Consider the following 72,089-nt stretch of genomic DNA (forward strand, 5'->3'; position numbering starts at 1 on the left):
GGAAATGAATGGAGGGAAATCCCTCAGTGAGGTCAATTTCTGTGGACAATCAAGCTAATACAGCTGCCCGTCCTCACCGGGAGCATTTCATTGGTAACCTTCCAAGTTTCTGGGTTCTGTGTTTCTTTAAGGAGGACTTCCCATGTGCCTGGCTTAAGTAAGGCTCTTGGTAAATAAAGACACAGTATTTGCCCTCAAGGAGTACAGTTAAGGGCACGTCGAAGAGTTATAACCGAGCGTCAGAGGTGGCGGCATGCAGGCATCCACAAGGTGCTGTGGTAAGACCAACGGCACAGTTAACCCGGCCCGAGGTGTCAAAGAAGACTTGACAAAGGCCATGATGTCCAGGCTGGTTCTTGAAGGCCAAGGAAGGCTTAGCCGGGCAAGGAAGAGGGGAGGAGCATGTGCAAAGGCCAAGAGGCTGGAGAAAACATGGTATATTCAGGGAGCTCCAAGTAGTTTGCCTACCTAGAGTATGGGTATAAAAGATGGAACAGGTACAAAGGTAGCAAAAGATGAAGGGCTCTGTGTGGCAGGCTAGCTAGGGAGTTTGGCTCTTACTCTCAGAGTGAAGGGAGATTATGAAAGGCTGTTGAACCTCAGGATGATTTACCTTCTGAAAGATCCCTCTGGCAGCAGTGTAGAAAACGGACTGCGGAGGTAGATCAGAAAGCAAGCTCCAGGAGGCCAGCAAGAATAATGAGGATCTGAACAAGGGCAATACAGACAGAGAGGGGCAGCTGAGAGGTGAAATTGTGAGGGCCAGATGAACCAAGATGCTGGGGGGGCAGGGGAGAGAGGCAGTGGTAGACCACTCCCAGGTTTCCAACTTCAACAATAGTCCAGCCACATAACAGAGGGAACTCGGGATGAGGGGCAGGTATTTGGGAGGGAGAGAATATATTCAGGCTTGCACTTGTTCGGTTTGAAATTCCGATAAAACACGTGCGAGACGTTAAGGAGATGGTTGGAACTCTGGGTTGAGACGTACACAGATTTGACAGGCGTCAGAACTCAGAATAAAAGCTGCGGGAGCCACAGGTGTGGTGAAATCGGGCAGGGAATGTGTAGACTGAGAAGCAGACAAAACCGTGGGGAACTCTCTTCCTCTTCTGAACGCCTATAGCAGCTGCCTGTAACTTACGGAATGTGTTACGTGCTGCAACATCTAGCTCAGTGCCTACTTGTGCACAAAAAGTACCACGCTTGATATGAGGGTACAAAGAGGAATACAAGAAAGTCCTTTCATCCAAGGGAACTATGATGTAGTCGTGGGGAAAGAATTATACCCACCTATTATGCAAAATGAAATCAAGAGCTACAAATATGCTGAGTGTTGAAGAGGCAATTAATTCAATGGAAGAGAGAACACAGGTTTCAGGAAGGGAGGAGAGCATTTGAGTTGGGGTGGAAAGTGCATTTTGCAAGCAGGGAAGGGGAAAGGAGGCAGGTAATCAGAGGCTGGAAACTAACAAAGCTCACAACAGAATGAAGTGGGCGAAGCGACAGAAAGAGGCTGGGAAGGTGGCTTGAGGCCAGGGCCCAGGGAATCCTTTCTCAGGCGTCCCTTTTAAAGAAGGCACAGAGGAGGAGCCTATGGATATCCAAGCGCTTGTGACGCAGAAGCTTCATTTCTGCCTCGCCACTAAGTTCAGAAATAAATGCTAAAGGAAACCTAAAAATCACCACACTAAGGCTTATGGCTTGTAAATTCTCTTTCTCAATTCCGTATTTCCATTCTGCAAAACTCTGTGTTAGTGGAACTTTAATTACTTGGCTTCGTTATAAAATTTCCATTGCATGTAAGTGTAAATAATTTCACTCTAATGCACTCATTTGAATCTGTGACTGAAAGCAGTGGGAGAAATCACGTTTTTATGGTACTTCCTTGGCACGCCGAAGGGAAACAAAATGTATGCTGTTAATCAGGTCATGAGTGACTTGGAAAGTAATGGGTTGCATAAAGATAGCAAATAATAAGAGATAGATTTTAAAGATTAAAAATATTTTATTTAAACTTTTCTTCATAAACACTTTTAACATTTTTTTTCAATTTAAAAACAGAATGGATAGCATAAACATGTTTGAATAGATTATATTCACGGCTTGGGAAAAATTACCTGACAAAAATGTAAAGGCTTTCAAAACAGGTATAAAAGGCAAACCTTAAATTATTCTAAGATTTTTAAATCGGCCTTAGGATTATTTGACTACTGGCCCAAAATGTACCTAAAGGTCAAAATATTTTTCTATAGACAAAGTATGCCCAAGAGGTACAGGGCATATACAAGTTAGGTAGAAAATAACCTCTCCGACTATCTCACTGGAACATTCCTTCAGAAAGCAAACACCTAACCCTTACTGATATACTGATTAATAAAGTTTTTAATGTAGCTGTTCCCAAAGATGTAAAAAAAGAAAATCCCAGATTATGAAGGGGGAACAAACCACGCTGAGGGCATTCTCTCAGCGTCACCCGTGTACCAGTGAAGTCACACGGGTGTATGTACTGCAAGGGTAGGACTGCATGAGCTTACCTATTCTGGTCTGTGTCTATTGAATATTTGACTTTATAAACTCTCGATAAACTAATTTCTCAGGACTTTCATTTTGAAGATAAATCTCTTTTAGAAGATATTTATTCCCAAACCAACTCTAATCTGATTGAATAAACGTATGATCCCTAAAAATGTTGAGTACAAAAAAAAATCAAAAACGTATAGTAGGCAAACAAGAAAAATGGCACTGGCAGTTTTACTGCCATATAGCCCTCAGTTACAGCTAATTTACACTATTATCTATGTTGTGTTTTACTTCAGTCTAAAACTTTAAATTATGTATTCTCAAAAGAGCTAGTCTTTTCTGAGAGATAGCTTATAAACTGAAATATCAATTTATATTATAAACTGAAATGTTATGACCTACAACCACATATACATATATAAAAATAGTCCCACTGAACGTTTGACATGTTTAGGTTATGCAGCTCAAATAATTTGTTATAAAATATTTTAAAGCTTAGTTTCATGTAATTAAGACAAAACTCTCCATTTTTACCACTTCTCCCCACACAAATGTGTGTGTCCTTTACTATGACTCGAGCAGGCTTCCCAGAATGAGGTGTCCAAAGGTGCTGCTTTAGAAAAGATAAGTGAAGGGCTCAGTCAATATTTCACAAATTAGAGTAACACGCACACACAGAGCAGAGCAATGAGGACACAGAGAATGTTGTCTCAAGAAAAGCTAGTAATTCTATTAATTACGCTTTGCTTTTATAAAAACCAGTAGTACTTCTTCCAATACAAAACCTTCAATGTGAGAATCTTGAATTTTGTGAAATGGCTGTAGTGCAAGGATTTTCTTTAAGCAGATTAAAGTCAAAACTGAAATTCAAGGTCAAAGATAGGGAACAGAACAAACATTTCTAATTAAGATGCAATTACTGAAGATCAGCTATTTTTGTCAAGTCTGGTGTTTAAAATGTAAAGTGAAAATTAACACACAAAGATCACAACAGTTACACTGTAGTTTCCAATCTCTTACTGAATTTTTAAAAACCACTACCTTGAGCACATACAATGTATCTAAACAAAAAATGGTTCCAAATGAAGCACACAAAAAATAAACGTGAAAAAAATTCTATGGAAAAATTTTCCATAGTTTAGTATAACAAAAATAAATCTCTTTCAGCAATGAAACCGTAATTTTAAAAGGGAATGTAGGTTAATCGTGGATTTAAAATAACCTATATTAGCACTACATATAAACGGATGAATTTTCTCATACATTCAGAACCCAAGCAATACCAACTATTCTTAAAGCTCAAAACTGACTACAGCTAATATCAGGTCAGACATGACTCACGTGTGAAGCTGAACCCACAGTTAGTTCAAGTTAAGATTTCACAAATTTTCCAAAACACGAACTGTGATCTTGGTCTTGTGTCTTTAGAATGATAGACCAAGAATAGTCAACAGTTTGCCCAGATCTTACACTAACTAGGACTATGAAGTCATTATCTAAGCAATTAACAAGAACCACCACTGGTGTGTAAAAGTGTAAAAGCCTGATAGGGGTACCCTGTCTCGGTCTTTTCCAGCAAAAGACAACAATGAGGAAAATAATGAAAATAATGAAGACATTATCATTATTTTCTTTAAAGCAAGAAAGCACACAAAGCACTAAACCAACTAATATATTAGAAAAAGAATTAAATGGCTACTCTAATTCCTAGTTTTCAAAAATAAAATGATTAAAAAATGATTTTTAAAAGGTAGAAAAAGACTTTTACCCATATTGCCATGGGAAACAAGATCATGACTTCACTCTTCCATTTTGTGTTCAGTGGTGGCAGCAGCAAAAAAAAAAAACAAACAAAAAAAAAAACAAAAAAAAAACGAAAAATAAAAACCAAAAAACAAAACCAAAAAAGTGAAACTAGAAAATTTATACAACAGCCATAGAAGAAGGCATTGCAATATTGCACCAATATCCTAAGCTCTGGCAAGTTTTGCCAGTGTAGATCTAGTCTGTATCAGATATAGACTCTACTCAAGAGAAAATGGCATCAATTTGAATGATCCACTCCCTGGTTATTCTTGCTTAATTTTGTCAACTACATGTTTTTCCTTCGAGTTGAAAGACTTGAAAGGTGCACAGCTAATCCTACAACACTTTTATAAATGCTTTTAAACAGTTAACTTTGATGCATTCTGAATTTTGAGGTTACTATCCTTCATGCTAGTAGCTTTCAGTAAATAAAACAAAGGCTGAGGGCTTACATCCCCAGTGCCACTAAATATTTTGTACTAAATAAACAAGTAGATATAACCAGTAAGACTGTAATTCTATTTCTTACCTCTAAGTCAAAAATGAACTCAAATTTTCCACGAGATGCTACTTTCCATTCAACAACAGATGCAGCAGCCTTCTTGAATGTAAAGAACGGGAGTTGCACTTACTTTTAGGGGGCCTTTATTTAGGAGTCTGGTATTACCTAAATTCTCTTTAAAAGTGCTTGCACGCTGCAGGGCCAGGACTGCATATACCACTCCGATTCTCACTAAAAACAGGGTAACGTTAAACAGACTGCAAAGAAAAACATTTTCAAAAAGAAGACATACATTGATAAGGAACACTAAACGTTTACTTTTGAAAATAAAATACAAAATGTTAGTTTTCAGAAATCCATACATGTTTCAGGAATACAAGGAGCTCAAATATTACTGAATCAGTATGGACTGAAGATAGGCTACTTTGATACCAAATGAGGACTCCAGTTATTTTAACTTTCTAAAAATGTTAGTACATGAAAAGACGTTACATCTAAAATTCAACAAGTATGGCAAACCGTGTGTGCAAGTGCACTAGCTTAAAAATATAGAATCCTAACCACGCATAAAAGGAGATGTGCCTTGTACGTTCCTAAGATGTACGCAAGTATGGGTATGCTTTCGCTAACACAATGCAGAGAAGAGAAGGCAGCTTAGAAATAGTGTTTTGAATATAAAAAAGTTAACTTTGTAGAAAATTTATATTTTTGCATTTTCAGCAAAAAGCCATGCAAAAAGGTCAAGAGTTTTAACGTAAATAATAAAACCAAAAGGTCGAACAGACTGAAATACACTGAAATAAATGTTCCAAAAGATTTCAGATTGAGATAGGAACCGAAATTACATCCAGTGACACTTATCAGGTCTTCTCTTATAAGAGGCATGACTCCTACGCTGACATCTGAAAGAAATGTTTAAAGCATAAAATCAACTTCCCAGATAAGTGGATCACTCTATTAAACTGCTTCTGGAAGTAGTTTCAAGAGCTAGCGCTTCGAATTAACTTATTGCATGAGTTTGAGGCCACTAAAAAGAAAAAAAAAAGGATGCTAGCACAGAATGAAGAATTTTTTACGATATTAGACCAATGGCTTTGATAGTAAAACTGGTGAGGTTTTTCTTTATGTTTTTTAATTAACTACTCTGTCACAAACAAATTTTTTGTTTGGCTTATTTAAAGGGAGAAAGATGTCATTAGTTGCAACGTCTGACCTCGTCCAGTATATATTCAGGAAAATGCAGGTTGCATACTTGTAAACCATCTAGCTTGCAGGGCATCCGCGGGTACTCGTCTTCCTTCCACTTGTTTTCTTCTGGATCAAAAGTGAGAATGGAATCGCTGTAATGACCATTGTAGCAAAGGCCTCCGAGAACCATTATCTGTTTGTCCAGCACAGTCACACCATGACCACTTCTGCCAATTGGCATGGATGCCAAAATGGTCCACTGATCAGTCTCTGGGTTGTACACTTCTGTGGAAGGGCATCCCTGAGACTCAAAAGAGGCTCTCAAGATCACACAGACGCCACCAAAGACATAAAGCTTGCCGTTGTAAGAAATCATCTTGTGAAAGCATCTTGCGTAATTCATTTTGCTCTTATTCTCCCAACAGTTGGTAACCACTTGAGTTCTCCTGGTCCGCTGTTCTATGGTCCCTTCTTTACTGGGGTCAAACACACACACCTGTTTGGAGGTGGAAGACGAGGTGATTCCACCGGTGATGAACAACTTGTTATTGAGCACTGTCCCTTCATGTCCATATTTGTTAACTGGATAAGGATCCACAAATTCCCATTTATCATTGGTGATGTCATACCTCTCAGTTGAATAGAAAGTCTCATCTCTGGTTCTGCCTGCCACAGCGTAAATAAACTTTCCAATGACACCAACTGCAAACTCTGAACGTGGCACAGACATGTCTGCCATCCGGAGCCAAGAGTTTTGCCTGGGGTCATACCTGAACACTTTGGAAGAAGCATGGAATTCGCCATCCGGGCCCAGTTCTTCCCCGCCCAACAAGAACACAAAGTTATTGACGATAGCAAGGCAATCCGGGCGCAGAGGAACTTGTGGGCCCTCCAGTTCCCACCAGACTCTTGGTTTCTTTAAGAGAAGAATTTTACTGTTAACCATGCTATGTCCAATCATGCCTCGGAATACTGTAGTTTGGGGTTTGGCAGAACGGATGCGGCTTGACTTCATGTCCAACAAAGGCTGCTGGTGAATGTTCTGAAAGTAATTCAGTGCTTGGTCAACTTCATAGCGCAGCTGTCGGGAGTATCTATAAAATTCGGATGTCTTAACCTAAGAATACAAGTAAAAGAATTTAACCAAAAGAAAGAACATCAATGGCAAACAAGATATCAAAGCCAACTAAGATGATTAGTGTATGATTTGAGGCTTACTTTGCTAAAACTGTTTCTCCTGTTAAGATCACATACTATTTTTTAAGCAAAGTTTTATCATATTTGTTTTCATAATAATCTATGCACATCCCCAAGCCTTTTAATGTAAATATTTATTTTCCAGGCACAAGGCTACATTCCTCTAACAAAATGTACTAATCATTCATCTACTGTATGTCAGGCCCTGGGATACAAGTGGTGGCTATGAGGACAAACAGAGGTTTCACAGTAGAGGAAATCATGGCCATGGTTTTCTTAACCACAAGGAACACTGTAAGAACAGCCATGACTGAAAAACTTGGGCAATCAAGTTAGTGAGTTAGTAAAAATTTAAATATATACAAAATCCTCAAGTTTTTGATATAAAAAATTGGTTTGATATCCTCAATTCCTACAATCATAACCCGGTTGACAAGGAAAGGTCAAGTTTTTTTCCTTTTTTTTTTTTTAAAAAATTTATTTATTTCTGAGAGAGAGAGGGCAAGGGGCAGAGAGACAGACAGACAGAGGATCCAAAGAGGGCTCTGCGCTGACAGCAGAGAGCCCAATGCAGGGCTTGAGCTCACAAACATGAGATCATGGACCTGAGCCAAAGTGAGATGCTCAACCGACTGAGCCACCTGGTGCCCCAACTTTTTTTTTCTTTTTCTTGGAGCTGGAACTACCTCATTGTGATGATTATCAAGATCTTATGAAGCACTTTTAAGTACTGTGCTAAGTTCTATAGGGACATAAAAATGTTAAGATGGGGTCTCTTTCCTCAAAGAACTTAGAATCTGTGTCTGGGGAAATGAAAATAGATAGAGTTGCCAATAAGTAAATAAACAAGGCAGTTGATAGTTGGGAATGAGGGTGTAATATGGGAGTTCTGTGGAACTTAGGACATGGAACATACACCAAACTGGCCCAAAACACTCACGGGTTACCTCGTGGAAGAGGTAGGAAGCTGGAATCCGTGAAGAAAAAGCTTGTATCCTAGTGACAAGAATGAGACAAGAATCTTCAACTTCAAGGGGAAAATCAGCTATTGTAGACAGAAGATGGGCAGAAGAGCACGACTGATGTGAAGTAGAGACAGGGAGCAAAGGCGATGACTCAAACTGATCTGAGGATTTAGACTTGAGGCGCTCGTGAGAGCAGGATCATTAAGGGACTCTGGAGAGGCATTCCACTTCACTGGTGATCAATCTACACTGGTGGGAGGATGCTGAGGCGGAGATGTCTAGGAGTGTACAGGGAACCCAGCGTGGCTGTGTGGGAGGGAGCCAGAACTACACATAAATGTTTAGGAGCTTTCTTTCCTTCTCCTTTTTCCTTCCTCCTCCCTAGTTTTCTCATTCACGCCCCACCTTGGTCCAAAAAGTTTGAAACAGAAAGCACCGCAAATGTGTTTTTAAGTATTTTGTTAACTGCATTTCAATAGGATTGGCTTCCTTTGTGATCCCAAGCAGTTAATTTTACGGATTTAAAATCCTTATTCTGAGAAGGGGTCCTTCGGTGGATTTAACCAGGCCAGCAGAGAATTCCTGGTCTTACTACATAAAAAAGAACAAACGGACGTCATTACTTCACTGGGGGCCTTACGTGCAACATCTCAAGCTAAATTATTCCTCCTGCGAGAGACTAGTAATCATCCCTGTTTTCCTGATGAAAAAACTGAGGCTTAGAATCTTAAGTGACTTGCCCAAATTGTTTACATGACTAAAACCAGGAGAGCTGGGATCTGAACCTTGAACCAGGACAGTCTTGCTCCGAAAATCAATTTCCAATAGGTTACAGCACAGCTTCCTTTAGTCTTTAGAAAACTCTTTAAATGACAAACTCAATTCTTAGAACACTTAACATATTTAATGAATTAGCCTAATGACCCTTCTCAAAGAAAAGATAATATAATGGTTCTTAAAGAATCAATCATATGGATCACAAATGACTGGGCATCCAACCCAATTCTTCCTAGCAAAATATTAAGTGTGGAAGAAATCACAGCAAATAATGAATAATGGTAAACAAGTAATTTCAATAAAGAGAGTAATAATATGATAAAAATATGAGATGAACTCTCATTCTCTACTACTTTCACTTCACATATAGAAGAATAAAGAAAATGAAACGAGCCTCAATCTCTTATGAGAAACAATGGAAACCTGTAAAGCCATTTTCACGGAGTATTTATCAATATGCAATGATGTTCACAATATATTCAGTTTTTAAAAAGCAATAGTAAACTGGTATCCCAATTAAAGAAGATTTTGTGTACATTTGCTGTGTTAATAGTGATTGTCTCTAAAACTTCACAAACATCTTTGCATTCTTTGTTGTTTTTTTTTTTTTTTTAATTTTTTTTTTCAACGTTTATTTATTTTTGGGACAGAGAGAGACAGAGCATGAACGGGAGAGGGGCAGAGAGAGAGGGAGACACAGAATCGGAAACAGGCTCCAGGCTCTGAGCCATCAGCCCAGAGCCTGACGCGGGGCTCGAACTCACGGACCGCGAGATCGTGACCTGGCTGAAGTCGGACGCTTAACCGACTGCGCCACCCAGGCGCCCCTGCATTCTTTGTTTTTAATGTATCATATTTATAAACAAGAAGAATCTTGCCATTAAAAAAAATGGGTCTCCTAAAACCATCAAAAATATATTTGCTTAGTAAAAATACGTATCTTTTCATTTTCCATTCATTTCTACTATGAATTGCCTAATAGTGTACCTCGCCCATTTTTCTCATCTTTTTCATATGTGCAAGACTAAAAGGCAATACCCTGGAAATCAACAAGAAACATAAACCTCAAATTAAGTATTTAAGTGCCTACTGTGCACAGCCAGTGGCCTGAGAGCTACACAGGTTTTGAAGTAACAGAATCCGGTCTAGCACTGTAATTAAGCACCACGTCAAGCAGCCCGGTATGACAACTAAGAATCCAATTTAGAAAATATCCGACTCACATTCAACAAGCTGTGGGATCTTGGGCAAGTAACTCAACATCCTTACAGCTGTTTCCTCATCTGTATCATTGAGATAACAATAGCACCTATGCCTCATAACCCTAAGGTAGGAGATAAGCATGATAATCCAAGTGAAAAAGACTTACTACGGTGCCTGTCATGTGGCAGTGTACAACAAATAATAGCAGTTATTAGCTATTATTACTCACCAGTGGACATCTGTGGAAGTGTCCATCAGCTTAGGTCAATGCATCTGATGGTGTGTTTTTGGTCTGTGTAAAAATTCAGTCTTTTAGAAACGAGAGGAGTAAGGAGTCAAACTTACTCTGGACCTAATCCTCCCCAGTAAAACCTGACTGGTAAGATGCAAAGAGAAGGAAGCTTTCCCGAAAGCAGCCATGTCACTTGGAGATGGAAAAAGGAAGGGGAACACTGCACATATTGGACAGGCAGATTTCAAGTGTTTTAAAGGAAAATTAGGACCAATTCCAAGATCGGAAACTGTGTAAAGAAGCTCAAGAAGGCTTGGAGGCTCTCAAAAGCATAATGCTGACTGCATAATTGCAAAACACACTGATGAGGGGAAGAAAAGGGGAAAGTATCTAAAAAATCTGATGTGCTGCACAGAGAGCTTTCTGGAATTCAGATGTTAAAAAACCACTTACAACAGATGGCCAAAAAAAAACCAAAAAAAAAAAAAAAAAAACAGGCACATAAAACAAGTATTACAAAGGGTGAGATGGAGCTGTAAGAATACTGTGAACAAGGCTAACGCCTCAGGATGAACTGTGACTTAGCAAAGTGCCAGGTATTGAATTAAGTGGCATCTTGGAGGTTAAAGTAAAAAGAAGAAGACGCAAAAGTGAAGCCCCTCCCGGATGGGGTGGTTAATGTAATATTAGCAAAGACAAATAGTCTTCTATTTTATTTCCCTTCTCGGCTAACAATGTTTTATTCTGTTCAATCTGAAGATCAAACACAATGACGAAGAAACTTAAATCCAAGATGGCTAAGGAAAAAAAAAAAAAAAAAAAAGAAAAACTAGATAAGATATTGTCACTAAGTTCAAGTCATTTCATCTCAAGATCACATTCTGGGATCCTGAGAGGCTTCACATATAAGGTTGCTTAACTGCTTTCCGTAATCTGTGCGGAATCATGAAGAATGGAAAACGACTAGAAGCCAGACTTCCAAACTAGACTAGTTAGCCAGAGGCTGATCCTGAATTGTTAAAAAATACCACTTGCAAATAAGAAAGTGCTACACACTGGGAGGCAGCAGACTCACCAAATAATGCCAAAACTTGACATTTCCAGTTTAATGTCCGAGGATGTAACAGAACTGGTAGACAATGAGAGAACCTATGGCTTTGGCAAAGTAATCAGTAAGTCTAATCATAAAGAGAAGTACCAGGGATCCATGAACCACTTGCAATTGTAGCAATAATTGTGTTAATGCATTCCGGGGGTAAGGCTAGATGGTGGGAAGTCCACAGCTTTTATCAAATGCTCCAACGATCCATGAACTCTAAATGTAAAGCTGTAACTGACTATCCTCAGTACAATGTGATAGAGCAGAGTCATATCATGGACCTAATTAAATTAGACAATCCCACCCTCTCCATCAGATGAAACCACAGCTCAGAGCGTTTAGTTCCATCGCTACAATTTAGACAATACAAAGTGGACCACAGTCTGAAGACAGCGAAGGGATCTAAACCATAGGAAGAATGGTAAAAGTGATCAGCAATGTTTACGTTCAAGAGAAGACTCAGGAGAAAGATGGCAACCATTTTCAGGACCAGTAAGTGGAAGTTTGGAGGAAGATTTTAGGCCAACAAAGAGAAAAGCTTTGTAATTAGACCTACCAAGATAATGGATGTCCATCACATTAGTAAAAGAGCACAGAAACCAGGAACAACTCAAATATCAATGACATCAGTTGGATAAACTGTGGTATGCAGACTTTACCATATGCAGTCATGAAGAGAATGAAGTTAATCCACATGCACTAACACAGATGTTCAAAGTGTCAAATGATAACTGAAGAATATATACAATATTCTCAAAAAATAAAAGTGGCCTGCTTTGAACAGCTGGTAGTGTATTCAGAGGAAAACATGTATACACATACAACATATGGTTACCAGTGAACTTTTGGGGGACTTGCCCCTTTTCAGGATCTATACAGGTCTGTATTTGGCTTTTTCACAAGGGCTACAGTAAAAGGGTATGGGTACATATTTGCCCCAAGTCAGGACTGTTTACCTCCGGAGTCAGTGAGCAATCCTGTCACTTCAGGTAGTCCACGTGTGACTGCCTGTCAGGAGTGCTGGAGAGGGTTCTGGTGTCACATGAGGACTAGGCACAATGGCCTGTGACAGCCCTCCACCTTCCAACCCCAGTCTCTTGCAAATCCCATCAACCTGAACCAGCTTAAGTGCTTCTTAAAGTCATTTTCCTGTCTGTTTCCTACCCAGTGTTTCGGTCCCTTTGTCCCCTTCTCCATTCATTCTATTGTGTTCCTTTGAAACCAGGGTTCCAAAGAGTTTAAACAGTTACTTCAACTCTATGTTAAAAGTCCTTATCATAGCCACATACCTTTATCCAGCTTGTTCTAACCGTAAGCCCCCAACAATGGAAGTTGTGCCTCTGAGATAGCTGGTTATACCATAAAATGTCTTCTAACCTAAGAAATTTAGCTCCTACTCTCTGCCACAGCTAGAAGTTCTAGATCTACCTTGCTCTTTTCCCAGAACTACAATTTTCCTCTACAACTACACAATATCAATAAGCGTAATTAGTTTCTTCTTTCATTATAGAAATGGGGAATTAATGCCTCTCTGATAATCCTGGACAAAGTAATTACAGATATACTCTGCTTTAAAACAAAAAGCGTAGGGCTAAAACCTTCTACGTGAATGGAATCATTTAAATACATTAATGAAGAAAGCTATCAAAAAAGAAATGTGGCTCATCTTTTCATAGAGAAAGCATTTCTCCCATCATTCGCTCACATAACAGTTTATCTCTAGATCAGTTACTTCCAAAAGAAAGATATGGGAAAAAAATGACATTTCTTTCATGTTCTGAAGAACTACTTTCCTTACCCTTTCACAGGATTAAAAAAGCGGTCTTGTTTTAACACTTAGAAAGAAAGAATATATTCATTATCGCTTTTCTTGATACTTAAAAATTTTATTATGAAAAGCATTTTGTCTTATGCTGCATAAAAATAAAAGTATGATACCTCCTAAAAACAGTGATCTGAAAATTTAAATTGGCCATTTCCTCTGATCTTTAGTTTCATGTAACTGTGTACACACATGCATGTACAGGAGAAAATGTGAGGTACTATTAATTCTGAATGAGGCTCCTGGAAATGTGTGTTAAGTGGAACACACAGGAGCTAGCCATTACCACTGGGCAAATATTCCAGGTTTCTCCCGTTGCTGTCAAAACGTTACATAATCCATTCATTCAATTTTTTAATTTTAAAGGTAATTCGTATAGATCATTCTTAATTTTAAGAATTAAAGTGAAGCTGGGGCACCTGGGTGGCTCAGTTGGTTAAACGTCCGACTTCAGCTCAGGTCACGATCTCATGGTTTGGGAGTTCGAGCCCCACGTTGGGCTCTGTCCTGACAGCTCAGAGCCTGGAGCCTGCTTCAGATTCTGTGTCTCCCTCTCTCTACCCCTCCCCAGCTTGCACTCTGTCTCTCTCAAAAATAAATAAACACTAAAAAAAAATTTTTTTAAGGAATTAAAGTGAAACTGGCAATATAACTAAAACAAGCATTTCTACAGAGCTTATTACTACATAACTTCACGTGATTAAAAATCTGCAATTTAAAAAAATCTACTAAAACTGGCTAGTCTAGGGTGCCTGACTGGCTCAGCTGGTAGAGCATGTGACTCTTGATCTTGGGGTTTTAAGTCTGAGCACTACACTGGGTGTAGAGGTCACTTTAAAAAAAACTGGCTACAATCTAAAATTATCTTAGGCCTTTAGCCAATTTAAGATATTAACAGCTATTTCACCTTTCAAAATGTTTTTAAATGCCCAAAATACTTCTACTAAACCAAAACCAAACAAAAAAAACCACACACACACACACACAAAAACCCCCACAAAAAACAAAAAAACCCCGTCTTTTATTAGCTTATCCATCAGTGGGGGTTGGAGGTGCCACTGGGGACTGAAATAATCCCTGAACTAAAGATCCTAGGTCTTGGGCTTGATGCCGTCCCTAAGTCACTGTGTGACCATGGACAAGCCTCTAGTTTAGACATTTTCTCCTTACGATAGGAGTCAGTTGCATGAAGACACCTCTGGCCCTTCCTACATCCAAAAATGATACCCTAATTTTCAGAATGATGAGTATAAGGGATCATGTGGAAGGAAGACAGAGTCCTAGCTATCAGTTTTATCATCCCTTCTCTATGATCCAATCTGCTCAAAAGAAATATCCAGAAATAAAGCAGTTACTAAAACGAATTATACCTTTGGGAACCACAGCTACATCTAGTATTATTTTTGATATTCAGCAAAATGTGGAGCAGTCTTTATGTGCCATATTACAAAAGCATCCACCTTGGTATGAGAAGTCTATTTATAAATTCATGCTCAGAACTGAAGCTCATACTTATTTATGTTAAAATTACAAAAAGCTAGGTGCAAGATACCTTTAATTAATCCCTTTGTCCTGAAAAACTGAGTTAATGACCAAGGATAAAGCTATAAGAAACAAAAATCAGTTCCTGCTAAGTACAAATCCTCTCAGTAATACTGTAATTGCAGTCAAACACCAAACAGTAAAGACAAATTTTAGTAAGGATTTACCTATCCTCTCTTCTTCAAGCAGGCAACAATCTAAATTATCGAATAGAACTTCAAAAGCCAAGTGACCAGCATAAATGGGGGTGAGGGAGAAGACCCTCCTCAAGACAATAATCTAATAAGAGATTCAGCACAATTTGGTTAGTCCTCTATCCCTTCAACTTTCCTAGGATGAAAAATATGTAACTCAAAAAATAAATATGCTCAGAAAGTCTAATTTGCTTCCAATTCCAGTGCAGTAGTCATTGAACATCACTAGAAATTAAATAAGCGTGCACAAGCCTAAAAGGTAAAAATTTATGTAATTTCTAGAAAGCCTTAGGACCATCTTATTATCTGGTTATACTAATATTTAGATAGTACAACTGTATTCTACAATTCACAACTTAGGAGGACTTTTTCCTACTTATGAAATATTCTCAACTGTGTAAATGTTTTAATTTTATTGAAAAATATGCTAAAAGAGAAGGAAAGCCAAATAAAAGGTTTAATCCTACAATTAACTTCTGAATGAGCAAGGCTTACCTATGACTCATGTAACACTTTGAGTAAATATTAGAGAATTAAAACTTTAAAGCCCACAATCTTAGTATTTGCTCTTGTTCCTTTCCTGCTTCTAACCTTGTCTCCATTTTCTGACTTCTCTGATCTTTTTTGATTTCAGCTTCTCATTTGGTTTCTCTCCCTCCTTGTTCCCTCGTTCATTAAAACATTTTTCTCCTTTTATAAGAAAACAGCTGTCTCCACTCCATCTCCTCCTTCCCTTTCACTCCACAGTTAATTTCCAATTCTAGACTTTTGTTTTCATCTCCCATTTATTTTACTTAAAAGGAAAATCAGCAAGTAAGACTAAATTTGTGAACTACCATTTTCAGTAGGTTCTGGCCTGCTTAATACACCCTCTACAGACAGTCTCTCTCCCAGGGGATCTAACAGCAGTCAACACCCTGGATTACTGTACCCTCCACGAACCTGTAAACCTGGGATGAATCCAAGTCAAAGACAGAAAACAAGAGCACTCTACTTCTATATATAAAAGGCAGAAAAGTTGAGAGAAGAAAAACACCTTGGGTGATTTTGAAAGAACTGTGCATGTGTTAATTACAATCATCCAAGTCCACAGGGCTGGGGGAGGAGGGGCTGGTAAAAGAGATGGATGTAAAAAAGACATTAAGTGAACGGTGAAAGTCCGCTTAACCTATTGACCTAATTTCCAACAGAAAACCTGGTCATCTCCGTGCTTTCACTCCAAGGGGCAAGTGAGTTGATTGTTAAGCAATTTCAAGTTTATAGCTGTATAAGGACTATTTAATGTATCAAGGGGGTTTTAAACTTTTTCAAAAACAACTCAAACCCATTAAGAACTGTAACCAAATTTCACATTTGAAATCTAGGTTACTGTCTTTGTAAAAAATATTTGTACTGTCAAATACAGCACTGCTTGTGTTTCTCATGTACTTCCGTGAGGGTCAGAAGGAAACTTCTGTTCTTTCCTCTAGATTTGTCTGGCTATAGCTGAAGTCATTAGAAATAAACTTTTTTTGAGTTTTCCGCTCAACTGTAATTAACACTACAGTTAATGGTCTTGTTGCTAGACAGAAATTTTGGATTGCTCAAGTGCTAGATCAGTCAAAATGTGTCACAGCTCCTAAGTAAAGGAATTCTAAAGGGTATACAGCACCTGCACTTTAAACAGATGCGTCCTTATCCATACAACGTCATTACAAGTGGTCTGTACCTCAATTAACCAAAATATCACACCATCCAAGCAGGACATTAAGAACAACTGATTTCCTCATGTGTCATATAGTCCACTGTTAATGCTATCTAAATCAACTATGCTAATAGCGCAAATATTTGGAAACTTTGTGAAGACCAATTCTGAGAGCTACTAGTATTCTTAAGCGTCCAAGTTATACTTGGACGCTTAATTTGTGATCCTTGAATTCTATCCGTTTCAAGGTCAGTACAAGATCACTTATCCCCATTTTAAGATGTAGCTTTTAAAGCCACAAATTCTGTACTTTAAGTGAAAGATATTTTTTAAAAAAAGTATTGGAAAGCTCTTCTGAAGCATTTTTTATTCTGATCCTAGGATTACTTTTCACTAGCAATGAAGTTGCCTTTTTTCAGCAGACTATCAAAATTACCTCAAAGTTTTATTCTTTTTTTTTTTTTTTCAACGTTTATTTATTTTTTTGGGACAGAGAGAGACAGAGCATGAACGGGGGAGGGGCAGAGAGAGAGGGAGACACAGAATCAGAAACAGGCTCCAGGCTCTGAGCCATCAGCCCAGAGCCCGACGCGGGGCTCGAACTCCTGGACCGCGAGATCGTGACCTGGCTGAAGTCGGACGCTTAACCGACTGCGCCACCCAGGCACCCCAAAGTTTTATTCTTATAACAAGCTTTCATAAAATGCAGATATGATTTGTTAAATCGAAATATATTCTCAGTAAAAGAGCTTTTTTCTCATTAAAACATAAACTTTGCTCTTTAAAAGTTACATACATCCAAATTTGGGGGGAAGATGAATTACATTTAATAGATCAGGAAAAAAGCACAGTAGGGAGTCTGAATATCATGAGCTAGTTTATAAAAACATTTGGAATAAAGCAGAATACATGTATATAATCTGCTTCCGTAGTAAACAGCCAATGAAAAATCAACTGTAAAAGCCTAATTATAAGCCAAACAAATTTGCTTTGTAAATCTTTATGGGATTTAAAATATTTTCTTTCCTTGTGAAAAATTGGAAGATTTTATGATTGATACAATTTCTAAGGGGATCATTGGTAAGCTCTTACCATATACATATTTATCATACTGACCCTGGGTTCAAAATGTTAAAATATCACTGTACTAAAGAATCAACATATGGGTATTTTAATGAATAATTTAACAATTTTGCTGAAAAGATCTTTCCCATACAAAAAAGTCAAGTATAATATGCACTTTGCTAAATATAGATTTGCCTCATACAATGTTTTCAGTAAGGCAGTAATTGTTTTTTAAAAACCAAAGGACCAAAGAAAGCAAAGTGTAAACTATTTAAATCTTCACATCACTGAAATTCCAAATGACAAATGCTAAGTCTTATCTCTGTTAAAGATGCAAAGACCCTCGGAGCTAGTAAAAAAACATGCCGCAGACATTCGTAGGAGTAAAAACTGAAACTGAAGTCTAGTTTTAAAATTGAGAATCCACTACAGATAAAAGGGATCATAAGAACTCTTCAACAACTATGTTAAAAGGACAAGATTCTGATATTTATTTTCAGCTTTCTTATACACTGCCATCCCCAGAATTGTGCTTTCACATCTGAAGGTTTTCCCACACCCTGTACTTTTTCCAGTGCCATTACACTTCTCAGGCTGTATTTTGTTGATGCAAACACGTTGGAATTTTCATGACTCTAGACAGCAACTTCTAAATGACCCAAGCTGGGCCACAGAGACAAGTGCATGCTTCTGCACCTCAGGGGCCTCTCCCTCCCTGCTCCAGCAGCTGTAATAGGAAGCCCTTGGAGTGGGAAGCAAGCAGACCTGGGTTTCACTCAGTCATTCATCATGGGATAAGATTCCTAACCTTTCTGAGCCTGTTTTCTTATCTATAAAATGGAGATAACCTATAGATTCTACCCACGCGGAGAGCGCTTAGCGCACGCGCGACCTGACACACATAAGGTGTTCAAATAAGGAGAATCACTGCTTCTGAGGAATTCCAGGAGGAAATTTGGAAGTCTTGATCTCTTTGGTGATGCTCCCACAGAGTACTCAGTACAAAAGGGGAAAGATATTGTAGAAGAATAAACCTAAAGATTTCAGCATAGCTACGGAGCATGATTCAGGTCCCTGGAATGAAGGAGGGCTATTCCTTGGGGAGAGGCAGAACATCCCCTTTCCACACTAGGAAGCCTCTGCTCAGATCTGTTTGTTACTTCCAAAGGAAGACTTAAAATCTCCACAGGTTCCTTTCACCAAGCTTTGCTCACTAGCTTTTAATTTTCGTGAGGCCAGGGTAAGGATCCTGACAAAGAGATGCTATACTCAAGTTGTCTTCATCAGCCACTCTACAGAATAGTTCGGTAGGTAAGTTCATTTAATACTAAACTGTACAGAACATTTCTAATGGCTGAGAAACCAGGAGAAGGGTTTAATATGTGAGAAAAGCTGCTTATTGTATGCAGATTCAGAGTTTCTAATGAACAACTCACTCCTTGAACTTCTAGAGCAGCGCTGTGCAACAGAAAGAGCCACAAATGTGAGCCAATGATTAATTTTACATTTTCTGTACATTTAAAAAAGTAAAAAACATTGGGGCACCTGGGTGGCTCAGTCAGTTAAGCATCTGACTTCGGTTCAGGTCAGGATCTCACAGCTTGTGGGTTCAAGCCCCGCATCAGGCTGTGTACTGACAGCTCAGAGCCTGGAACCTGCTTCAGATTCTGTGTCTCCGTCTCTCTCTGCCCCTTCCCTGCTCTCTCTCTCAAAAATAAACAAACAAAAAAAAAAGTAAAAAACATTTAATAATGTATTTTATTTAGCCCAATATATCCAAAATATCATTTCAAATTGTAATCAATATAAAAATTAGTAACGGGTCATTTACATCCTATGTCATCTTAATTTTTGAAATCTCCATTCATGGGGCGCCTGGGTGGCGCAGTCGGTTAAGCGTCCGACTTCAGCCAGGTCACGATCTCGCTGTCTGTGAGTTCGAGCCCCGCGTCGGGCTCTGGGCTGATGGCTCAGAGCCTGGAGCCTGTTTCCGATTCTGTGTCTCCCTCTCTCTCTGCCCCTCCCCCGTTCATGCTCTGTCTCTCTCTGTCCGAAAAATAAATAAACGTTGGGAAAAAAAAAATTAAAAAAAAAAATAAATAAAATAATGGTATGTATTATGATTATGTAGGAGAATTTCCTTACTCTTGGGAGATCAGCTGCTTGCTCCAGTAGTTAGGGATGAAGTGTCATAGTATCTACAACTTTCTTTGAAATGGTTGCACATACCTAAAAAGCCAATGTGGCAAGATGATAAAAATATTGACCTACAGGATGTTTATGGGTGATCATTTCACTATTCTTTCGGCCCTTTTTATTTTTTAGAGAAAGAGAGAGAGGGAGCTAGTGGAGGAGAAAGGCAGAGGGAGAGACACAGAGAGACAGGCAGAGACAGAGGGGGACAAAGGGAGGGGTGGGGGGATTTTAAGCAGGCTCCACACTCAGTTCAGGGCTGGATCCCATAACCCTGGGATCATGACTTGAGCCAAAATCAAGAATCAGACGCTCAAATGACGAAGTCACCCAGGTGCCCCTCAGACTTTTTTTTTATGTTTAGAAAGTCTCATAATAAGTGTTTAAAAATTTAAAGCTAAAAATAAGAAGTGCGTATCAATATTCCACTTTTCTAAATTTCAGCAAATAGGATAAAACCACAAATCAAAACTGCCTACGCTTTTCCCCATGTAGATTCTCATACTAAAAAAGGACCAGCGCAGATGTAACACGTCTTTATTTCTGTGCCCTTTCTGGCACCATGCATATATAATGGATATTAAAATGGCTTTGTGTGAGACCTGCAGCATACTATGGAAAAATAGATGGGCCCTATTTTCAAGGGAGCTCAAAATAGTATGGTATAAAATAGTTCAAATTCTTATTTCCCAACCCAATTTTCCATTTTAGTTTGGTTTATGAAGTTTTATTTCTAGAGATAAGCTCTCAAAAATTTGCCTAACTTAAAAAAAAATTGCCTAACTTAGTGGTTCTCAAAATTTAGATAGCCATACAGGCCTACTGAAACAAATATAACACTGTATGTTAACTCTACTGGAATTAAAATAAAATAGAAAGCCACAGATTCCTTTGATAAACATTAACTCTCATATCGCAAAGGTAAGAATCATGGACACCTACCTTCTAATTATCTCACCAGTATTATTAAAATAAAAGTGAAAGACTTACACTATATAACAAAGAACTGAAAGATTTCTTTGTGGCCAAGGCTTTATGAAGTTTTCCTAAGAAATTAACTCAAGTAGGAAGCCCTAACATTTTTATTCTGATGAGATGCTCCATACCTGGCCAATGGTTAATAACCACCTCTTATACTACATAAGCAAACAAAATCCATCAGAAGGTACAAGTAATGTTTCATATAATTTACAAAACTACCTGACGGTATTAACTTTCATTTCAGCCAATCACTATTGACCATCTTGAGCTAGTGATTAGAATATAAAAAGGCTCTGCTCTAGCACTTAAAAATCACTTACTGCTAAAAATTATCCATCATATTGCACCACAAGAGGAAAATTTTATTTTCTTGTTCACCAGTACTTCCATCTGGACTGAAGTTGGGAGGGTTTTTGTTTCTTTTAGTAGTGGGAAAGCATTTGCATTTAATGTATAAAGACAAAACAGGATTCCCCAGGGAAAGAGAGCAATAAAAACAATAGTAAGGAAAAAAAAAAATCGAATCAGACACAAATGATTTATATAGTTGATGTTGGGACTGGTTATTACCCAACAAAAAGTGATTAAGAAATGTATTCTTAGCTTCAATTATTTCTGTTAGATCAGTACATTTTGAGAATAAAGATAAAATCCCATAAAATTGAATTCTCTATTAAAAGTGTACGTTAATGACATTTCACAACATTTCGGGGTGGGGGGGCGGGGAACATGCCAGGCTGCTGAGTGTTATTTGAAGGCGCAAATTTGTTTATTTTTCAAATGGTGCAAACAACCCTCCTTTGCAAATATTATATTTTTATCGTCAGGCCTGGTAACTAAATCTGAGTAACTATTTAACATGAAGGGTGTCGACCAAAGCTTTAAGTGCGCTTTCTAGAAAGAAGATGCAAGAGGGTAAACAGACCCCCAGAGGTAACTGTGTGATTAGAAACCAATTAAGTTCAGCAATTACTGAAACCGCTTTCTCTCCTTTCCGCAAGAAAGGATCACAAGTGAGACTCTGACATAAAAATGAAATATGCTTACATGCAAAAAGGGCAAGGCTGTTTTGAAGAAAGACTATTTTTAAGAGAGAACTGTTACATGGTAAAATGTGCACAGGGATGTTTGATCAATGTAGATAGATGACTGATGGCCTATTTAGTTAGAAATGCCAAAACAATGGTTTTAGACATAAACATGTTTTCATGGTTAAATTTAGTTAGTATTCACAGTGAAATGGGAAAAACAGAACTACTGAAGAGCAGGGAAGAAAATCAACTAGGTATGGGTAGGGAAGAATCACCACTAGGGCCTACTGGTTTTCAAGAGCTATTTTATGTTTACTCACTACGTTTTAGAGGAATACCAAAGTGCATTAATGCGCGTCATTCAGAACTACAAAACTCCTCTCAACTCTAATTTCAGCAGGTATCACTTAAATTAATTTTTAAAAACAGAGCTAGCCTGATGCAGTTCAGATGTAATTACTTTGTGAAAAGAAAGAAGAGCTAAAGCAAACCTGAAATATTTTGCATTACGTACTTATGCTTCAACTTAAAACAAACTACTCTACTACCTACCTGGTTCATCTTTCACCCACAATATGTGTTTTTAAAAACCTAAATGCACAAGCTACAACAAATCAGACTTCTTACACATAAACTATTCTTATAAACTATTCATTCTCTTTTTAGCTCCTGATCAAGCCTGGGAATGTCACCTATATGAGTCCTATCTATTGCTTTCAAATGCACTGACCTTCTCAAAAACACTGGATGGGGTCATCAAACAAAACCTGATGTTCTGTATGATGGTATCGGTATGTCTCCAGCGTCTTCTATCATGCCGCAGCCAAGACTGCACAGCCTCGTACAGCTCTATCTCTGGGAACCTGCTCAGATGATCATTATCCAAATAAGACATGAGCTTCTCAAAGCTAAGATAAGACAGGAAGTCAGGCCTGGACATGAGTGGCACAAAGTTGTCTAGCAGAAAGGCGTCCAACTTCTCCCTGACTCCCTCGATGTTAACACCAAAATCATCTAAGAGTCTCATAATTTCTGCACAATTTTCTAAGCAGATTTTGGCTAACAGAAAAGAGCAGCAGAACTTCACCACTTCTATAAGTTGAACATACATGGCAGCCTGAAGGATCTCATGAACAGTATTCATACTCAGTTCTATAGTTCCATAGTACATAAATTGAAGCACGTGGCTGAAACCAGTAGCAGTTAAACCTTTTAAATGAATTTTGTCCTGATCTCGCTCCCTCATGTCTGCAGTAAACATAATTCTGAAGTAATCACTCTGGGTGGCCAAGAGTGCTTTATGGGCCTGGAACTGATGATCTTCAATAACCAGAGTGACATCAAGAAGCAATCCCTCCTCATACAGTGCTCTGAACCCAGCAGAGACACTGGTGTCATGGATGGAGGAACAGAATCCTTCCACGTCCCCTGCCATGAATCACCTGGAAGAAAGGTAATCAAAGAAAACTGTGTTAATCATTTCCATGCATTCTGAAGACATTATTAACTTAAGAGCTTAAACAATTTTTCATAATCATCTCAATTCCACTGCCTAAATCATAAATGTAGAAGCCCTTTGGGAGAAGACAACCTAAAGATTTGCAGGATAATGTTTTGGCTTCCCTACCTGGGGAAAAATATATCTAAATGATCACATATCTATCAAACAATGGTAAATTGTTAACTTACAAACAATATATGCCTATCCCACTGATTTTACACCGTTCACCAAATATATTTCAATATGTTCCCAGATTTTCAACACAAAAAGAATTTCTCAGCCAAACGCTAAATTATGAGAAAAAACAACAAGAAAGAAACCAAACCAAAAAGTACCACAGTTGACCTTGAACACTCTTAGAAACTTACCCAAAGGAAATAATGAGATAAATACGCCAAATTGTACACACAGAAGATTTTCTTTCTAGCCTTACTTACAATAAAAAAAAACTGGAAAGTATTCAAAAGCCCAACAAGAGATTATTAAATAAATATGGTGCATGCAGTTCTATAATGGATAACTTTAACAACTAAAAATGATGGCAGCAATATACCTACTCTGACAAAGGATATTTATTAGGTACTGTTATGTGAAAAAACAAAAAAGCACACAACTACAGTTTACTTGGTGCATTTTTCAAAATTAAATACACACATGTATGTTTAGATGAGAAAAAATCTGGAGGAATATATACCAAAACGATGTCCCTGGGTAATGGGATTTCAAGAAATGTTGAAGTTTACCTTTTCTTTTTTACTTACCTCATTAACCTTATCCTAAAAAAACAATGATCACACATTGCTTATATATTTAAAATATAAATATATAATTTTTAAAGGGAATTAAACCACATTTTTGCATATCCGAGAAATGAAGCCGAGACAGCGGACTGATAATTAGATCTCCGAAGCAGAATCAACTAATTCAGTCTATTAGACTGTTTATGAAGCAAAGCAATTTTCTCCTTTTCACACAAGCACCCTCCCTCATACCCTGCCCGCCAGCCATCTATCCTCTCCTCTCAACCTCACACAGCTTGGGGCCTCCTCCGTTCCCCGAATTCCCTCCCTACCCTTTCCACTGTGCCCTGTGGAATCTTGCTTCAGTGAAAACAAACTCCCCTACAGCCTCCTGCTGGTCACAAAGTTTTTCCCGCAGTCTGATTTAAATATGAAAACATACTCCTCTATAGCTTATAAACCTACTTTCTAAGGCTCCTTTTTAGCTTTCTACTGTCCTTTTTCTAAAACACGGCCTTTTGCTCAGATAAAAATTCATCTTCTATTGCTTCTTGTCACTTGTCACATACACACATCCAGATCGATCACTCTCTCATGCACGTTTGCCAACAACTTTGGCACCTGGCTAAGACTCATGTTCTCCACCTCTTCGATGTTCACATAAGACCACTCATCCAAAACCTGAAGAGTCAAATTTCCCTGACCACCTCAACTGCTTCGGCCTCCCTCTTTACTCCATTTTAAAATCTTATTCCTGTACCTGCTAGATGTCAACACAATCCATAACTGGTCCCCATCTAAAATCTTAACTGTCAACTCTTCACTCTGCTTAATCTTCGCCTCCCTTTTCACTTGGTCTATCATTTCCAAACTTTACCTGTATCCTTCTCCAGCTTAGATCTTCTGGTGTTGGACACAATCTCCCAAGTTCTTTCCTTTCCAATCTCCCCACTCTATTACCAAAACCTCCTCCTTTACTTGCTAAAAGAGTACTTCTGTGTGCCAGGCATTATGTTAGGCATGGGGGAATGTGCCTTTCAGGAATCCCCTCTGCACCCTGGATTTGGAAGAAGCCTCTGATACTGAGAGTGAAAGGCATCTTCTGTGGACATGCTAACAGCTCTACTTATCCAATCTTGTGAGCAGACTATCACCGTATTTTTGTTTCATCAATGTTATCTGTGACACCCCATATTTAACTTCTTGATGTATTAACCCATTGATTCAGTAGTTACCCCCGTCTGAAGTCATCTTAAAAAAAAAAAAAAAAACACCTTTGTTAATCAGCAAGACAAAAGTCTGTAAGAATAATATGCCAAAATGTTAAAAATGGTTATCTCGGGATGGCAGAGTATCAAGAAGTTCTAATTTTTTCCCTTTTACTGACCTGTGTTTTCTAATCTATCTGCAGCAAAAGTATATGATTGTTTTGAAAATTCATTTTTAAAAATATTAAGAAAAACTAATTGCCAAGTCCAATGGTTATAGACTAGTCCCTATTTTGCAGAATCCTTCCGCAACATGACTTACTCCCTTGGCTCAGTTTCATGAAATTACTTCCCTGATTCTCTTCCTATTCCTGGGCTGTTTATTTCTCAATCTCCTCCCTGGCCTCATTTTTCTTGAGCTGTTCCTTAAACACTGGTGTTCCCCAGAATTCTGTTCTCGGACCTTTTCTCTTTTCATCTTAACACCGTATCTCCTTCAATGATCTCATCTAAACCCATGGTTTCTTCTAACACCTACCTTTACCAAAACCTTGACTATCTCTGTCCAAATAGTGAATGGATGCTAAACATTTCTTCTTGTGTCCCACTGGGATCTCAAAAACATCATGTCTAAAAGTAATCATAATATGACCTTCTCCCAACCAGTTCTTTCTTCCATATTCCTCATCTTACCAAGAGGCAGTCTAGGTGACTCTCTCACTCAATTTGTCCCTAACTTACCTGCAAGTCTTACTGATTAAATTATATATATACAATCACTTACCTAAGACAGCAAAGTATGCACACAGTGAAATTACTATCAAGTTTTTTATTAGTACTCCATTGTTCCAAAAGCTGTATTTTCACTTTGAAGGCAGAACACAAGAGGTTTGTCTATCATGTGGAAAATAGATATAAAATAATTTAGATGCTACAAGTAATTCTTGGCAAAACAACTTTACTAACACATTCAAGATTAAAGTAAGATATGAGGGGTTTTTTCCTGAATTATTTTTAAAGGTAAAATTAATGAGCTTAGAATCTTCCAAGTGATATGAGGCATACATACACAAATGCGCACTGGGAACAAAAGGAACATCACACGGCATGGTATCTGAATAATCAAACATTATGGTTAATAGCGGACTACCCACATCACACTAATGACCAGTTTTCAAAATAACTGGAACTTAAAAAAAAAATAAATTAGACGAGATGAAATGTCTGATATTTCATTATCTTTCTCAGGATCATTATGGAAACCAATTATCACTGTGACTTGTCAAGATACTGGTCACATTTAATGGAGATTTAGTAATAGAAGACTCAACCTCAGGGTTTGTATACGTGAGAGTAGACTGCTTTGTGTTTTATTCATCTGTTATTTTGACAATGCCTAGAATACCATACATTTCACTTCCTGTCAAAGTAACACTCTCTATTCAACAGTTATCACTATCTGATAAGGTCTCCAACAACTATTATTCACCTTTCTGGAAAAGGTTTCATCTGAAGGAAATTTTTAAAAGGAGATACTATGCTGCAATAAACATAGAGGGGCATATATCTTTTTGAATTCATGTTTTCGTCTCTGAGTAAATACCAAGGAAGTGGAATAACTGGGTCATATGGTAATTCTATTTTTAATTATTTGAGGAACCTCCACACTGCTTTCCACAGTGACTGTACTAATCTGTAGTAACCAAGATATGGAAGCAACCCAAGTGTCCACTGATCGATAAGTGGATAAAGAACACGTGTGTGTGTATGTACATACATACATACTACAGAATATTATTCAGCCATTAAAAAAAGAATGAGATCTTGCCATCTGCAACAACATGGGACGGGCCTAGAGGGTATACTGCTAAGTGAAATAAGTCAAAGACAAATACCATATGATTTCACGCATATGTAGAACTTAAAAAACAAAGGAACAAGGAAAGAAAGACAAAAAACAGACTCTTAATACAGAGAACAAAATGGTGATTGCCAGAAGGGAAGGTGGCGGGGGGAATGGGTGAAAATAAAGAGAATTAAGAGTACACTTCTCCTGATGAGCACTGAGAAATGCACAAAATTGTTGAATCATTATACTGTACACATGAAACTAACATAAGACTATGTTAATTATACTTGAATTTTAAAAAGTACAATTAAAAAAGTTTTTTAACATTTATTATTGAGAGACAGAGAGAGACAGAGCGTGAGCGGGGGGGGGGGGGGGGGGGGGGGGAGAGAGGGAGACAGAATCTGAAGCAGGTTCCAGGCTCCAAGCTATCAGCACAGAGCCTGACGCAGGGCTCGAACTCACAAACCCTGGGATCATGACCTGAGCCGAAGTTGGATGCTTAACCGACTGAGCCACCCAGGCGCCCCTAAAAAGTACAGTTTTTTTAAATAAAAATAAAAGGAGAAACTATGATTTCTCAAAAAAAAAAAAAAAGGAATCCAGGTTCCAGATACTTACTATGGTAGAAACATCATAGGGTAAAGAAGAAAAAAAAAAAAAGGAGAATGATTGGTAAAGTGTGAGTCAAAAGACCCTAAAAAATATAATGACAGCACCCATACTCCTCTGGGATCCAGCACACCAAGGGGGATTCCAAGCAGGCAGGCTTCACTCTGTGATCCTGTCCAGTCACATACGGTCAGATTGGGGTGGGAAATATGAATCAAGAGGAACACTCTCTTGTCAAGAATTTAGAAAAAGGAAAAAGAGAGAGACGTGCACTGACTGTGTATGACTGGAACTGGAACATGTCAAAGAACAGCTGTAGGCACCAACTTCTGCCTGCCATGTGGGCCGAATATCAGAGAAAGCCAGTGAACTGAGAAAGAAGGATAAAGCCAAGACAAGAGGACAGGGAGTGCTCCCTAACACCTTCATTTTTCCAGTTCCTAGGCTCAGCTCTATTCCTGCCCTTCGGTTCTAAGAGAAATCCTTCCATGCTTGGAACAAATTCCTATTTTACTACTATAGGTGTGTTTTCCCTTCACATAACCATGGTCCCTAACTAATATGGTTTTAGAACAGAAACTGCTATACTTTAAGTTACTCAAACCTTCTTGGTCTTATCTCTGCATCTGTAAAATTGAGAACATTCACCATGATGACCTCAAAATTTTTAGTCAGAAAATTTCTCATTTATTCTCCTACTTTTTATAAGACTTTACAGAGGTAGGGGCGCCTGGGTGGCGCAGTCGGTTAAGCGTCCGACTTCAGCCAGGTCGCGATCTCGCGGTCCGTGAGTTCGAGCCCTGCGTCGGGCTCTGGGCTGATGGCTCAGAGCCTGGAGCCTGTTTCCGATTCTGTGTCTCCCTCTCTCTCTGCCCCTCCCCCGTTCATGCTCTGTCTCTCTCTGTCCCAAAAATAAATAAACGTTGAAAAAAAAATTAAAAAAAAAAAAAAGACTTTACAGAGGTATAATGCACTTACGTAGGTGTGCAGGCTAAATAACCTGTAGCTATTCTTCAAGCCTTAGCAATGCATTTGTGAAGTTTACTTGATCTAAATTGATTTCTAAAACTAATTTGTGATAGCTGGGACTTATCAGTAACTTCTTTTCTACATGAAAAAGTTTGGTGCATCTATCAATAAGACTAATAACTAATAGCTTTAGAGCAACAGCAGTATTTTGTACTTTTATAAGGGGAAAAGAATAAAATACTCTGTGATTAACTGACCAACATTTAATCTCTAAATGGAAATAGTTGAGTTAAAAGCACAGGTGTGGAGTCATATGCCTGTTTTGAATCCTGGTTCTAACTTCTTCCTAGCTTTGAGACCTTGGGGCAAGATATTGAGCCTCTCTGTGCTCTAATGTCCTCACTTGTAAAAAGCAGGCACCAGTATCAACAGAACCTTCCTCACAGGTTGCTGTGAGGACTGCATGAGTTAATACACGTACAGACTTAGTTAATACATGTAAAGACAATATATGGCCCTGAAGTACACCATAATGTTAGGGCTCATTATTAGGCCCCTTCAGTTGGTGCTAGTGGAACCGAGAGAGTCAAACGGCCACTTTAAAAGTCCAGTTGCCTCAGGGAGCCTAGGTGGCTCACTCAGTAGAGCATGCGACTGGATCTCTGGGTTGTGAGTTCAAGTCCCACAGAGCACGTAGAGATCACAAACAAACAAACAAACAAGTCCAGCTGTCTCTAGAGAACCCTTCTCCCTAGCAACAGCACTTCCTTAGAACCCCAACCTGTCTTATCAGAGAAGTCTCTTAGGAGCCAGGCCAACTCTAACTTGATAAAAAAACTAAGGTCTATGGGTGAAATTTTTCAAGGTCATACAACTAGTTAGAAATAGGGTTAAAACTAGAATTTAATTTACAAAAAAAATGTGTTTTGTTAGAAAGAGCAAAACTTTTGAAATTAGAGTGCTTTCTAGTACTCACCACCTGCATGACCTGGCGAAATGTAGTTAACTTCCTGACCTCAGTTTCCATTCATACATTAGGAATTATCATCACCACCACCTTATTATTGAATTGGGGTAGTGATTAAATAAAGTCACTTCAATGCCTAGCCCAGAGCAAGGCATCCACCAGAGGTCAATCAATGATGGCTTCCATTGTTCAACTCTTGCCTAATGCTCCTTTACCATCCAAAAAAAAAAAAAAAAAACCATAGGAACTTGGTACCTCTCAAAATCACCTCTACAGACCCCACATCTCCCTAAAGTTTATTAAAATGAAAATTCCTAAGAGATCAGGAGATCTCTTACTGGTAGTCAAAACACTGAACTTCATTTTACAATGGCATTATTTTCTACTTTTTCTCAACACACAAGTATAATTTTCTAGCTTCTATGGGCTTTTCAAGTTTTTCTGCCCTAACCAGGGTAGCTACTCTCTGTATCTGTGCTGTTCAATATATAAGCCACTAGCCATGGGGCTATAGAGTACTTGAAATGTGGCTCATCCAAATTGAGATGTGCTCTCAGTATAAAATGAATGCCAGATTTTTGAAGATTTAGTACAAGAAAACCCTGTAAATTATCTCTTTACACAATTTTTTGTACTAATCACGTTGAAATAATACTTTAGATATAATGGGTTAAATAAAATATACAAAAAGTAACCTCACCTGTTTTTTACTTTTAAAAAAAACTGTGGCTGTAAAAAATTTTAAATTACATGTGTCTTGTGTTATATTCTATTGGGCAGCACAGAGCTACAACATCCATGTTTAAGGCATCAAACAACCAAACTTACAAAGGAACATGTGAAACAAAACCAACTTGTTCACAATCCATACCCTGGAAGCTACAAAGAAAAGAAAAAAAAGTGAGGCTTAAGATAAAAACACAAAACACCCATGTAAGCAAATAAAAAAAATAATACCTACAAAGAGGAAATTATAAGGATACAAAAAAAAACCCACAAAATCTTATGCATAAGAATTTTCTTTAAAATTATAGCAATTCATGGAATAAATAGTTTTAAGAATGAATCTCTGTAAAACTAAACTCAAATAAGGACTATAAATCAATGAGGTCTGGCGAAAAAAATCCATTAAGGGGCTTTGAGAAGAGGTATTTACTGACTTACAAGATGTTCCATGCACAGAAACTCTGTATCCTCACTTTTCAAAACAGATCATCAGATTAAAGGAAATCATGGTTTATAAACTCACATATACGTATATATATATATGTATTCTACACTTGGCCTTCAGAATTTCAAATGGCAGGTTTTTTTTTTTTTTTCAAAAGGGGAACCAACTTAAAACTAAATGACAAGACATAATTACTTCACTAGGAAAAAAATACTGAAGAGTTTGTCTTGTTTCATAAACTTGGCACTGATTAAAGAGAAACCTTCGTATTTTCTACACCTAAGAATGATTAGTATAGTGATTTTCAAAGTACAGTCCAGGGATAAATGAGGTCCTAGTCCCCTAAAAGAAATCCACCAAGTCAAAACTATTTTCAGAGTCATAATTTTAAAAGTTGTTTGTCTTTTCCAGAACTTTCATTCTCTGTTTTCCAGAGGCTACACGTGTGATATGGTAACAGACTGAATGCAGAAGCCGATAGGAAGCCCACTGTCTTTCATTAAGTCAGACATTAATCAGATCTGCAAAATGATGCCACTCTTCTCACCAAGTTTAGTATGGTTTTGGAAGACAGTTAATTTTCATTAAAAAAATGTTATTCAGATTAACCTGTTATGGGTTTTTTAAATAAACTGTATGTACAAATATTTTTTTTAATTTCCCTGTTTTAATTTCTATTTTGGTAAATATAAATAGATACAACCCACATTAACAGAAGCTCTTAAGGGTCCTGCAAATATTTAAGAGAATAATGAGGTCCTGAGACCAAAAGGTTTGAGTGCTCCTGACGGTATAAGAGATCGATGACAACACACACATGCACAAAACATATTCTTCCTACCTCTGCCCTGGAAGACTATTACTGCTATTTATATCACAGAAATTTCTAACAGTTCAAACTCTCTAGTGACCAGTAAAGAAAGAAGTCTGATGGGGGTAAAATTGGACAGGAAATTAAACGCAAAGAAATTAAATGCTTCCTTTTCAGTTAGAAGGCTGCCATTCCAATCTCGAGGCAAAATTTTAGGCAATTAAATAGAAGGTATTTCAAAATCAACCTCCATGTTTATGCCTTAAGCAATAATTTACTGCTTTCACGTTCCTCCCAAAGCTCCTTGAAAACTCATACAAAATCTTAAGTCATTCGGAACAAAAGCTAGATTCTCAAAGCTTGATACACTTGTTTTCAACGAAAAATTTAAATTATTTCATACTACCTTCTTCCTCAAACTGGTGGCTTACCAAAGCTGATGCCTAATGCAGAAAATCCCATACTCGCACACTGAAAAGAAAATGCAAGGCTTACTACAGACAAAAATAGAATCATGGAGTTTCTCACAATTTCTGTTAACTTATAAAAAAGAAATTTTAAGTTCAGCAATCTCAAAGTGGTTAACTTCTCAATCTAAAAGGCAAGAAAAATGTAAAAACATCCTATATTAGCAGTCATTTTATTGTTGGATACACTATTCAAATTGAGAGACAACTCAGTTTAATATGGGAGGCAAGGCAACATAACTTTAATTTACTTAATACTGGAAATTCTTTCTTATCTATCTAAATGTTCTTACAACTCAGTACCAAACTGTAAATGACCATTTAACTGAGCTTTTAGGAAGGCTCTGGGTGCTCCAGCCAGGTTGGCACCTATTATCCAAATTACTTCACTTTTCAGGTATGTTTAGCATTTAATCATTCTATACCACAAGAAAACTTGTAAGAAAAAAAAAAAAAAACCACTCCTGCTTCAATGCTATTTTTTCATCAGAAGATTTTCATTTAATGCTCTGCCTATTTCTCACTACAAGCAGTAGTAGTCCAAGAGTGATGTCATGGAAAACAGCTTCCCTAGCCTTTAGAGATTGGATCCAGTGAGAATTCTAGGAAAAGCCTCTACTGGGGAATAAAACTCCAAATCTTCTAAGTTATATCCTAACAAGAAAACATCAAATATTACAGTGTTAACAATTTAGTTCTCTACAAGAATTATACAAACAAACTAAATCTTTTGGAAGGGATCTTGATGTCCTGATACAGATTTCCTCCAAATCTTTAAATGATGTAGAATCATTAACTAAATTCAATGATTTTATCAGAGACAAAGAATAAATTTTCTATCTGTTCTTATTTGCTTCAATGATTCAGCCAGATGAGCTTTAAAGGCCTTATATTAAAAACAGAGTATCTGAGGAAATACCTCCCCTTTTCTAATTTCTTCCAAAGTTAAAATTTCTAATTCTGAAAAGGCCTTCCACTTTTGTACCAGCGGCAATACAACATATACCCACAGCAAAAATGAACCACAAGAGCCCCTCCAATGATTCTTAAAATAGCAATAATAGTATTATCTCCTATTATTCTCCCCCTTGTACCCCTTGCCCCAGATACACTGGCCTCTTTTGCTATTTCCTGAAAACCAGCCATACACCCATCCTAAGACTTCCACACTTGCTGTTCCCTCTGCCTGGATCACTATATCTCCAGATATATAGGGCTCCCTTCAGGCCTTTACTCCAGTGTCATCTCAGTGAGGCCTTCCCCAAACCCCATCTTTAAAATTAAAGACAAACAAACAAAAAAACAAAACCCACTGCCGGAAGTCCTCACTTTACTTTTCTGCTTAATTTTTCTCTATAGTATATTAAAATTGAGATAGAGCCTCTCTTCCTTGTTTAGTTTACTGTTTGGGTTGTTTTTCTTTTTTCTGGTTTTGCTTTGACTGTTGTATCCCTCACAACCTAGAAATAACAGCGCTTGGCACATAATAAGTGCTTAATAAATATTTGTTGGATGAACAGATAAATTTATCCGTTCATTTACCGCATAACGATCCATGTTCTGTAACCACCCTTGATTTAAAAATGAGAAAAATCAAAGCTCACAGAGGTTAAGAAACCTGCCCAAGGCCCTGATCCTTAAGCGGTGGAGTTGGGGTCCGTCCCACTTCAGAGCCTCTATGTTTAATCAGTATCCTACAAGGCTTCACCAGTGACTCTTAATTTCTTTTCAATAAAAAACCCCACACAAATTACTGCATGCCAGTTCAGAGAAAATATACGCTAATAAATTAATCCAACCTCTCAAACTAAATATTAATTCTCCTTACAGTTAACGTTATTTACTCTTAAAATATTTACAAAGTGAAGGGCGAGCTGACAGCAGACCAGCTAATTTTTGGGACGCAAGTGAAATGAAAATTCGGGCCCCCTTATCCAAAAGCTGGAAAAAAGTGTCGTTAAAGGTACTAAAATAAAAAGTTTTCTCCTTTCTTCTGAGGTATCTCTCGACTTATTGGTGTTTTTTTATTTGCTGTTTAACGCGTTCTAAGTAAAGAAAAATTAAAAATTTAAATTAGCATGAGTTTCATCATTCACCTTTATATTGTACAATGCCAGTTTTATGTGCAGATTATTACACCAACTTCGGGGCCCTTCTGAACACCCATGAAGGCCAAGCCAGCCCTGGTTCCAAGATTTTTGCCCCAGATAACCCAAATCAAGGCAGAGAGAAGGTCAAACTTTGAAATTCCCAATAAAGCAATGATTTACCGAAATTTTTTCTTTAGGACAAACGATAAGTCCGATGTATAAAAGCCTAGCACATTACAAGAGGCTCTACCATCTAATTTAATCCTACCCACTTATATTACTCAATCTTTTTACAAAACACAAAAGCATACTCTAAAAAACAACCGGGATTAGATTATAAAATAAAAAGTCTCAGAAAACCATTTATTGGCTAAAAATAACAATATACTAAGAAAAATGCTTCTCTTTCACTTTTTGTGGACCATTTTTAAGCCAAAACATACTACATGGTACATTTTTGATGTACCCATTAAGAATTATTCCATACTGATCTGTTTTTACACATATGTATTATAAAATCTGACAAATAAGTCCAAACCACAAATATTTACTATTCTATTATTTCTCCCAAGTTAAATCAGCAATAGAGCACAAATTAACACCCTTTACCACTGAAAAACTGGTTTTAAGCACCTACTAAGTGTTGTGATGACTTAAAAATAAAATTAAATTACACAAATACCAGTACATTGCCAAAAAGTTGAAAATTTCTACACATTTCTAGATCTGTTAAGAATTACAGAAATCTGAATGCATTTGTGAGCTCTTCAAAAATAATTTTCAAATTAGTAGAGATATCCAGGCATCCTGTTCCCTAGATATGAAAAACAGCATTAAAATTAAAGAATATACCCTAAAAGCATTTTCTAAGTTACAATTTAATCAGATCAACAAAAATAAATGTAAATTCGGAAAACACAGAAGACTAAACACAAAGTGTTAAATAAATATTCCGAGTAAGAAAACGGGCATAAGCGGCCTAGAAAAATGAAAAGCAAAGCACTACAGTAACGTTAAATTTGAATTAAAGAATACCGTTATTTAAATAAGCAGTTAGCATTTCGTAGGAAGAAGGCCAAGCAACGTGACTATTATATATCTGGTCGATTCACAGCACTGCTTTGCTATTCCGTACTTATTGCTTACTCTTACAATACAGAAAAAAAAAAAAAAAGAGGCAGCAACAGTTAGCCACTACAACGTTAACCACTCTGGCAAGGGTTACTTAAAAAATTGCTTTGCATTTTTACAACACTTTACAGCTATAGGTTATTTTCATATATATGACCTCATATAGTCCTCACTACCCTGTGATGTGGCTATTACCGACTAGATTTCATAGATAAGAAACCGAGGATCGGTAAGCGATTTTCTCAGCGTCACCCAGTCGAACCCAGACCTTCTGATTCCACGTTTTATGCCTCGCATTTCGCATACTTCTATTCCAGGCATAAACAGAATTTTTAAAGGGAAGGAACGGGTTAGGGAGAAAATAATCATGGTACCTGCAGTTGTGTGCTGCAAAAAATGGCTGAATTATGCTTCTTCCTTCTCCCCCCCTCCCTGAAAAAAAATTAGATTTCAAACAATTTAAGTAAACTCAAAGACAAATTAGTTCCCGGCGTCTACCAAATGTTTGACTCGGGTCTGTGCAGAAAAGGCTACCAAATCGGTGCCGAGCGCGGGGACGCGGACGAAGCCCGGGCTCCTGCAGGCCGGAGGGCCAGGGGCGGCTACGCACCTCGGGGGTCTGTCCAGCCTCTAGTGGACGGCAGTCTGCATCAGGAAGAAGCGGGCCGGCGGGCCAGGCGGTGGGCGGTCGGGCCCCGGGATGGCACTCGGCAGGCTCCTCGAACCTCTACAAGGGGCCGCTCCCGGGCCGGGCCGGGGCGCTCCGGCGGGGGGCGAGTCTGCGCGCCTGCGGCCCCCTCGGAACCAGTCCTGGGAAAGAAGACAGCGCTGAGTCGCGAGTCGAGACAGTCGGGCTCGGCACAAGGCGCAAGGCGGCGCGGCGTCGGGGCCGGGCCCGGCCTTGCCAACGCCAGGGGCCTCGCGGCGCCCGGCGGGGCTCGGCTGGAGGGCCGACTCGGGGCCACGGGCGGGGAAAGGGGCTGGGGGGCTGCGGGCAGCGGCAGAAGCACGGGTGGTAGCGGCGTCGACGACGGCGTCTCCGGGCTTCTGCCCCGAAGCGCGCCGAGCCTCAGGATCACCCACGCCGGGGGTGGAGGAAGGCGGGAAAGGGGCGGGCAAGGGGCGGAGCGTGCGGGGCCACGAGCCAGGGGCCGCTCCGGGCCGCGCGCCCCCTGCGGGCCGCGGGAGCCGCCCGGGGCCGGCCCAGGGAGGCGGGGCCCGCCGGCAGGGGGCTCCATGCGCCGTCGTCGCAACGCGGAAGCCTGCCACGCGGGTAGGGAGGTCGAAGGGTGGGAAGGCAACAGTTGGAAAGCAGGCCTCGGAGGCGCCCTCGTCCCCCATCGGCGCCTCGAGGGGGCCCGCGCGCGGGCCACGGCCCGGAGGGTGTTTACCTTCCCCCTGGTCGAGCGCCAATGCCGCCATCTTTCAGCCAGCGCGCGTCACTTCCGGCGCCGGGGGAGCGGGAGCGGGTGTGGGAGCGGGGTGGGGGCAGGGCTGTCCCACGCCCGCGGGGCCCCACGTTCAAGCCGGCCACGCCGGCGGGCCCCACCGAGAGAATAAGGCGGCCGGGCGCTGCACTGCGGCCTCGGCTCGACGCGGTTTCCCTCGTGGCGTCGCCGTCGGGGCTGGGAACGCCGGGTGGTGCTTATCCCCTCGCAGCGGTCTCGCTTAGTCTGCATGAGCGGTGGTCTCAAGCTACTGCGGGTGCGCCCACCCTCGACAAAGTTGAGGGTTGGGGCGCCCGGAAAATGTCTTTTTGCATCTTGAATACCACGGTGGGGGTGGGGGCGTCTGCGACGACGTGGAGGAAGCCTTGCCCTACCTACCTGTTTTATAAAATTGACTACTTCTGCGCCAAATGACATCATTTTTGTAAAGCAACTTGCAGGGGATTATTGCGTCATAGTTCCACTTGGCTTATTGCACAGCAATTACTCTTTCGGGAATGCATTTCCCAGAGGTGGGAAAATTCATAGAAAACGGCATGTCTGCCCCACAGAAATGTCGGATCTAAAAACGCTGTTCTATTTGCGTCAAAATAAGATGGCAAGAACGAACATTCAGAGAGCAGTGATTTTTGGGCTGGTTGTTCTTTTTAAATAAATCAGCTGTAGAATTTGAGCTAATGTTTTTTAAATATATCGCCTTACTTGATTTAAGAATGTAGAACCATACTAAAGCCTGTTTTGTAAATTTATTATTGTGAAACCTCTTTGTGAGAAAAATGTAAATGACAGAAATACACAGCTGGAGGCCAGTGGTTCTACAACTAACCTTAAATTAAGTCATCCAGTGCCCATTTCTAATCTAAAACTGAGGATCTCCTACCCTAACCCCCACTCCACCCCCCGCCGCCATTTTCTCTCTACACCAATATCCCCATGAATTTACAGTGAGGTGTGTGGCTAAAAGAGATCATTATCTCTTTCTAGCAAACTTGAACATGTCATGTTTCCCAAGAGGCCAAGATAGCACACGGTGTACTTTTTTGCTGAAGTAGACTAGTTCGTGGGAAAAAATAGAGAATCACCTGAATCCTAAGGAAATAGGGAAATAAGCTTACTTTTTCTGATTTAAACTATAAAACAAGCTTTAAAAAACTGTAAGCCATAAAATATACTTTAAAATGACATACATTCAACTTTGAACATTTGCGTTTTCATACATTATTCTTGAACGTTTAAAATGGGTGAATTTTGATTCTTGTGTATTAGCCAACAAACATACATTTTGAGGTATACATAGTGTAGCACTGACCTGTACAGAGAAAGACTTACGTTCTTGATTCAAGCAGGAATTGAAATGTGTCTGTGTTGTGTGTAGCTGGTATATATACCTACAGTGAGTAATGTCATGAACCACTGTGATTACACCCCTTATGGCATGACGTGGCCTCATATATGACATTCCGTTATATCCAAAACGTCTTTTTTAAAAATACTGTTGCTGTGTGCTGTGTCTTTTCACCAATCTTTATATTTACTATGTAGAGTCCATTCCTCAAAAAAAAAAAAAAAAGTTATATGTGATCTATGATACCTCCCTCACTTTCATTTAAGAAAAAAAAGGGTATAGATGGGTCTAGTGCTGTAAGGAGCATTCTGCTTCTCTGACACCAAGCAAAGTAAAACCACATCATTTATACTAACTCCTCTAGGTAATTCCTGTATTCAATTACTTTTCCCACCAATTACTGGAAAGTAATGAGAGTCCCACTGGGAAAAGGGAGGCTGTCTTTTCCTAGCCCTCTAACATAAGTATTACAGGATACTCCTCAAATCTGCTACCTTGTAGTCTGAAATGTCCCGAGGCATGTTAGAGGCTTCGGTCTAAGAATGGTGGTAGAGTTGGAAGGAAGTTCCAAGGAAGGGGGTTGTGAGGATTCAGGATACTCTATAACCTTTCCTTGCCCGCTTTTTTTTTGTTTTTGTTTTTTTGTTTTGTTTTGTTTTGTTTTGTTTTTGGCTTTTCAGAAGCCTAGCGTCTGTGATAAGGTAGTCACTTTTCATGTAACTAGCTCCCACTTTAATCTCTGGGAATCAAAGAGTTGTATTTTCAGTGAACTCTAATAAAGTTACATATGCTTTCCCTTTCCTCTTGAAAACTGTTTGGACAGGCGCTTTATAGCTGTTGATGGTTTTTAAGGCATCTTGTTGGGGTCCAGTCCATCTCAGTCCCTCAGGATGCACCAGCATCCTCCCAAATCAGTACCAACTTCCGCTGGTACACACCAAGACCTGTACACTGACACATTCCAACAAGTTGGTAGCTGTTGTCCTAAATATTTTTTTTCTGGTCCCTATTGCAGACAGAACCTTCAAAATGCAATCTGAGCAGTGCCTGGGTGATTCAGTCAGAAAAGCATGCTACTCTTGATCTTGGGGTTGTGGGTTCGAGCCTCATATTGGGTATAGAGATTACTACAATAATAATATTTTTCTAAAGTTTATTTCTTTTGAGAAAGAGAGCGTGCACATGCAAGCCAGGGAGGGGCAGAGAGAGAGAATCCCAAGCCCAACTCCGGGCTCGATCTCACCATCTGAGAGATCGCAACCTGAGCCCAAATCAAGAGTCAGACACTTAACTGACTGAGCCACCCAGGTGCTCCTAAGTTTTTTTTTTTAATGCAATCTGAGAGTCCCCAAATTTTCCAGCCTTTCAACTTCGTTGTTTTTACAACCCAGTAGAATAACTTGAGGCTTTATGTTGCATGACTGACAGGAAATCCGTGTCTTCGTGAATGTTGGAGGCTTCCTGGCTAATGCCTACATACCTTGGTTGTTGCTGGTCACCTGTTGCTTGGAATGGCTCCTCATAGCTTCTGTCCTATTATCTATCTCTAGCTTTCTGTTCTGTCATCACACCTCCACGTTTCTCCAGCTCTTTCTGTGTACTTCCTGCCTCACAAACTTGACTCTCCCTCCAATTCTCTAGCAAAGCAAAAACCTAAAGCCATCACAAGGAAACTTCAGTCGCTTTAAATAGGACATGACTTCTAGAGATCCCTAAACAGGGATGTCTTCTCTCACCATCTGTAAGTCAGAATTGTAATCATTAGGTGGGAACCCTCTCCTAAGCATATCAAAGGGTTTGTCCTGGGGCGCCTGGGTAGCTCAGTTGGTCCGACTTCAGCTAAGGTCATGATCTCACGGCATGTGGTTTCGAGCCCCATTCTGGCTCTGTGCTGACAGCTCGGAGCCTGGAGCCTGCTTCGGATTCTGTGTCTCCCTCTCTCTCTGCCCCTCCCCTGCTCATGCTCTGTCTCTCTGTCAAAAATAAATGAACATTAAAAAAAAAAAAAAAAAGAGGAGCCCCTGGATGGCTCATTTGGCTAAGTGTCTGACTTCAGTTCAGGTCATGATCTCACGGTCCGTGGGTTCCAGCCCCACATTGGGTTTTGTGCTGACAGCTCAGAGCCTGAAGCCTGCTTTGGGTTCCGTGTCTCCCTCTCTCTCTGCCCCTCTCCTGCTCGCGCTCTGTCTCTCAAAAATAAATAAGCATTTGAGGGGCGCCTGGGTGGCGCAGTCGGTTAAGCGTCCGACTTCAGCCAGGTCACGATCTCGCGGCCCGTGAGTTCGAGCCCCGCGTCGGGCTCTGGACTGATGGCTCAGAGCCTGGAGCCTGTTTCCGATTCTGTGTCTCCCTCTCTCTCTGCCCCTCCCCCGTTCATGCTTTGTCTCTCTCTGTCCCAAAAATAAATAAACGTTGAAAAAAAAATTTTTTTTAATAAAAAAAAAATAAATAAGCTTTTGAAAAAAGTGTAAATTGATTATAATCGACTTTAAAAAAAGAAAAAAAAGGGGCTTGTCCCATCTTCTCTCTTCCCCAATCTCATGAGTCCTTAAATCCACGCCTTGGGCTCAGCTAGGAGAGTACCAGGTCCCTAAACGTCCAAAAGGAATGTGGGCACACACACACAGAAAAAAACCCTCAAAACGGCACTTCCCCCATGAGACAGTGTATCTGAAATATAGTAAAACCGGGGTGCCTGGGTGGTCCAATTGATTAAGCGTCTGACTTCGGCCTAGGTCATGATCTTGCATTCCCGAGTTCCAGCCCCGCATCGGGCTCTGTGCTGACAGCTCAGATCCTGGAGCCTGCTTCGGATTCTGTGTCTCCCTCTCTCTCTCTGCCCCTCCTTTGCTCATACTCTGTCTCTCTCTCTCAAAAATAAACATTAAAAAATTTTAGAAAAAAAAAGAAATATAGTAAAACCTTGGTTTGTGAGCATAATCCTTCTGGGAAACATGCTTATAATCCAAAGCACTTGTGTATCAAAGTGAATTTCAAGAACCATTGGCTCAGTTGTGATTATGTGACGTTTGGCATCACGTACTACTCACATTGCAAGACATCACTCCTTGTAAGTAACTTGTTTTGCGAGTGTTCCACAGGATGAGCAAACATTTCTCTTTTTTAATAGCTTTTATTTATTTAAAAAAATTTTAATATGTATTTTTTTTTCAACGTTTATTTATTTTTGGGACAGAGAGAGACAGAGCATGAACGGGGGAGGGGCAGAGAGAGAGGGAGACACAGAATCGGAAACAGGCTCCAGGCTCTGAGCCATCAGCCCAGAGCCCGACGCGGGGCTCGAACTCACGGACCGCGAGATCGTGACCTGGCTAAAGTCGGACGCTTAACCGACTGCGCCACCCAGGCGCCCCAATATGTATTTATTTTTGAGAGAGAGAGAGAAAGACAGAGCGTGAGTTGGGGAGGGGCAGAGAGCAAGGGAGACACAGAATCCGAAACAGGCTCCAGGCTCTGAGCTGTCAGCACACAGCCCCACGCGGGGCTCGAACTCAGGAGCGGTGAGATCATGACCTGAGTTGAAGTTGGATGCTCAACCGACTGAGCCACCCAGGCGCTCCCACAAACAAACATTTCTAATAAATTTTAACTTGATAAACGAGCGATGTCTTGCAATACAAGTGGTACATGATGCCAAATGTCACAAGATCACAACTGAGCCAATGGTTCTCTCTCTCTCTCTCTCTCTCTCTCTCTCTCTCTTTCTCACTGCGGGATTGTGGATGATCATCTCCCATGCTCAGATGCGGTGTTTGGTGTTTGGCCACGGTGTCTGGCAAAAATCAGTAATTTTTCAGAACGTTGGAAGGTGCCCACAACTGGCACTAGGTGTTTTCTGTCACTTCAAAGCACTGATGGACAGTCCTTTGCTTTCCCAGACAAGAGTAAGCCTAAGAATGCTTTGCTTCATTCTAGGTCAGGCTTCCTGCAGAGAGGGACCCTTTCCTCTGCTGCCTTATCGCCAGTTGCATTAAATACAGTCTATGACAAGTTAATTCACATTGTACTGTAGTCAACATCTGTTAGTGACAGTGAAAGTCATCCTACACAATAACCCTCCTCTCTCTTGTTGCCCTCACACCAGCCACGAAAGTTTTCAAAGATAAGTGCAGGTTAATTTGTTTTTCTTTATATTTTGTGTTTTCTTGGGGCGCCTGGGTGACTCAGTTGGTTAAGCATCTGACTTCGACTCAGGTCATGATCTCACAGTTTGTGAGTTCAACCCCTGCGTCAGGCTCTGTGCTGATAGCTCAGAGCCTGGAACCTGCTTCAGATTCTGTGTCTCCCTTGCTCTCTGCCCCTCCCCTGCTCGCAGTCTGTGTGTCTCTCTCTAAAAAATAAGTAAACATTAAAAAATTCTTTATTTTGCATTTTCTTTATTATTTTGTATTGTATTACAGGATTGTAATCATTTTAAATGAATATTTTTGGGTTGTGGAATGAATCATCTGAATTTCCATTATTTCTTAGGAGGAAATTTGCTTTGATATACAAGTGCTTTGGATTATAAGCATGTTTCCGGAACGGGTTATGGTTGCAAACTAAGGTTTTACTGTATTTATGTTTTGTTATTTCACCAATGTGGGGAGTTACCCCAATGAAAATGAATTGATAACCTGGCTTATCTCTGTATGGCCAAGAGGACTCAACAATGTGATTCTGGAACCAAATGCTTCTTCATATTTCACTTCCATCCTTAAAGCCCTAGCAAGCAATTCTCTGCTGGCAGTTGTGAGAATAACTGTTTTGTGCTTGTGGCCAGCTAACAAGTGTTTAAAAACATTCAGGTTTGGTCTCAGAGTCCCCAATACATGGTGACAGGTTTAGACAACATGGGGTGCTATGTGAGTCAGCACAAAGGTAGGGGGGTGTAATTCGGGCTTGAGAAGGTCTAACAAGTCTCAGAGGCAGTAATTTCTTTCTTTAAAAAATTTTTTTAAATGTTTATTTTTTAGAGAGAGACAGACAGACAGAATGTGACTGGGGGAGGGGCAGAGAGAGAGGGAGACACAGAATCCGAAGCAGGCTCCAGGCTCCGAGCTGTCAGCACAGAACCCGACATGAGGCTCGAACCCACGAACCATGAGATCATGACCTGAGCTGAAGTCAGACGCTTAACCGACTGAGCCACCCAGGTGCCCCGAGGCAGTAATTTCTAAATTCAGGGCAAAGGGAAGAATAGAGGGGAAAGGGAAGAGAGTAAAGGATCCCCCACAGCGCAGGGCATTCCAGGCCTAGAAGAGACAGCAAGGCAGCTTTATTTAGAGAACCGCTGATAATTCTGTAGGATGACAGCATAGTACACAAGAAGGGGAGAGCGAAAAGAAGAACCACCAAGGCTGCTGCGTATAGACCGAGGCAGTAAAGGCTTCTCCCCTCCTGTGTGGCCTCTCACGCCATGCTTTTTCCACTGTACCATGCCGTCATACTGATGAACATATTAAATGATCTTGCATTTTTACTCCTACTTAATTCCGTAAATTATTTGCTATAGTAATCTAATAGTAATATAATGTATCCTAATCTACTATGCTAATTTACTTATTCATGCCGTCGGTATGTATGAACACCTACTGTGTGTCACGTCCTGTTCTAAGCATTGGGGAATCTGTCAGAGACCAAAACATATAAAAAGCCTTGCCATCTCAAAGATTACATAAATCAGATAGTAAACAAAATAAATAAGCAAATTTTGTGGCCTATTAGAATGTGATGAGCGCTATGGGAAATAACAGAGCAGGGTAAAAGATTAGTAAGAGTGTACCAGTTTTAACTGGGATAATCAACGCAGGAGGTTGCTTTTGAGCTTTGACTTGAAGGAGGTGAAGGACCAGACTGTGTAAAACTTTTTAGACCATTGTAAGGCCTTGGCCTTTGAGAAATTGGGAACCATTGGCAGCTCTTGAGAAGAGGAGCACTACCACTAACACTAAGGCTGCTCGTGTAAATGATAGAATTCAGGCCTAAATGTAATGGACAACATGGTGACTATAGTTAACACTACTGTATGGGATATTTGAAAGTTGCTAAGAGATTAAATCCTAAAAGTTCTCATCACAAGGAAAAACGTTTTTTTCCTCTTCTATCTGTACGAGATGATGGATGTTAACTTATTGTAATCGTTTCACAATATATTGATGTCAAGTCATTACGCTGTATGCCTGAAACTTCTACAGTGCTGTATGTCAGTAACATTGGAAGAAAAGAAAACCACTGGAAATATAATATGCACGCACAAATAAATAAAAAGTTAGGCTATTAAACAATTAAAGTGGATGAACATGTAAGCAGGGACCTGGGGTAAGGAGACTCATCTAACAATGAAATAGAAGCTAAAGGAGACACTGTGGGAAGTGGCAAGACTCAGCAAATATTCTGAAGGTAGAGCCAACTGGATTTCCTGGATGTAGAGATAAAGGAAAGAGAGGAGATGAGGAAGTCGCCTAGGTTTCCATCCCGAGTGACTGGAAGGATGGAATTGGCATTTCCTGACATGGGGAAGACCTCAAGAGGAGCAGGTTTGAAATGAGTGGGCGTGAAAAGAGAAGGGGGCACACCAAGGGCTGGGAGCCGTCCAGAGAACAGGGAGCAGGTGTAGGAGACCGGAGTATGGCATGCTACAAGCTGGAGAGACTAGTAGAAGTTGCTTAATGTTCACCATCAATAAAAGGTGCAGTGAACATTGCTATTTTGTTTTCTTTTAATTTTTTTAATGTTTATTTTTGAGAGAGACCGTGAGTGTGGGAGGGGCAAAGAGAGAGAGAGAGACAGAGAGAGGGAGAGAGAGAGAGAGAGACAGAGGGAGAGAGAGAGAGAGAGAGAGAGAGAGAGAGACAGGGGATCTGAAGTGGGCTCAGTGCTGACAGCAGAGAGTCCGATGTGATGTGGGACTCGAACTCATGACCTGTGATATCATGACCTGAGCTGAAGTCAGACGCTTAACCAACTGAACCACGCAGGTGGCCCGAATGTTGCTGTTTTAACTGAATATATTTACCTTGAAATACAGTGTAGACAATGTCCCCTTGAAAATGAAAATGTCAGGGGTGCCTGGATGGTTCAGTCCGTTAAGCTTCCGACTCTTGGTTTTGGCTCAGGTCAGGACCTCAGGGTTCAAGAGGTCAAGCCCAGAGTCGGGCTCTGCACTGACAGTGCGGAGCCAGCTTGGGATGCTCTCTCCCTCTCTCTCTCTGCCCCTCCCCTGCTCGTTCGCTCTCTCTCTCTAAATAAACTTTAAAAAATTTTTAAATGAAAATGTCAAAAAATACAAGTGTTTAAAAAGTTCATCATTTTTGTGCTCCTTCTGAAATAATGAAAAATAACCCTATGCTTCCAAAGCCTCAACATCGCAAGCCACATTTTCCTGAAGTGTTTATGGGATTACCAAGGGGCTGAAAGAAGTAGAACTAGGACTGGGCCCTGGGGCATACCAATAGTAGGGAGTCATCCAGGAAAAGAAGGAGAACTGTCAAGGAGCCTGAGGAGTAGCGAGTGAGATAAGGGTAAGAGTGTGGTATGGCAAGCCAGATAGAAAAGTATTTATTGTAAGTTGTTTTAATTCCACTATCTATAAAAGTTATTAAATGAATGTCATCATTTTAATGAAATTTATCTACTTGGGAACACAATGTAGACAATGCCTCCTTGTAGATGAAAATGCTAGAAAGAACGAATTCCCTCCAAAGTTAATCATTTTTATGTTCTTTATGAGCCAATGAAAAGCAATACTATAGAAGCCTCAAGGTACAAGCCACATATTCATAAGCACAGCATTTCAGTAGATGTGCGTACACACACACACACACACACACACACACACACACACACACACATCCTAAGTGTGAGCGCCAGAGTTGAGGTGAGCGGGAGCCATGAAGAGCTGCTACATGGTGTTTGCGCAATGAAAGAAGTGAAAAAAACCGCCTTCAGTAATTACTGTTGCCAGAAGCACAGCTTTAGGGTTTGAGTGTGGTTAAGGATAGAGACGGGATTGAAGCCAGGCTCTGAGGTTATTTATTGGTTCTAAAACGAAGTTCTTAAAAAAAGAAAAAAAAACAGTAATCGCATAGCTCTCTCCAGACAAACTGTCTTTGTCTATACAGGGCAGAGAGGGACTTTAGGTAAGTCAGTTCGGGCCGCCACAGCGCAGGGCGGTGGGAGCTGAAGGAGAAGCTGGGAAAGCATTACGTGACCAACAGGGCTCAGGCCGAAGCACGGCTGAGCTTCATGCTTCCCAGGGACTTGAGAAGAGAGCAGCACTGTTTGGGTGAGGGGCATTAATTTAATGCTAAGTATAGGTGAGGCAGGATAGCCCTGTGATATTGAAGTCTCAATGTTGTCAAGATGGTGAGTCTCCCTAAATTGGTCTACATATTCAAAGCAATCCATATCGAAAACCCAGCAGGCTCTTTGTTTTTCTTTTTTCTTTTTCTCTTCTTCTTCTTCTTGGCAGAAATTGACAGGCTGTTTCTGAAATTTATATGGAAGTGCAAAAGCTCTAGAAGGGCCAAAACAGTTTTGAAAAATAACATAGTTAGAAGTCTTAATACTTTCCAATTTCAAAATGTACTATGAAACTACAGAAATCAAGACAGTGTGGTACTGGCTTAAGTTTGGACATGTAGATCAATGGAAAGGTGTTGAGAGTCCAAAAATATGGTCAATTGATGGTCAATTGATTTTCTACAAAGATGCTAAGGCAATTCAATAGGGAAGGGAAATAGTGCTGGGACAATTGCATATCCACATGTAAAAAGATGGAGTTAAAGCCTTCCCTCACACTATACACAAAAGTTATTTCAAAATATATCATAAGCTAAATATAAGAGCTAAAACTGTTAACCTTTAAGAAGAAAACCTAGGAGTAAATCTTTGTGAACTTGAGTTAGGTAAAGTGTTCTTAAATAATGATACCCACTGAATGATTCGTGGAAGAAGAAATAAATTGGACTTAAAGTAAAAAACTTTTGCTCTGCAGAGATACCATTAAGAAAATGAAAAGACAAGCAACAGACTGGAAGAAAACGTTTGCAAATCATGTATCTGAGACAGACTTGTATCCAGAATATATAAAGAACTCTCGCAATTCAATAATAAAATAAGCAACCCAACTTAAGAATGGACGGGAATAGCTATTTTACCAAAGAAGAAATATGAATGGCTAATAAGCACATGAAAAGATGCTCAGCCTCATTAGTTATTAGAGAAATACAAATGAAAACCGCACCTACTAGAATGTCTAAAAACAAGAGACAGTATCAAGTATTGTTGAGGATGTGGAGAAACTGGAGCCCTCACACACTGCTCATAAGAATATAAAATGGTGGGGCGCCTGGGTGGCGCAGTCGGTTAAGCGTCCGACTTCAGCCAGGTCACGATCTCGCGGTCTGTGAGTTCGAGCCCCGCGTCGGGCTCTGGGCTGATGGCTCAGAGCCTGGAGCCTGTTTCCGATTCTGTGTCTCCCTCTCTCTCTGCCCCTCCCCCGTTCATGCTCTGTCTCTCTCTGTCCCAAAAATAAATAAACGTTGAAAAAAAATTAAAAAAAAAAAAGAATATAAAATGGTGCAGCTGTCTTAGAAGAAAGTTTGGCTGCTCCACAAAATGTTAAACATAGATTTACCGTAGGACTCAGCAATTGCACAACTAGATCTTTGCCAAGAGAAATGAAAACATGTTTTCATAAAAACGTGTACAGAAACGTTCATATGAGCATTATTCCCAACAAAAACTTGTACACATATGTTCATGGTATTATTCAAAATAGCCCAAAATGCAAACAACCCAAATATCCATCACCTGGTGAAGGGATTGACAAAATGTGCTATGTCCATACCATGGAATTTACTCAGGAATAAAAAGGAATGAACAACGTGGAAGAACCTCAAAACCACTATGCTCAGCGAACAAGCCAGATGCGAAAGACTGCATATTGTATGATTTCATTTATATGAAATGTCCAGAAATTGTCTGTAGAGACAAAGCCCATTAGTGGCTGCCGGCAGCCAGAGATGGAAATGGGGATTGACTGTAAATAGATACGAGGGATTTCTTTGGGGTGGCGGAAAATTCAAAAATCTGGGTTGTGGTTGCACAGCTCTGTAAATTTACTAAAAACCATTGAATTGTATACTTCAGATGAGTGAATTTCATAGTATGCAAATTTTATCTCAAAGCTGATTCTTTTATTATTTTTGAGAGAGAGACAGAGACAGAGAGAGTCGAACGGGGGTGGGGCAGAGGGCGGGAGACACAGATTCTGAAGGAGACTCCATGCTCCGAGCTGTCAGCATAGAGTCCAACGTGGGGCTCGAACCCACGAACCATGAGATCACGACATGAGCTGAAGTTGGATGCTCAACGGACTAAGCCACCCAGGCACCCCTCAAAGGTGATTTTTTAAAAAGAGTATACTCGTAATTGCCTATGAATTCCAGCTCTGTTAGTTATAAACTGTGGGATTGTGGGCCCGTTATCTAATCTTTTGTGGACTCAGTTTGCTCACTTGTAAAGTGGGAATAATACCATCTACGTCGTCAGATTGTTGTGAAGGTTAAATAAAGTTAATACTTGTTGAGTCATTGCCAATATTTAACTGTACTGTAATTTTTTATGAATATTTTTTGTGACATTTCTACTTCCAGTGCAAGTTTCTGACAATGAAGCATATTATACTTATTATCAATGAATTTTATTTTTCATTCACATACCATAAGATTCACCCCTTTTAAGCCATACAATTCACTGGTTTTTAGTATATTCACAAAATTGTGCAACCATCACCCCTAGTTGAACGTTTTTTATTTAAGTATAGTTGGCATATAATAATGAGTTTAGGTGTACAACATAGTGATTCAATATTTCTACATTTTTATCACCTCAATGGGTTTTCTTAATTGGCTGATGTAACTATTCAGAATGTAAGAGAAATTCTAAATTTATAAACTTACAAATATGTGAGTTCCTAAATGTAGGAACTAAATTCCTCCATTCAAACATAATACATTGTAGTCTCTACCATCACTTAACCAATGAATACATTTATTCATTGATAATGAATAATTATAGAACTTCCCATTTTAGGTAAACTGTTGTACCTAAAACGTATGTGATAGAATGCATATATTCCTTTTCATCGTAAGTATTCAATGAACACAGGTAATCTAGATTCTTATTCACCTCTCCTTAAATTTTTTGCTGGCTAAACATGAACACCTGTTCATGACGGAAAACTTGTAAAGTGTAGACATGAATGGAGGTAAACAATTACTCGACCCTTTGATACACCATAAAAAAAAAAAAAAAGGAAACTCCCAAAAGTCTTTAAATTTCAAAACACCGATTTAGTGGTAATCTTTCCATTAAGCAAGTGGGTTTTCCTGTATGAGCTTAAAAAAATAACCTCTTTGGGCGCCCTTACAATGCTGTGCAGTTTACAGCCACCACGGACCGCCTCCCAGGCCCTAGAAACCTGTGAGAACAAGTTAGGGACTTTGCTCTTGCCATCCCTGTGCCATGACCATTTCACCAAACCTCCGCGCGAGGGCGCCCTCCCCCCCACCCACCAGGTGACGCGTGGGGCCGTAAATGTGGCCAGCGTGGCCGTCACAGGAGAGCCGCACCCCCAGCCGATCTCGCCTTATTAAATTATGGAAATCGGTAAAGAAGGACAGCCCCACTGTCTGTCCCCACACCCCAAAGAACATTCCCAGGCTCCGGGAAACTCTTCCGGCCCTCCCCCCCGGGAACCGGAAATGGCTTCTCCCTCGCCAGCGCGCGCGGCGGTTACATCACCCGCCTAGCAAGGGGGGCGGGGGTGTCTTATTATGGGGCTGCCCTCAGCGTTGCCTGCACAAATATGTATCAGGTCTGCGACGAATAGATTCCGAAACTTTGCCTCCTGGTTTATAGTCAGTCGGCCGGCAGGCACTGTGTAAACCCAAGCGGAGAGAAGTCCAAGCAGCGAGGCCCCGGCGGCACTGGCCAGCCTCCTTTCCCAGGCGTGGGCCCTAGTCGGCCTTCCCGCCTCCGCTTCCCCGCCCCTTACAAGGGGACCTGCGCTTGGTCAGGCAGCCACTGGTGCGACTTCCTTCCTCTCGGAGCAAGATGGCGGGGGGCGAGGCTGGCGTGACTCTGGGGCAGCCGCATCTTTCTCGCCAGGATCTCGCCACCTTGGTAAGGTTTCGTGCTGCAGGGATACGGAGGGAGCTCAGAAGTGAGTGATAGAGCCTCCCGGGAGGCGTTGAGATCAGGCAGTGCCGGGATGTCGGGAGCATGCTTTAGGAGGGAGCCTTGGAGTCGGGCGCCCTAAGCTGAGCTCGCGCCGCCGGCTGTACCCCGGCAAGTCTGCGAGCTGTGCATGGGGGTGTAAGATTGTGGGATTTCGAGCCCCCCAAAGGATTCGGCTGGAAAGTGATGGTGTTAAATGTCACTAAGGCTTTTGCTTCTGAAGGTCTGGGGAGGGAGTATCTACATAGTCGTTAGCCCTAATACTGTCAAGTTTGGGGGGCCTCGGGCCTTCACATCTCCCATAGTGAGTGGAGTTGTCTTCTCTAACGATGAAGGACTCTTAGGGCATCCCAGCCATCAGGACAGAAGATTGCTTTTTCAGGAAAAGCGCTTTGGAAGTTCTGTGGAGCAAATGTAAAATCAAAGGAAAGTTGTGATTGGTCTTATGTACAGCGACTTAAAATAAAAATGTTTGGTTGTAGGATGTTAGCAAGTTGACGCCACTTTCACACGAAGTTATCAGCAGACAAGCCACGATTAATATAGGTAAGATAAGAGTAACTTGGTGGGGTGCTTGGGTGGCTCTGTGGTTAAGCATCCGTCTCTTGACTTCGGCTCAGGTCATGATCTAGCAGTTTGTGGGTTCCAGCCCCGCATCAGCTCTGTGTTGACAGTGCAGAGCCTGCCTGGGATTCTCTCTCCTCCTCCTCCTCCTCCTTCTTCTTCTTCTTCTTCTTCTTCTTCTTCCTGGGATTCTCTCTCCTCCTCCTCCTCCTCCTCCTTCTTCTTCTTCTTCTCTCTCTCTCTCTCTCTCTCTCTCGCTCGCTCGCTCTCTCTGCCCCTCCCCCACTCGCACGTGCTCTCTTTCTCAAAATAAATAAACAAAGCCTTAGTCTCTTCGTGACCTGACTTGTTTGATCTCGACAAGTAATTTTTTAACCTCTTCCTTTGTGTGATTACCTGAATTATATGAGGACACAGACTTTCAAGAAATAGACTTTGAGCCCTTATGAGCAAAGCACCTGGTCAGATTTTGTGGGAAGCACATATTGTTCCTGCCTAGTTTACAGACTAGGTGAGAAGATACATATAAAAAGTTTAGTAGCATAAGGCAATATGTAGTCGTATGTATCAGAGGAGTTGAAAATGTGGTGGTATTTGCCACACAGGGCTATTGCAAGGGCAGAATTTTTAAAAATTTTATTTGGTATATAAGCTGTTATTAAGTAGTTTCTCTCCCTGCCCATTGCCATCTAGAACTTTAGAGGAAAAGGTATGTTGACTGTCAAGTTAGAGTTTCTGACAGCCTGTACAAACAGCACAATTAAATCTAGTTGAAAGTAAAGCTCTACCATCAGGTTATTAAGAAATTATAAGATATACGTTACCCTTGCTAGCATTACCATAATTAAACCTGGGTGGTTTGCTTGTTTTCATGGATTCTTTTTGGTTGTTTCCGGTTGTTTCATACCTGTTTACTTCACTCTGGATATACTGGAAAGTTTCTTAGTATATAGAATTTTATGTTCTTGTTGAGTGTTTATTTTTGTATTTAACCTAATTTTTTTTTAAGTGTTAATTTTATTTATTTATTTATCTTTAAAATTTATATCCAAATTAGTTAGCATATAGTGAAACAATGATTTCAGGAGTAGATTCCTTAGTGCCCCTTACCCATATCCTATCCCCCCTCCCACAATCCCTCCCATAACCCTCAGTTTGTTCTCCATATTTATGAGTCTCTTCTGTTTTGTCCCCCTCCCTGTTTTTATATTATTTTTGTTTCCCTTCCCTTATGTTCATCTGTTTTGTCTCTTAAAGTCCTCATATGAGCGAAGTCATATGATTTTTGTCTTTCTCTGACTAATTTCACTTAGCGTAATACCCTCCAGTTCTATCCACGTGGTTGCAAATGGCAAAATTTCATTCTTTTTGATTGCCGAGTAATATTCCATTGTGTATATATAGCACATCTTTATCCATTCATCCATCGATGGACATTTGGGCTCTTTCCGTACTTTGGCTATTATTGATAGTGCTGCTATAAACACGGGGGTGCATGTGTCCCTTTGAAACAGCACACCTGTATCCCGTGGATAAATGCCTAGTAGTGCAATTGCTGGGTCATAGGGTAGTGCTATTTTTAGTTTTTTGAGGAACTTTCGTACTGTTTTCCACAGTGGCTGCACCAGCTTGCATTCCCAGAGTGTTTATTTCAGATGAAGGCAGTTTTTCATGTGATTAGAAACATAAGATGAATAGCTTTTACTATACTGACTGTAGTTTTTGAACAAGATTGTCTTTACATGGAAGGTTCATTTCAGACCTGTATCAGCATAAGGTTTGGGTAGAAAAGAATATGAAGGAGGAAAAACTGAAGTCACAGTTGGTTTTACATTGATATTTATAGGGAGTTACAGCTTTGGGTTTTCTCCTCTGATGCTATTTTGAAAAAGTATTTGGTATAATTGAATGCATATGAATTAATTTCTTGTACTTTGTCTGTAGGTACAATTGGTCATGTAGCTCATGGGAAATCCACAGTTGTAAAAGCTATTTCTGGAGTTCACACTGTCAGGTTCAAAAATGAACTAGAAAGAAATATTACGATCAAGCTTGGATATGCTAATGCTAAGGTGAGCTATGTATACTGTGGAACTAGAAATAACTTTGTTGAATGTGCACGTAACAAATTTGAATCTTTTTTTTTGTTGGAACTTTTAGATTTATAAACTTGATGACCCAAGTTGTCCTCGGCCAGAATGTTATAGGTCCTGTGGAAGTAGTACGCCCGATGAGTTTCCTACAGACATTCCAGGGACCAAAGGGAACTTCAAATTAGTCAGGTGAGCTCTTTCATGCTAAAAACACTTTATATGTCATATTCTGTTGTCTTCTGATTATCCTTTTTGAAGTATTTAACTGAGATATTAAATAATGAAACTGCTGAATGTTTTTGTTTTTATATTTTTTATTGTTTCTGTTGTCTATAATGACAGTAATTTGAAAAGTCAAGTATTTCAACCTCCATTTGGATACTTGAGTGCAAATTCTTCAAAGGAACGGTATCACGCAAGCAGGTGGAAACACAGCTGTTTGGATTTAGGGGATGCTTTTTGCCAGGCTTCCTAAATTTCTTTTAAACAATGTTGTTTCTGTTTTTTAGATAGTGGATGAACAAAGCAATATTTAATTACCTCTCTTAAATACATGGTCTTGTTACCCATCTGTTTTCTGAATATGATTCATATCCTAGTTTTTTATCAGAGGATACAGACTTTTGCCTAGTGGTGTTAATGTGGGATTGGGAATGGCCCTCAAGGAAATTTTAGATTGGGGCAAAGCTGGAACTAAGGAGAGATGAGAGTGAGGCTCTTGCTTTGGGCCCCAAATATAAGGGGGAATATCCCCCCCAAACACTTCAGTAATCAGGGTAAATAGTATTTTGAGACAGTGCTTTTTGAAATTAATGCAAAGAAATCTTAATAAATAGAATGTTGTTTGTTTAAATTAGACAATTACAGATTTTTTTTCTCTTCATTATCACTGTTTTTGGCTCATTGTGGCATTATTAGTTAATTTTGATACTTTGCTCATCATGGATTTTTTTGCATCAATTTTGTTTTAACAATCTTAAATTTAAATATTATTTATTTTGATTAGTGAGTTTTTTTGGCACCATCTTAAACTTTGCACCTGAGGCAGATTCCTCCCTTGGCCTTACCCTAGTTCTGGTCCTTGATCAGAGATCACGTTTTTTTATAAATGGCCAAATTGTAAATATTTACAGCTTTGCAGACCATAGGTTCTCTGTGAAGAGGCTGCTCATCTCTGCTCTTGTGTTATGAAAGCAAATACAAATAATATGTGCTTGAGTGGGGATGGGCCAGGTTTGGCCTAAGGGCCTTAGTCGGCTAACCTCTGTTTGAGATCATGTCATCGTGAGCATACACTTTTTGGAAATAGTGATTCTGAATGAGTAGTATAGTTTTATTAAAATAGTACTGCTGTCTCTACTTCACATTGGCAGTTCCAGCTTTTCAAGGTGCTAGAGGAATTTTTGGCAAGTTATTCTTTCAGATGGCAGTGCCTGTTCTGTTAACACTGTTTTAGCTTTCAAATCAATGACATTTCCAGCATATACTCTGTGCCATACTCTATACCCTATTCCTTTTGATTGGATTTGGGAATTTCTGTCTGCGGAAATACGGATTGATCTTAGGACTTATTGTTACTTCTTAATTATTAGACACGTGTCCTTTGTTGATTGCCCCGGCCATGATATTTTGATGGCGACTATGCTGAACGGTGCAGCAGTGATGGATGCAGCCCTTCTGCTGATAGGTAAATACATCAAAGCTGCCTTGGACAGATCAGTGTGGAACGAATCCAGGGTGGGATATTGAAACGAGAACCAAGGCCATTAAGGGCCATTTCCATTACCTAAGGGTGACACCTGACGGGAGGTAACATGTCAACTAGGATGCCATCCCTGCCTACCAGCTGTCACACGATAGTAAACAAGATCTGGGGCTGACAGGTGAATCCTTACAGTAGTATATATTTTGAAAAAGTCGATAGTGCATTTTTCCTGTCTAGATCACATGAAATGATTTCTTATTTTAGTTTTAAATTTAGTTATAAATGTGCTTTTTTTTTTTTTTTTTTTTTGGTCTGTGTGTCATCCACTGCAACATTGACACATAGTGGTTTTATTTGACACATAGTGGTTTTATTTAGATGCAGATCTCCTAATAAGTGCTAAAGTGTAGACCTCATTGGGGTTTTCAAAGCTAGGGTTTCTTATGTGAGCTCTTAAGAGATTTCATTGATATGGAACATAATTTTTATTTTTTTTTTCCAACGTTTATTTATTTTTGGGACAGAGAGAGACAGAGCATGAACGGGGGAGGGGCAGAGAGAGAGAGGGAGACACAGAATCGGAAACAGGCTCCAGGCTCTGAGCCATCAGCCCAGAGCCTGACGCGGGGCTCGAACTCCCAGACAGCGAGATCGTGACCTGGCTGAAGTCGGACGCTTAACCGACTGCGCCACCCAGGCGCCCCGGAACATAATTTTTAAAAGCATGCCATGTATATACAGTACAGGACACCTGAACATCACTGCTTAGGGAAAATGATCATTGGAGTGCACAACAAAACGTGCTCATTTCTATGTGATACACTGTTGGTTATCTTCACGTTTAGTGTTCTTCCCTCCCTTTGTTAGAGAGTACCCTTTGATGGTAGTTGAAATTCACAGAATGTAATAAGCGTCTTCCCTTCTGAATTACTCTCTGCCCCTCAGGAGCTGGACTGGGCCAAAACATCTCTAAGACTGAATAGAGCCAGAGGGCTATGACTTACCCTTGAACAAAAGCTAAGGGCAGACCCTAAATGCCAAACTTGTTGATTCCAAGCTTCTTGCTTAGGATCAGGGATGAGAGCCAAATGATTTGGAGGCTGTAATGAATGCAAGCACAGAGAGTGAAGCAAGGGCAAAAGGTGGACGCCTGGCAATAATAGTCAGGACTTTTGCCTTGAGTAAGGATAAGACCTGGACAAATTTTCTTTATTAGATGCCAGGCAAAAATTTTTTTGGTAGTAAAACAGACATAAAATAAAATTTACCATTTTAGCTGTTTAAACTGTACAACTCAGTGACATTAAGTACATTCACAGTGTTAGACGAGCATCACCATCTTCTAGTTCCAGAATATTTTCATTGCCCCAAAAGGAAAACCACATGCCCGTTAAGCAGTCACTGTGTACCATATCCCTCCCTCTAGGGGTTGCCCTCCTGGCAACCATTTGTCTGCTTTCTGTCCCTGTGGATTTGCCTGGTCTTAATATTTCCAGCTGATTCTCATGGCATCTTTCTGATTCTTTGTCATCTAGCTGGTAATGAGTCTTGTCCTCAACCTCAGACATCTGAACACCTGGCTGCCATAGAAATCATGAAACTGAAGCATATTTTGATTCTACAAAATAAAATTGATTTGGTAAAAGAAAGTCAGGCTAAAGAGCAGTATGAACAGATCCTTGCATTTGTACAAGGTAAGAAGCCGTGATACTTAATAAATCTGTGAATTGTTTAGACACGTATATAGTCCAGATACAGATGTTAAATTACCTTTTACTATAATAGACTATCTGAAATAGAATACATTTATGGATTTTAAGCCTTCTTTCTCTCCCTAGTATTTGTTAGCCACCTAACACAACTAGTGAAATCTTTGTTTCTGAATTTAAGAAACTTGGTTTTAATGTTTATTTTTGAGAGCAAGCGAGTGAGCACGGGAGAGGGGCAGGGAGAAAAGGAGAGGATCTGAAGCAGACTCTGTGCTGACAGTAGAGAGCCTCATGTGGGGCTCGAACTTATGAACCATGAGATCATGACCTGAGCCGAAGTTGGATGCTTAGCTGACTGCGTTACCCAGGCGCCCCTGAAAATTTTTTTTATTGAAGTATAGTTGACCTCCTATTACATTAGTTTCAAGTGTACAACACAGTGATTCAACAGTTTCGACAATTTTATACATTATGCAATGCTCCACGTAGTAAGTGGAGTCACCAACTGTCATCGCGCACAGTTCTTACATTATTACCGACTATATTCCCCATGCTGTACATTTCATCCCAGTGATTTTTTATTTTACAATTGGAAGGATAAACCAAAGTATATTTCTGCTGACTGAAAGAGCTGAAGTTTGTATCCTGGAAACTATCAGATTTTAAAAAAATAATAACTCACTTTAAAGAACAAAAGCATTTTTTTTATACTTAGGTCTTATACTATTTATTCTTACCAGGTAGTTACTTTGATCATTGGAACTGACAATGATTTATTTAGTCTTTACAGTGTCTATTTCTCTAACAGCATGGTGTTTTTCATTTCACAGCAGACATGATGCATGTTGTTGACAATTCTCTCTTAGCCTTATTGGTGGAAAGGTTGAGTTCCTGTGAACTCAGTTCTGTTGTTATGAAAAAGAATAAGTCCTTTTGATTAAAATCTAATTATGTTTGGTCCATTTCTTTGCCCAGCCTGTTTGACATATAATTAATAAGGAGGAAATGTTATATGAGCCAGTAGTCTTTGATTAGCACCGAGTCTGTAATTTTACTTTGACATTTATTGGGAGGTTAATTACATATTATTAGAAATCTTTCAACTAGTAAAGTGCTCTTTCCCAGGAGTGTTAGTATTTTATTCCTTTAGACAGTGTTATCACTTTTAGTATATTAAATATATATGTTAATATATTTTAGCAGTTTTTTTCTGTAAAGGAACTAGTGTTCATTTTCAGGAATAGAACAAACAATACTGCCACCTTTCTAAACAGAATTATCACTTTTATCCTATTGCTGGCTTTTGTGGGGGGATGTTTAGGCATTTGTTTGAGCAATCTTAAGTGTTTCATGTAACATAGATGAAGTTCTGTTAAACTAAAGAATCTTAATCTGAATTTCCTATAGGTACAGTAGCAGAAGGAGCTCCTATTATTCCAATTTCCGCTCAGCTGAAATACAATATTGAAGTTGTCTGTGAGTACATAGTGAAGAAAATTCCAGTACCCCCAAGAGACTTTACTTCAGAACCCCGACTCATTGGTAAGTGACAGTATTTGTCTTTATATTTATTTTTTTTTTAACGTTTATTCATTTTATTTTATTTTTTTAATTTTTATTTATTTATTTATTTATTTATTTTTAAAAATTTTTTTTTCCACGTTTATTTTTATTTTTGGGACAGAGAGAGACAGAGCATGAACGGGGGAGGGGCAGAGAGAGAGGGAGACACAGAATCGGAAACAGGCTCCAGGCTCTGAGCCATCAGCCCAGAGCCCGACGCGGGGCTCGAACTCACGGACCGCGAGATCGTGACCTGGCTGAAGTCGGACGCTCAACCGACTGCGCCACCCAGGCGCCCCTAACGTTTATTCATTTTAGAGAGACAGAGCGTGAGCAGCGGAAGAGGGCAAGGCAGAGAGGGAGACACAGAACCGGGAGCAGGCTCCAGGCTCTGAGCTGTCAGCACAGATCCCCACATGAAGCTCGAACCCATGAACTGTGAGATCATGAACTGAGCCGAAGTCGGACACTTTAACTGACTCAGCCACCCAGGCACCCCTGTCTTTAACTCTTAATTTGATCTTTTTCACATTAGTGAATTTCCTCTAAGGGTGTTTATTAATACTTTCTCTTTCTACAGAGATGATAATAAATTACCATCCTTATAAAAAAATTTTTTTAAGTTTATTTTGAGAGAGAGTATGAGCGTGAGTGGGGAGGAGCAGAGAGGGGGAGAGAGAATCCCAAGCAGGCTGTGCGTTGTCAGCACAGAGCCCAACATGGAACTAGATTCCATGAGCCGTGGGATCCCAGAACCTGAGCCAGAATCAAGAGTTGGACACTTAACTGACGGAGCTGCCCAGGAGCTCCTCCAATATTGTTTTTTTTAATAACTGCGTGATATTCCATAGTGTGGATGTACCATAATATGCCCCCTATCAATTAACTTTTAACTTATTTCCCCTTTTTTCATCATAAGTAAGGCTGCAATAAATGTAGGAGTAATAATAATAAATTTTGCATAAAGTCACCCCTGTGTGTATAAGAATTATGTGGCTGCTGTTTTATTTATTTTTAAATTTTTTTTCTTTAAGATTTATTTATTTTTGAGAAAGAGAGGCAGAGTGCGAATGGGGGAGGGGCAGAGAAAGGGAGACAGAATCCAAAGCAGGCTCCAGGCTCTGAGCTGTCAGCACAGAGCTGGAGGCGGGGCTTGAACTCACATATGGTGAGATCCTGACCTAAGCTAAAGTCGGTGGCTTAACTGACTGAGCCACCCAGGCATCCCTGTGGCTGCTATTTTAGAAGTTAACTTAGAAAAGAACATTTCCTTTAAAGTTAAAACGAGCAGAATTGCTTTAATTTGTTTTGTTTTCTTTTAGTTATTAGGTCCTTTGATGTCAACAAACCTGGCTGTGAAGTTGATGACCTTAAGGGTGGTGTAGCTGGTGGTAGTATTCTAAAAGGAGTATTAAAGGTGAACTGGATTTTTATTGTCTTTGTTTTGTTTGTTTTTCCCTTGTCTTTTTTTTTAATGTTTATTTATTTTGAGAGAGAGATACTGAGATCTCGAGTAGGGGAAGGGCAGAGAGAGAGGGAGAGAGAATCCCAAGCAGGCTCCATGCTGTCATCGCAGAGCCTGATGTGGGCTCAGTCTCATGAATCATGAGATCATGACTTGAGCCAAAGTCTAGAGTCAGATGCTTAACTGATTGAGCTGTCCAGGAGCCCCTGTTTTTCTCTTGTTTTAATCATAAGGTGGATAGTATGGATACTCCAAACAGGAAGTACTATTTTCTGAGTATGGAGAGAGGTGTGTGTGGTATGTAGTTAGCAACACTTGGATGAATGGTTCTGGTTTTGAAACTCTATGTCTGTTTTTTGTTTTGTTTTGTTTTTTAATAGCAGTCTTTGACATAGAAAAAGAATTGCCTTTTCAGTTACGGGGTCTTCCTGTTAGGACTTTTGATATGTAAGTGGTAATTGTGTCATCCCAGAGTGATTCTAATTACAAACTTACATGTTTACAGGTGGGCCAAGAGATAGAAGTCAGACCTGGTATTGTTTCCAAAGATAGCGAAGGAAAACTCATGTGTAAACCAATCTTTTCGAAAATCGTGTCACTTTTTGCGGAGCATAATGATCTTCAGTATGCTGCTCCAGGAGGTCTTATTGGTAAGGATTTCTTTTCTTAACCTTACATTTTTAATTTGTGGTATTTTTCGTGGGAAAAGGAGTACCCAAAAAGGTGTATTGTAGATTTTTAATTGGGTATTTTAAATGATTGGGTTGGGGGAATGTTTGTGTGGTTAAGCTGTTGATTTTAGTTCATAAGATGGTTTCATGTGTTGATAAAAATTATTTTAAGCATAAAGAAGAATACATTTTGGTTTAGTATATAAAGGAATGCCTTTTAGCAATAAAGTAAGTTTTATGACCCAGTGTTAAAATACCTAAGTATACTTTTTTGTCTACGCAGTTATGGCGGTAGAGAGTGGTTGTTTTTGTGTGTGTTTTGCAAATGGAAAGTTACCCACAAATGTCACTTGAATCATGTCAGATCATATTTACTATGAGGTGAGACTAAAAAAATAACTCTGATTTTATAGGAATTACCGAGATGATTTATGGATTTCCTGGTCCCTTACAACTTATTGTTATTACCAGATACCCAGAAAAAGATAAGATTTAGTAAGAATTAGACTTATTATACCTTTGGATTAAAGAAGAAATTGTTGGATAAAGAAGGAGTTTGTCTTTTGGTTCTCTGGTCTTTAGGTGTATAGTTCATTTTTTTATTCTATCTTGTAATTAAGAGTTTATTGTATATAATTTAATGATAATGCTCATGTAGCCACCACCCAGCTTGAACAGTTGTCAATACTTTATCTTGCTTCATCTTTATATCTTCTTCCCTCTCCTCATACACAGCTAAAGTATTTTGAAGTGGATCCTAGGAATCAGATAATGAAGTCATGAAGTTTTTTTTTTTTTTTTCTTTTGATTAGCCCTCCAGGGGAGAATTGTCAGGCAAATATTCTATAAATTACTCATTATGAATTTTGTATCTTCTTACTCTTTATTAAGTGTAGTCACACTCACTTTTGAGCTAGGCTATCATGTCTATCCTTTGTTTAGAATTTAAATCAAATGACTGTTCCCAAAGGCCCAACGAATCCGTAGGTTTATGATTCTTTCTTCAGGTAAGACGTATTTTGTCATACCTATAGCTATTACATGAGCGTGGAAGTGTAAATGTGTGTTAAAACGTACAGGTGTTTGCTTTACTTGTTTGACTAAGTTTTGGGTAGGCAGCTTAATGGGAAATAAAAAGTTGGACTTTATGTATCTTGTTTTATATCAGGAGTAGGAACAAAAATTGACCCCACTTTGTGCCGAGCTGACAGAATGGTGGGACAGGTACTTGGTGCAGTTGGAGCTTTACCAGAGATCTTCACAGAATTGGAAATCTCCTATTTCCTACTCAGACGGCTTCTAGGTGTACGCACTGAAGGAGACAAGAAAGCAGCAAAGGTAAGTGCTCTCTGTAATTCCTGTTTCAGAAAAGTGGCAGTGATGTTAAGACCAGTTTTGAGGTTCACTCTTTGACAGTTAACATGGGATTAAGAAAAAGAAAATGTGAGTAAATTTGATTTTCTACTTTCAGAAAGTCATTTATTGAGAACTTAGATATGGTCATCAGTTTAAAGTAAAAAAGCCAAAAAAAACCCAAGCAAAAATGTATGTCCCATATGTCAATGACATGAAACTGTTACTATCTGTATGATTTTGATTTTTAAAGTCTTAGGTTAAGTCAGCAGAGATGGACAGTTGCTGACATCTCTTGTTGGCAAGGATGTAGGAGAATAAGCATTCCTTTTTGGAAAGCATTTTCTTGATTTTAGGGTTTATTTTTCCCCGATTTACTTCCCTAGGTGCAAAAGCTGTCTAAGAATGAAGTGCTCATGGTGAACATAGGATCCCTGTCGACAGGAGGAAGAGTTAGTGCAGTTAAGGCCGATTTGGGCAAAATCGTTCTGACTAATCCTGTGTGCACAGAAGTAGGAGAAAAAATTGCTCTTAGCCGAAGAGTTGAGAAACACTGGCGGTAAGTTTATTAGCCTCTGTCACTAATAAAAAAGTCAATTCCCTTAAGTTCTTGGTGGTGTATGTGCACACTTTACCTTGAACATAACAGTTATTGAGGCTGTAGCTCAGCTCTTCTTTTGGATGGCTTTGAAATCTTTATCTCTAGCCCTGATCTGTGATACACACAACCTATGAAAGAAACCGGTGAATTTAGATTCAGTGTTTCTCTTATCTTTGGCTTTTTAAAACATTTTATTTGGAGGTAATTTCAAACTTAACAAGAAAATTGCAAGAATTGCACATAACCTCCTGTATTCCCTTTTCCCAGATACACCGTTTATTTTTACATATGCGTGTAAGTACTCTTCTATATGTATATACTTTTTGCTCAACTGTTTGACGAGCAGGTTGTATGTATCATACCTCTTGATCTCTTAACAGTTGGTGTATATTTCCTAAAAACATGGACATTCTCTTATATAATTGCTTCAAGAAGTTAGCATTGATAAATTACTGAAATCTACAGTCACTAATCCAGTTACACGGCTTTTCCCAATGATGTCCTCTAGTCCCTTCATTCTAGGCTCATGCATTGCATTAGTTATCATGTCTCTTTGATCTCTAATCTGAAACTTTCTCAGCTTTTCTTTGTCTTACTTGACATAGACTATTTTGAAGAATATAAGCTGGTTTTTAAACTCTTCCTCACTTTATCTGAAATTTCTTAAGATGAGATTCAGGTTATGTAGTCTTGGCTGGAATACTTTATATAGTTGGTGATGCCTCCTCAGGGAATCATAGCCAGAGGCACATGAGATCTGATTGCTCCTCCTTGTTAAGGTTAATTTTGATTATGCAAGTAAAGTTTTGTTCCAATTTTCTATATAGTTACTCTTTTTTTTTTTTAACTTTTTAAAAAATAATTTTTTTATTTTTGACAGAGTGCGAGTGGGGGAGGGGCAGAGAGAGAGAGAGAGGAAGACACAGACTCTGAAGCAGGCTCCAGGTTCCAAGCTGTTAGCACAGAGCCCAACATGGGGCTCGAACCCACAAACCGTGAGATCATGACCTGAGCCAAAGTCAGACACTCACCCAACCTAGCTACCTAGGCGCCCCTATAGTTACTCTTTTTACCTATGCACCTCATTTTGTGGGAAGACTAGTTGAGACTATGTGATTAGTCTACTCTTTATCCACTGATGATTCTTGTCTCAATTGAACTTGATTATGCTATTAAAATGATGACATCCCTCCTCCAAACCTGCCACTTCTCATTTATTATTCTTCCCTATTATTTACTTAAGTAGTTATAATTTAGATTCGTGGAGTCCTATTTTCAGTAGGTTATGATTCATTACTGTCCTTATTTATTTTGATACCCAAATTGTTCAGGATACATCCAGTAGAGACTCTTGAGGCTGGCTCCTGTGTCCTTTTGATACGTCCCCACCTTTTTTTTTTTTTTTTTTTTTTTAATAGTTCCTTACTTTCTGGCACAAAATGTTCCAAACTCCTCTCATACCTCCCATGTTCCAGTTTTAGAATTGGCCGTTTTTCCAAGCCTGGTTTCTTTTAGTGGGAAATGGTATTTAGAAATGAAGATGTAGGTGCCAGGTGTGTTCATTGTTCCTAGGGTGCTATTCCTTCTAGGTCTTTTGAGTGGATAGAGCTAGGAAACACAACACATCTTAGACTTCTCTTTGCTTTTAGTTACCTGGTTAGTTACTGCAACTACCCTTCCTATTCTTTGTGACCTCATTATATCCCTATAGCCATTCTTTCACACCTAAAAGTTACTGCCAAAGATTCCTAATTTACCTCTTCCTTTGTTAGTTAAGAATTCGGTCAAAATTAATCTTCCTAAAACATCTTTATTATGATATGTTCAATAATTTTCAGTAGCTTCTCATTACTTTATGATATTCAGGACCTTTCTGGAAGCCTACTTCAATGCATTTTATGTTTCTTCCTTCTTTGTCTCATATAAACCCTCTAAATTACATTGTTCTGTGTCCTCATTGTTGTCATAATTATTCATATCTTTGACTGTCTGTTTTTTCCTCAGTGCTTACTTCCCTTATTAAGGCTTTCCTGATACCGTGCCCCATGAAGGTTTCTCATCACTTATTGTTCAGAAAATCGATCTGAATCATTATTCTCTAATTGAGACAGTTTAACTTTTGGTTGAATTTTAAGTAAATAATCCTGCTTTGTGGTGATTTATGTCATTTGATTTTATTCTTTGGTATGATTATACTATTTGCTATTATAGACATACTGATTTCCAGGGTATTTTAAAATAGGCTTAAATAGTAAACTTTGAAAAACTCACAGCATGGAGTGTATTAGTCTCAGAATGGTACAATTCCTAGATCAGAATAGATTTAAAATAAAAGGATTTTTTTGTGTCTGCCCGCTAATCCTTTAAGAGATTTCTGTCCAAATGAAACTTTAGATTTTGCTTAAAAATTAGCAAGACTCCACCAGAAAACTGTTAAAACTAGTAATAAATGGGGGCGCCTAGGTGGCTCAGTCAGTTAAATGTCTGACTTCGGCTCAGTCATGATTTCATGGTTTGTGGGTTCGAACCCCACCTCAGGCTCTGTGCTGATGGCTCAGAGCCTGGAGCCTGCTTCAGATTCTGTGTCTCCCTCTCTCTCTGCCCCTCCCCTGCTTGCGCTCTCTCTCTCTCAAAAATAAATGTTGAAAAAAAAAATTTAGGGGCACCTGGGTGTGTCAGTTGGTTAAGCATCTGACTTCTGCTCAGGTCATGATCTCACATCTCATATGTTCGAGCCCCACATCGGGCTCTGTGCTCACAGCTCAGAACTTGGAGCTTGCTTCACATTCTCTGTCCCCATCTCTCTGCCCTCCCCTGTTCACTCTGTGTCTCTGTCTCTCAAAAATAAATAAACATTAAAATCCTATTTACATTGCCCCAAAAAGAATAAAATACCTGGGAATAAATTTAACCAAGGAAGACCTATACTCTGAAAACTGTAAGACTTTGGTGAGAGAAAGTGAAGACAACACAAATAAATGGAAAGATACACCATGCTTATGAATTGGAAAAATTACTATTTACAGAAAAAAATTTAACTTTTATTTATTTTTTAATGTTTATTTTTGAGAGAGAGAGACAGCAGGGGAGGGGCAGAGAGAGAGGGAGACACAGAATCTGAAGCAGGCTCCAGGCTCTGAGCTGTCAGCACAGAACCCGATACGTGACTTGAACTCACAAACTGAGATCATGACCTGAGCCCAAGTCAGGCACTTAATCAACTGAGCTAACCGTGTGACCCTGTGCTTATTTTTGAAGGAGAGAGAGACCATGTGTGACTGCGGGAGGGGCAGAGAGAGAGGGAGACAAAGAATCTGAAGCAGGCTCTAGGCTCTGAGCTGTCAGCACAGAGCCCGACACGGGGCTCAAACCTAGGAACCTTGAGATCATGACCTGAGCCCCAGTCGGACACTTAACCGACTGAGCAACCCAGGCTTCCCTTCCTTGGATTGGAAGAATTACTATTAAAATGTCGATACTGTCCAAAGCAATCTACAGATTCAGTGCAATTCCTATCAAAATACCATAGCATTGGGTTGCCTGGGTGGCTCAGTCAGTTAAGCGTCTGACTCTTGATTTTGACTCAGGTCATAATCTCACAGTTCATGGGATCAAGCCCCATCTGTGTAGGGCTGTTAGCACAGAGCCTCCTTTGGATTCTCTCTCTCTTCCTCCCTCCCCTTGCTTGTATGCTCGCTCTCGCTTTCTCAAAATAAATTAAAAAAATACCATATCATTTTTCATAGAACTAGAACACAGAATCCGAAGATTTGTATGGAGCCACAAAAAATTCCGAATAGCCAGAGTAGTCTTGAGAAAGAAGTATAAAGCTGGAGATATCACAATTCCAGATTTCAAGCTTACTGCAAAGCTGTAGTAATCAAAACAGTATGGTACTGGCACAAAAATAGACACATAGACGAATGGAACAAGATAGCCAAGAAATAAACCCTCACTTAAGTGGTAAATTAGTCTATGACAGAGAAGGCAAGAACACACAGTGCGGAAAAAAGGGTCTTTTCAATAAATGGTGGTGGGATAACTGAACGACTACACACAAAAGAATTAAACTGGACCACTTTTTTACACCATACACAAAGATAAATTCAAAATGGATTAAAGACCCGAAACCACAAAACTTAAAACATACTAACCTTTGATATTAGCCTTAGCAACATATTTATGGTATGTCTCCTCAGGCAAGGGAAGCAGAAGCAAAAATAAACTATTGGGACTATACCAAAATAGAAAGCTTTTGCACAATAAAAGAAATCATCAACAAAATGAAAAGATAGCCTACTGATTGAGAGAAGGTATTTGCAAATGATAGCTCCAATGAAGGGTTAATATTCAAAATATATGAAGAACTTGTACAACTCAACACTGAAAAACCCCAAACAATTCAAGTAAAAAATGGGCATCTGAATAGACATTTTTCCAAAGGCATACCGATTATCAACAAACACATGAAGAATGTTCAATATCACTCATCATCAAGGAGATGCAAATCAAAACCACAATGAGATATCACCTTACATTACTCAGAATGGCTAGTATGAAAAAGACAAGTGTTTGGCAAGGATGTGGAGGAAAGGGAACCTTCATGCATGTTTGCGGGAATGTAAGTTGGTGGCAAATACCGTGGAAAACATTATGGAAGTTCATCAAAAATTTAAAAATACCAGTAATTCCACTACTGGGTATTTACCCCCCCAAAAATGAAAACACTAATTTGAAAAGGTACACGCCTATGTACATTGCAGTGTTATTTACAGTAGCCAAGTGTCCATCCATAGATGATTGGATAAAGTAGATGTGGTATAGGTACACAACAGAATATTACTCAGCCCAAAAAATATTTAAATCTTGTCATTTGTGGCAAAATGGATGGAGCTAGAGGCTATTACACTAAGTTAAATAAGAGAAAGACAAATATTATTACTTTTAAATGTTACTCATTTTTTGAGAGGCAAAGTTGGGAAAGGGCAGAGAGGGAGACACAGAATCCAAAGCAGGCTCCAGCACAGAGCCTGATGCGGGGCTCAAACCCACGAACCGTGAGATCATGACCTGAGGCTCAGTCAGACGCTTAACCGACTGAGCCACCCCGGTGCCCTGAGAAAGACAAATACTATATGCTTTCACTTGTATGTGGAATCTAAAAAAACAAAACAAGCAGGCTCATGAATACAGGGACAGATTGATTTCTGGTGGTGGAGTGAGGTGGGTAGGGGGATGGGTGCAATAGGTGAAGGGGATTAAGGCTTCCAGTTATAAAATAAGTAAGTTCTGGAGATGAAAAGTAACAATTGAAGGAGCATGGTCAATAATAGAATGTTGTGTGGCACCAGTTGGGGAGTACACTTAATGGTAAGCATTGAGTAATACAGAGAGTTGTCCATTCTCTATATTGTATACCTGAAACCGATACAATATTGTATACCAACTATAATTCAATAATAAAAGTATTTAAAAATCAAATTTAATTTAGCAAGTGTGTTAATATTTTTAAATGAGAACATCTGAACGATTTACATTCTTTAGAATTGTGGTTTTACCCCATGAGATTGGTTTTGTTCTAGAAGCTATTGCTGAGGTAGCAATCCAGCCTACTCACTGATTAGAGAAAACACCAAAAGGGAGCAGAGGTTCCTCTGCTACTGAGAGTAATCTGCTACCAGACTATATATTCTGCTTCCTCTCTAAATTTTCTTTACCAGCCAAGGTCATGCTAATCCTTTGTGATCTGTCGAGTGCTGTGAATAGTAAAAAAGCATTTTTTAATGAGGAAAGGATAGAGAATGAGATATTTTAGAAAATCAGGCTGTGGTAGATTGTGTATCAGCATGAATACTTTGGTGGACTAGACTGGTGGTTCTGGAGGGATTAGTGTATCCCTTTATTCTAGGGATAGAATAAAGACAAGCATATTTGTAGTAGCAACTTTTTGTTTGCTTTTTTTGGTCATTTATTATCGCTGGAGCCCATCTTTGTGAGCCTGAGAATCTACGAAGATAGTGTGAGCTTTCTTAATGGTGCGCAGGTTTTGGAAACATTCATAGCAGATAGGCAAGTAAAACCACTTACGTCATAGCAGATAGGCAAGTAAAACCATTACGTCATAATAATGAAAGAGGTGTAAAATTCATGATTTAAAAATTTTGTTTTTTGCAGTTTAATTGGCTGGGGCCAAATAAGAAGAGGAGTGACGATCAAGCCAACAGTAGATGATGACTGAAGAATTCCGGTTAAATAATACATTTGGATGGAATCAGAATTTGTCTTTACAACCTAGGGGTATATTTTCAAAGCAGTACTGGGAAATTAATTTCACAGCTCATTACCTTAGTGGCAGCTCTTAGGTTATTCTCATTTTTTGGTCATGAAAATTTAACCTCTACTGCTAAATTAGGATCTACAATAAATGTAAAAATTGGCATAATGTTGGATTGAATCTACATTTTAGCAGAAATTAATTATTACCAAATAATGCCTAATTTATACATGATCGCAGGTTTGAAATGAAATTGCTACAACCAGCCTTTGCTGTAGCACACATACCAAGAAACCTGTTTGAAATAAAGGTTTTCTTCTTATTTTGCATGATTCATCTTTGAATAGTTCCAGGCTTGAAGAACTGCTATACCCAGTAAAAACTTGAAGGCACAAATTCTTGGAAACCAGCTTTCCTTTGCCCCATATTTAATGTTGCTTTATGTTTGAAACTGTGAGTGAAAAGGAAATTAATAAAACATTACCCTTTAGATCATAGGAGCCCATTCTCCTGGACGCACCTTTCCATCCCCTTCCTCGTTTCCTTAACTGGAACACAGGAAACTAGAGCCGCGTCTCCTCATCCTCTCCCTGATGCCCTGCAGTTGTTTCTGCATTGCTTATTACCTGAAACCCTCTAGCTTTCCCCCATTGCAAAATGCTGTTACACTGGATGATTCTAGATGAGTAACAGAGATCTTTCTAGGCCTTATTTTGTTTTTTCTTAACTGATTAATTGATCAGGCTGTAATGTAGAGTCTAGTATTAGTAACCATTGGACCTTTCAAGATGTCATTCTCCATGTTCTGGCACTTTCTCTGTGCTGTGCTTTTTTATTTTTATTTTTATTTTTATTTTTTTGTCTCTAAGATTCTCCTAGAGCAGTAGCTCCCAACTCTGGCTGACATTAGATTTGCTGGAGAACCTTTAAAAAAAAAAAAAAAAAAAGTTGGCCTGCAGAGATTCTGATTTAATTCACTAGGGGTAGAGCCCTGGCACTGATATTTTTAACTCCTCCCCCCACCCCCCACCAGTGTTAAGAAACAAGTTTAGAGTTGAGAAGTAGGTGTATCAAATAACAGAATTAAATGAGTTTTGCTGATAATAGTCTCTAGTTTGCTTTTCTTAAATTTGTACTTAACACGGGACTTGATGCCACAGTCATAATATTATGCCTTTTTAGGCATTGAAATTGCCTTGTAGAAATTGAGAAGCTATGACTATGAATTACAGGTTTTGAAGAAGGATATAATGTTACATACTTGATTGACTTGGAAGGGTTGTGTTGTAGCATGAAGGACACTTAAATAAAGCAAGGTTCTAATCCAGATGTATGTTTTATATTTAGAATGTCCCTGTGTGTTTTATAAGCCCCTTTCACCAGAAATTCTAAAATAGCATAAGACCCAAAGCTTCAATAGTTGACTAAATTTATCTTAATATCGTGTCACAATTGGTCATCCGCATGAATTTTCAACAAGTGTGCAAAGCACTGTGCTTAGTGTACACAGACAAATAAAAAACAGTGGGCCTGACCTGATTTTCTTAAAACTTGAAGTCAGTGCATAGATTCTTACCAAAAGCTATACCTGGTTGAGAATCTGCTTGTAACGCAGTGTTGCAGATGAAAGCAAATTGTGTGTGTAAATCCTGTTGGCTCACCTGTCAAGCAGTTTTCAGAGTCTGACTAGTTCTCATCCACTCCACTGTTAACAACTTAGTTGAAGCCACCCTTAGCTTTCACCTACAATAGCCCTGTAACTCCTTCCTACTTCCACACTTGCCCCATTGCAGTCTGTTCTCAGCACAACCCTATTAACCTTTTTGTAAGAGAATGATGTATGATAAGTTGTAAAGCTAGTCTCACAGAAATGGGGGATTTGAGGGCAATCTCGCTGTGACATCACGTGATTTCCAGACTGACCTAGAAGGTTCTCATGATTTCACTCTTTGTAACCTCCAAAGATGATGATGTGTGTGTTTGGGCTTTGCAGAGGAAAAATAATTTTCTTCTAACAAGAGTGCATATAACTGTACTCCTAAAACATCTGAAATCTCATTTCTAGAAAAATTTAATATTCTGAAGCTTTCAGTGAAATAGATGCTTTTCTAGAATTAACAAAATTTTTATGTTATTGAAAATGAAGCAGATACCCTTAAAATACTTATAATCAATTAACTTGAATTATTAAAAAATTACCTCTGCAAAAGTTTCCACACACTCAGTATATGTTTTGTCAAGTTTCACAGAATAGGTAATTTTTGTTTAAGAATATGGGAAATGAAAAGACAAGAAAGGAGACCTCATAAATTCAAAGTAATGTCCCTGCTGTCCAAACCTGGAGAGAATACTACCAAAAATAAAAACCACTAGAGTTTATTCTCACACAAGTTATAAAATCCATACTAAAATATTAGTAAGTTAAGTCCAGCAATATATTAAAAGAATAATGCGTTCTTGGGTACACTTGGATGTTAAAGAGATTGAAAGAGAAAAGCATACCTTGAAGATGTATTTAATACAATCCACAATAACTTTTTAAATGTAGGTAAGGTAGAGAAGGAAACTATTAACTTGATTACAGTGTACTTTTTAGTAGAGAACTATCAGAATCATGGTTTTGAATGATGAAATATTGGAGTACAGTAACATCCTCCATAATGCCATAAGTGGGGTAAAAAGTTTTGGTTGGGTAAAAACACGGAGTTGTAAGGTTAATGAAATAACTAGGATGAAGTTCAGGGTGGGAAGCAGTTAACAGTGGCATGACACTGGAATTCACATTATTTTTTCTGTATAGTCTTCTCATTAAGGTCTGGAACAAGTCAAGAATGCCAGCTAACACTTCAGTTCTACGACAGTGTTTTCTGAGGCTTAGCAAATGAGATACAGATATTGGGAATGGGAGCAACAGAACATTACTTACAAGGTATAAGATTGTTTAGAAATACAACCCAGAAATTGAAAAACAGGAACTGCGCAGAGAGTTCAGTGAGGTGAGAGAGTTAAAGATAAGTATGCAAAAATTACTAGTTTATTAAATAGTTTACTAATTAGCTTAAAGCCCTCCACCCCACATACATACAGACAGATCAGAAAATGCAATGGGTATAAACTATCCAGGTGTAAATTTAACAAGACTGCAAGATCTATATGAGTGAAACATTTGCTGAAGGACAAAAAAGGAGATAGGAATAATGAGAAAATAGGCAATATTCTTGTACGCAAATACTCGATATTGTATAGATGGCTGCCATTTTTCGTTGTAAATTCAGGGCAATCTGAATAAAAATTTCAGTGAGACTTTAAAGAACTTGTCCAGCTGATAAAGATTTGGAAAAGTAAATTCGCAAGAATGGTAAATAAACTTTAGGAAAAGAATTATTATAGGAGAATTGACTTACCATGTTTTAGAACTTTATAAAGCCACAATATCAGAAATGTGATACTGGGGCACCTGGTGGCTCAGTCGGTTGAGCATCCAACTCTGGATTTTGACTCAGGTTATGATCTCGCGGTCATCAGATTGAGC

At 39.3% G+C, this 72,089-nt stretch overlaps 2 protein-coding genes across 3 annotated transcripts; one reads left to right on the top strand and one right to left on the bottom strand.

The window, feature by feature from the left end:
- Window positions 1–1,984: 1,984 nt before the first annotated feature.
- On the bottom strand, window positions 1,985–36,985 carry KLHL15 (kelch like family member 15). 2 transcript variants are annotated; one of them, XM_045472163.1, is made up of 4 exons: window positions 36,912–36,985; window positions 36,131–36,330; window positions 22,735–23,446; window positions 1,985–7,136 (listed from the first exon to the last, which is right to left on the bottom strand). In XM_045472163.1, the coding sequence occupies exons 3-4, from the start codon at window positions 23,437–23,439 to the stop codon at window positions 6,027–6,029; spliced, it is 1,815 nt and encodes a 604-aa protein (XP_045328119.1). In that variant the 5' UTR covers window positions 23,440–23,446; window positions 36,131–36,330; window positions 36,912–36,985; the 3' UTR covers window positions 1,985–6,026. The 2 variants fall into 2 exon arrangements, with proteins under 2 accessions (XP_045328119.1, XP_045328120.1); XM_045472164.1 differs by lacking the exon at window positions 36,912–36,985 and having other exon boundaries at window positions 1,985–5,733; window positions 6,045–7,136; window positions 36,131–36,590.
- Window positions 36,986–50,135: 13,150 nt separating this feature from the next.
- EIF2S3 (eukaryotic translation initiation factor 2 subunit gamma) lies at window positions 50,136–68,879 on the top strand. The gene is made up of 12 exons (XM_045472165.1): window positions 50,136–50,505; window positions 51,042–51,105; window positions 53,068–53,195; window positions 53,284–53,405; window positions 54,809–54,903; window positions 56,457–56,615; window positions 58,038–58,172; window positions 59,516–59,610; window positions 60,164–60,308; window positions 61,498–61,667; window positions 62,069–62,241; window positions 68,458–68,879. Exons 1-12 carry the CDS (start codon window positions 50,437–50,439, stop codon window positions 68,519–68,521), a joined length of 1,419 nt encoding a protein of 472 aa, XP_045328121.1. The 5' UTR covers window positions 50,136–50,436; the 3' UTR covers window positions 68,522–68,879.
- Window positions 68,880–72,089: the final 3,210 nt, after the last annotated feature.

The sequence above is a fragment of the Leopardus geoffroyi genome, chromosome X, assembly GCF_018350155.1.
Source record: "Leopardus geoffroyi isolate Oge1 chromosome X, O.geoffroyi_Oge1_pat1.0, whole genome shotgun sequence".
Classification (NCBI taxonomy): Eukaryota; Metazoa; Chordata; class Mammalia; order Carnivora; family Felidae; genus Leopardus; species Leopardus geoffroyi.

Excerpts from the sequence above, each read along its gene's own strand:
- KLHL15 (XM_045472163.1), bottom strand. The coding sequence starts at position 23,439 with ATGGCAGGGGACGTGGAAGGATTCTGTTCCTCCATCCATGACACCAGT. Across the intron at positions 7,137-22,734 it reads CATCCAGTGTTTTTGAGAAG|GTTAAGACATCCGAATTTTA; the intron begins GTCAGTGCATTT and ends TTGTATTCTTAG.
- EIF2S3 (XM_045472165.1), top strand. The coding sequence starts at position 50,437 with ATGGCGGGGGGCGAGGCTGGCGTGACTCTGGGGCAGCCGCATCTTTCT. Across the intron at positions 51,106-53,067 it reads ACAAGCCACGATTAATATAG|GTACAATTGGTCATGTAGCT; the intron begins GTAAGATAAGAG and ends CTTTGTCTGTAG. Across the intron at positions 54,904-56,456 it reads TGCAGCCCTTCTGCTGATAG|CTGGTAATGAGTCTTGTCCT; the intron begins GTAAATACATCA and ends TTTGTCATCTAG.